At 40.6% G+C, this 72,089-nt stretch overlaps 2 protein-coding genes across 4 annotated transcripts in view; one reads left to right on the top strand and one right to left on the bottom strand.

The window, feature by feature from the left end:
* LMOD2 (leiomodin 2) overlaps window positions 1-1,687 on the top strand; it is a 6,769-nt gene extending 5,082 nt beyond the window's left edge. Inside the window, exons 2-3 of the mRNA XM_057415829.1 lie at window positions 1-902; window positions 1,245-1,687. The exon at window positions 1-902 is cut by the window's left edge and continues 436 nt beyond it. Of these exons, the coding sequence (XP_057271812.1) occupies window positions 1-902; window positions 1,245-1,271 (929 nt within the window). The 3' untranslated portion in view covers window positions 1,272-1,687. The remainder of the gene's footprint in view (window positions 903-1,244) is intronic.
* Window positions 1,688-18,276: 16,589 nt separating this feature from the next.
* WASL (WASP like actin nucleation promoting factor) lies at window positions 18,277-67,654 on the bottom strand. 3 transcript variants are annotated; one of them, XM_057415746.1, is made up of 12 exons: window positions 67,162-67,651; window positions 41,713-41,847; window positions 40,414-40,500; window positions 39,787-39,883; window positions 34,393-34,416; window positions 29,443-29,611; window positions 27,845-27,887; window positions 27,332-27,485; window positions 23,660-24,174; window positions 22,348-22,456; window positions 20,883-20,974; window positions 18,277-20,149 (listed from the first exon to the last, which is right to left on the bottom strand). In XM_057415746.1, exons 1-11 carry the CDS (start codon window positions 67,279-67,281, stop codon window positions 20,913-20,915), a joined length of 1,515 nt encoding a protein of 504 aa, XP_057271729.1. In that variant the 5' UTR covers window positions 67,282-67,651; the 3' UTR covers window positions 18,277-20,149; window positions 20,883-20,912. The 3 variants fall into 3 exon arrangements, with proteins under 3 accessions (XP_057271729.1, XP_057271728.1, XP_057271730.1); XM_057415745.1 differs by having other exon boundaries at window positions 18,277-20,974; window positions 67,162-67,650; XM_057415747.1 differs by lacking the exon at window positions 34,393-34,416 and having other exon boundaries at window positions 18,277-20,974; window positions 67,162-67,654.
* Between the last annotated feature and the right edge of the window lie 4,435 nt (window positions 67,655-72,089).

Genomic DNA, 72,089 nt, shown 5'->3' with positions numbered 1-72,089 from the left:
TTTCTCAAGCCCTGAGGGACAACACAGTGGTTAAGTCATTCAGCTTGGCTAACACACATGCTGATGACAGCGTTGCAATAGCTATTGCTGGTATGTTAAAGGTAAATCAGCACATAACTAGTCTGAATATTGAGTCAAATTTTATCACAGGCAAAGGAGTGCTGGCCATCATGAGAGCTTTGCAGAATAACAAGGTTCTAACAGAGCTGCGGTTCCACAATCAAAGGCACATCATGGGTAGCCAGGTGGAAATGGACATAGTTAAACTGTTGAAAGAGAACACAACTCTGGTCAAGCTTGGATACCACTTTGACCTTGCTGGCCCAAGAATGAGCATGACAAGTATCCTGACAAGAAATATGGATAAACAAAGGCAAAAGCGTATGCAGGAGCAACGGCAACAAGAGTCTGGCTGTAACGGAGCCATCAATCCAAAGACCAAAGCCTTGCAGAAGGGGACACCTCGGTCCTCACCTTATGTGTCACCTAAGAACTCACCTTGGTCCTCTCCAAATCTCCCTAAGAAAGCACCACCAGTGAAAAGTCAGCCTACAGTACCTGCAGCCCCACCTCCTCCTCCACCTCCACCTCCTCCACCTCCTCCTCCTCCCCCCATTATTCCAGAGAAGAAGGCACCAACCAGGAATATAGCTGAAGTAATCAAAGAGCAAGAAAGCTCAAAAAAAGCCTTACAGAATGGACAGAAAAAGAAAAAAGGCAAAAAAGGCAAAAAACATGAGAACAGCATATTGAAAGAAATTAAAGATTCTCTAAAATCAGTCTCAGACAGAAAATCAGAGGAAGGTTCACAACCCTCCACCCGTCCCTCTACCCCACAAAGGTCTCTCCATGACAACCTTATGGAAGCAATTCGGGCAAGCAGCATAAAGCAATTAAGGCGGGTAAGTCAGAGGTCCTGTTTCTGGGCATAGATTAAGAACAAGCTCCATTAATTTTAGTATAGGTATATTTAATTAAAAACCCCATTCTTAGAAATGTGAGCATAAGGAAGCACTTGGGAGGAGACTTTCTTCTGCTTGGACTTTTCTGAGCACACCAATTTCTGTTCGACTGCGATTTTGACAGGAAGTGGGGTACTTTCCCCGGTTCAGTCTTGTTGCAGGAGATGATGCGTACATAGCACAGGGCTCTTGGGGGTGTGTCTCTGGTAGGAATTTTGCCATCCAGACTGTACTGCAAATGTAATGAAAACCCTTCCCACCCCACCCCACCCCGTTTCGTAGGTGGAGGTACCAGAAGCCCTTCGGTGAAAGCCTGGACAACAGACGAAGCAGAGCACTGCGGTGGTCGAGGGGAGGCTGCTCAACCCTTCACTGATGGTAACATAGACTGTCTAGCAAGCTGCTTCCAAAGTACCCTCTTAGATACAAACCGTTTCTCTTTTATTTCGAAGAAATAAACCTGCTAAATACAAAACAATGCTTTAAGGATACATTTGCCTTGTAATCTGTAAATATGGAAATAATTTTCTTTTTTTTTTATTTAATGAGATTTCTATTGAGAAACTGCTGCTTATTTAGATAATACTTTCAATATTTGATTGCACATCACTGGACAAGTTCTTCACTCTGAGATGTAATAGTTTACCAACCTGTGGTCTCTCCCTGTTTTATTTTTTTTCCCATGAATTTACAATAAAAGTGGTTTGAAGCTTTCAAGAACACAAGTCCTGGGCTTCTGTGAGTAAAAGCCTACCAGATGTTTGCGTCAACTTCAGGGAAGTCTCCTGGGAAAGAACCTGAGATCTTTTTTAGCTGCAGCCATCAAGCCTGTTTGGAGCATAGTACCTGAGCCCATATGTTAGTGCGGATTCATACTGACTTGGGAAAAATGGTTCATAAGGCTGTATACAACTAAAATTAACTAAAATTAAGCTGCAGGCTGTGTCAGGTCACTGGTGTTGCATACCAGCTCCTAAACTGTGTTCTAACAAACAGAACAGGAAGTGGGTGATGAGTACAGCTGCAGTTCATGTTGACCTGAAGGTTAAAAATTAATGTAGATATTTTAAGGATGCAGCAGAACTATTCAGCTGAAAGCCGTTCAGTGCAAGTGCACACACTGTATCTAGGCAGAGCTAACACCACTGCAGACATTCAGCCAGACAGAGAAACTTGACAAGCAGTCTAGCATTCAGGTGGAAAAAGACTCTCATATGATACCAGCTGAACAACAAGTGGAGTGTGAACTGTCAATATGATATGGTGGAAGCAGAGCGAGTATCATTTGGAGATGCACGGCTGGAGGTATCACATCACAGGCAATGGCACAAATAGCCTTTCTTCGTGTATTACTAGACATCTCCCTCTGTCAGATTAGTTGTGGTTCTGGGTGCTTCAGCTAGTGTGAAGGTAGTGATAGCATGAAGAAAACTGAGCAGTGGCCAAAAATGTTGAAAGGCAAGAGGAGATGTATGTTTAGAAGCACTACTAAATATTAATCAGTTAGCTCATTACAACAATAAACAGCACCACACCAAAGAGAAGTAATTGCTTAAGATTAGCTAACATCGTGGTGGTACTGAAAAACTACGGGTGAGTTTGTACCTAGAAATATTAATGAGACAGAATTCCCCAGAAACAGGAACAGATTACTAAAGGGAAATGAAGCATAATGAAGGGGGAATTTATTAGTGAATTGTCAGGAATGTTAATGTTACGGCAAGAAAATGTTGAAGACACATTTTTGCTTTTGTATTTACTGATTAGAATATACCAAAAGCAATTTAAAGTGAACTGAAACACTGACAAAATGGAAGCTGGGGCTTGGATCTTCTCGGGATGGAAGCAATGCTGGAATGCAGACCGCAGCCAGGAGTAGACCTACGACCACAGTCCTTGCTCCCAATATCTTTGTGAAGGATGCAAAGCAGCAAAATGTTTAATCAAAGGTTTCAGGTTAAATATAAGGAAGAAGTTCTTTACTGTAAGGGTGGTGAGGCACTGGAATGGGTTGTCCAGAGAAGTGGTAAATGCTCCATCCCTGGCAGTGTTCAAGGCCAGGCTGGACAGAGCCTTGGGTGACATGGTATAGTGTGAGGTGTCCCTGCCCATAACAGGGGTTTGGAACTGGATGATCTTAAGGTCCTTTCCAACCCTAACTATTCCATGATTCTATGAAATACCAGAAACATTAGAAGCGGCTAAGCAGTTGCAAGGCAGAATGAGAGATAGGGAGGGAGCTCAGGGAAAGCACAGTGGAGAGGATTTGGAGGACAGCAATAAAATGTTTTAAAAACACCAAAACCAAACGTTTAAGGAAAGAATGAGAAGTGAGGAAATGATCTGTATGGGAGGTGAAAACTGATGGAGAGGAAGAGGATGATATAGAAGAAAATGAATACTGAAAAGTGGCAGATGGAAGAAAAATGCAGAAGAAAATAGTAACAGAAGAAGGAAGAAAGGAAGGTTAAGTTGAGCTGTTGAAGTTGCTCTTCTGCAGAAGTGGAGGGTGATGGGCACAACCCTTGGTGAGAACTGCTGACTGCGGTTGCTGACCAGGGGCTCATCAGTCCTCACTGGTACGAGGCCTGTTCTGACAATGGAGATCAGTATTTCAGCTAAAATGCAGAGTCTTGGAAGCGTGTCTACATGTAGGTATTTAAGCTTCTGTGGTACGCTCCCTCAGGAAGTGTCAGTCCTGTGCCTCAGCCAAAGCCTAACCTTCTGCCTGCACGCATTTCACAGCGGTTTCACTTGGAGGCATTTTCAGGCCTGTCTCCTACTTGCAGAGCTGTGATTTGGAGCCCCCCAAAACACCTTGTTAAGGTTTTGATGCCCTGCCGAAGGGAAGGGCAGCCGCTTGCCTCCTCAGGTTGGTGCCAGCCCTGCTGCTGGCAGGGCTGAGCTCCCTCACAGATACTTCCAAGAAGCAATCTGTTTTCCTTTCAAATAGGCAAGTGGGCATCATGTCACAAGTATGCAAAGCCCCTCTGGAAGGCACTGGGCTGCCTTCCTGCACTGGGAGGTGGTTTAGCAGGTGCCAAGCTGTGTTCGTGCCTAAGGAGCAAACACCCTGCAACTGTGCATTTCCCCTGGGGCCCAGGTCCTGCCTGTCACCTCAGTTCACTTTATGTACCCTTGTCTTGAATCATCTCCTCTGAAGGCCTGAGTACCTCTTGTCTGACCTATAAGGAAGGTGGCTCCTGCGTCAGCTCCTGCACATCCAGTGCTACGTCCCCGTCAGAACTGGATGCGTTGTCTGCACAAGGGAGCCCTGGAATGCATGTATGCTCCTTGTTTGGACCATAGGGCTTTGCAATGGGTGGCCACCAGTGGGTGACTAGAGAAACAAACACACCAAAATCTGTCAAAATTAAGTGGTCATCAATTAAAGAGCTGCAAAGGATACCCAAGGGCTTGCAGTCACTGAATAGGTGAAGGGACAGGGGAGGACAACCGGTTGTAATGTCTTCAGGAACAGATGATATATCCTTAGAACATTATTAATCTCCGCACAAGTTGCAGAAATACCCCGCCCATGAAGAGCAGAAATACTGTAGTTTCTTGAAGAAGAAAACAACCGAAGCCTGCCTCCCCTATTTACACTGAGATAAACCTCTCCTGTGTGTTCCCCCAGAGTCAGGCTGGAGGGCGGGATGGGAGGGCTCTGTACTGAGCTGCACACTGTGGCTGAGACTGATAGGGCCTCTCCCACTGCCCCACAGCCACCCTGCCCCATGTGCTGCTGTGGGGATGCTCCGGTGATGGTCTGGCTGCACCGGGTAAGGGCTGCAGCCTTGTGTGGTGGTTGGAGTCCCACGCTCTGGGTAGTCCAGCAAGGAGGCACTGCCTCCACTGCGGCTTTGTGCTTTAGCTCCTTCCCATAATGTGCATCCATGCGGTCACCCATGCTGCTTAATGTGATAGAAAATAACTGACCTACTGAAGCTCCAGAAGTATTAGAGCTTGACTGTTACATGTAATTGCAGCATTTGGCTCTTTAGTTTGTGCCTTATCACCTGGTGAAGTGTCTGAGCTTAGAGAAAGAAAAGGAGCTTGTACAAGTCCAAGAGATTTTTATTTCCACATCTCCTGGAAGTTCCCTGCTTCCTGCAGAGTCCCCTGTTGGGCGCTGTGGCCAGTGGCCCACATTGCTTTGCCACTTGGGGGTATTGGTGCTGGTCGGACAGGCCTGCAGAGCTGCTTCCTTCCCACCACCCAGGGCAAGTGGCTGATGAGGCTCCTGCCAGGCAAACCCACATCCCTTCTGGAGGCTGTTTGTGCTGCAGGAAGGCCGGGGGGCCTGGTGCAGCACAGCCCTAGCACGGCATGGTGACAGGATAGATGTGCTGGGTCACGGGAGGGGAGCAGGAGGTGGTGGCCCAGGTCTGTCCCTTGCCTGCTCAACACATGAACAACCCTCTCAGCACTGAAGAGAAGCTGTGGGCACTCAAGGCTTCAACGCCAACACTCGGTTTCCTCAGGAACTCATCAGGTCTATGGAAGCAATGATTAAGGCAGAGCACCTCCGCAGCCAAAGTAGAGGACTTTGTCTGTAGGCTGTTTAGGGAGTGACGCATAACTACCATGAGTTTGCTATGAAGGGGGTACCTGCAGTGCCTGGATGTAAGGGGAGAGGTAGCTCCAAGAACTGTTCCCAGCGAAGGACCAAGTGAAACAGCATCTGGAATCTGTGTACACAGTAACTAACAGCCAGGAAAAACTGTTTTGAATCAGAAGAAGGGCACAAAACGGCTAGGAAAATTGGGGAACTGGAGAGGGTGTCCCATGAGAGAGATGAGAACAGGTGGTGGGATCAGGCTAACCAAACAAAGGCTCAAAAGGATTTCAGTTCATGTCTATAAATACTGTGGAGGGGAAGGAGCTATAGGACACTGCTAGCAGTAGGGAAAAAAAAGGACATACACTATGCATGACTGCATTTGGATCAGCGATCAGAATGAATTTCCTAACTCTTAGAACAAGAAGGCTCTGGGAACAGTGTTCCCATTAAAAACAAATGGCCAAATTCACTAACTTACTGTGAAAAGGATGCAAGAAGCTTATGAGAAGGATAGTATGGTACAGTGCTTTTAGGAGCAGAAGCCTGAAACTGGTAGCACAGAAGCCATTATTATATTAATGCTCTTAGATGTGATAACTCCACAGGATCTGCAGGTTGGAGTAGTACTGAAATTTGTAGGAATCTCCTACAGTTTGTAGTAAGATGCTTTAATTTCAAATCCGTGCAGGTCAGGTGCAACTTTAGGAAAGGAGTGTCACATGGAAGCCAAAGTTGTCCCCTAGATGCTGGCTTAACACCATCCATGCTTGCTACCAACAGAAACCAAATGCTTAAAAGTGAGAACAGAATTTGACTTAGAAGCCCAGCGCTGTCCATCCACTGCCCCGGTCTGACAGATCTGTTTCTAAAACCCTGCACTTCAGACAGCTCAGTTTTAGATTCATTCCTCTAAAGCTACAGCACCAGTTTACTCTGGCTTGTGGTGCAGTGACTTCATTTTGATTTTCAAGTTCTTGAACAGCATGGTGATCATTGTGCCTCGCTCACGAGGAGAAAACCTGCAACCAGGAGATAAAGCCTTGTTCAGAAAATACCATGTACCTGCAGTGCTGAGAAGATCTTTAGAAGCACCTGGTGATTTGGAGTGGCTGGTTCTATGAGTAGCATGAGATACTTTCCTTTGCAGACTTACAAAACATCAGCCCACTGCCCGTGTTTAGGCACTTCCAAATGAAGTTTCTGAATAGGACTGTGATGTTTGCTGTATTTTGCTCATTTTACTTTATCTGATAGTGCTCTTGCTCTTGGAAGCACAGAGGATTCATGTTTAAGAGCTGCTACTCAGCACACTCAGGTGTGTTTATTGCTACATGTAACATCTGACTATCCTCAGCTTCAAATGAATACAAATTTTATGAAGCCTTTTTGTTGGCAAGAAAAGAGTTATTTTCTACAGAACTGTGACACAGGGAAAGGCGCTTCTCTTTCCTTGAGATAGTGGCACAGTAAATGCTCTCAGGGAATTCCTGGTAAGAACCAGAACACGTATCCTAGAGCTAAGTCTGATGGTTATATCCTGGGCTGTGCCTCTGCTATTTCTGTTCTCTGGGGTATATTGCTTCTTTTCTTTTGCTGCTTCTTTGCCCTAGAGACACCAGTAATGCTCTGCCTCACAGTACTGCAAGGCTGTGTTCACATAGGCTCAAGTGTGCTCCAAATTCCTCAGACATCAAGAGCTATTAGATGAATTATGGTTATTGTTTTAATTTATTTGATTTATTTATTGTGTTGTTTTTGCTAGCAAACAGGAGTGTTTTGCCTGGCTGAATAGAGGCGGCTGGGATGAGTGTCAGTGTGTTTCTAAGCAGTCAGAGAAGCAGCCCATGACCCAGTGCAGGGAATTTTGTAAGTGAGATGAAGCAAGCCATGAGAACAGGGACCTAAAGCCTGATCTGGCCATGCAAGAATGCTGTGAAAGGAAGACATGCCATTCCTGTCATTAGTCACCTAAGAAACAGGCATGTGGGGAACTGAAAGGACAGTCAGAAATGCTTCTGCACCCTGAGGAGGATAAATTGGGGCTGTGTCCCAGGAGTGGCCTGGGAGACAGTTTCTCCAGACTAACCAAGTATAACCTCTAGCCATCAGACTGTTTTTCTTGCATTGGAGATGCCTGAAGTTTCAGCTCCATAGGTAAGAAATTGGTCCCTTCTGCACCCCGTTATGCCTTTCTGCCAAGAGCATTCGGTCAATGCACCCATAAAGGGCTAAATATTTCCTGGGTTTCCTTCCAGGGCTTTTTCTGAGAAACATTTGGAGCCTGAGCTTTATATTTTTATAAACATGGAGGTTCTCAAGGGCTGTCAGTGAGCTACAGTTAAAGCAGTGAATTTCCAAGGCACCTGCAGGAAGCCCTGTGTGTACACAAAGCAGGGTCACCTCTTTCTCTCGGTCTCAGCTTACTGCTCTTTAAATCATCCATACATACACATGTTGCTGTGTTTCACAAACAAGGTGGAAGGCAACAGTACTCGTGTTTCATGTGCTCTTGAGCCCTTCCAACAAACTCGGCTCTTTGTTTTCCTCCCTACCAAGCCTTCCCTGACAGTGGCACGTTAGTCGTGATTGTGTGGGGCAGCAAGGGGCACAAAATCTCTGCCTGTATTGCATTCATCCAGGCGTGTGACTGCACAGGCAACACTCACACAGGACAAATATTCCTGCCTCTCATCCTGGTTTAGCATGCAGGGTAGAGTCTGTCACTAGCCCCGGTTACACAGCCTCTGACATCCCAAGTCAGGCTCATCTCTTCCTTCCAGCCAGTCATGAGCTAAACTTTTCAGTCTCTGCTATAGTTTAGAGTGACCAAAAATAGTCTCAGTGAGATCCAACCACTCCAAACGTCCTAAACCAGATGGATTTTAGCTGTAACACCAGTCAGAGCTGCTCCAGGAGAATTTTGCGGCTCCGGATGATCACTGCTGTGGTCCCCGTTGTCCCCTTCATGCCTGCTTGTCTGTGCATTGCTGCTCCCTCTCATACCAAACCTGCAATTGCTGAGTTCAGAGAGGTAAACCAGAACCAGAAAAAAAGAAGGAAATGAAAGCCAGCTAAACAAAAGGAAGGCTTCTGGTATGGTTCACTAGGTCTCTCACTAGGCATATAATTAAATGCAGGGTGACCAGACCAGTTCAGTGCTAAGAGTATGGGCCCTCTGACAGCCATCTGTCCAAAAGCTGATAGGGCCCACAACTCATTGCACATGTTAACGACCTGTGATCCCACCAACAGCATGGATAATCCTGAAGCACTCAGCAGTGTGCGCTCCTCAGCCTCTCAGCTTTGTTTCCAGCAGGGGAGGCATTGTGTTCAGTACCTGGGAATACGGGATCATCATCACCTTTAGGGGGCTGCGTGACCCAAGCATGCTCCCATCGCTTGCTTTGCCTGTCAGTGTTCTTGTAATTGTGCTGACTCCAGTTAGCGCCGCCTGGGATACAGTGGTGCAGAGGAGGTTCTTTCATCAGGGATGGTGTCAGTTCATCACTTCTAGGGTGGAATTTCTGATTGGAGTGAGAGAGGCAGCCTGAGCCTCTGGGTCTCAAGTGCTACTGTTGTGGTGGGACTTACATGCCTGAGACTGCTCGAAAGAAAGACCTGAACTTCACTCTATCATATTTCAATGAATGTTTAAGCACCTGCTTTCCAGATCAGCCTCTTTGCAAGCTGATGTTTCCCCCTTTCCAAATGGAACATTGCTCTCCAGAGAAGTTCAGTTTGCCTGTACCTTTGTTACAGAATATTTTTCATGTGAAGTTCAAGGTTAATGCATCTCTTGAGCAGGCTCAGGGTGTCTCTGTCTCTCATTTCCTTTCATGAAGAAATCTGGAAGTTTCACTTCTTTCTGGGGCAAACGGTGAAACCTTTCAGTTCTTCAACAAGCTTCTGCAGGGCCATTCAGTCCCCTTGCTGGGGCTGGGAGAGCTGCCATGATCTCTGTGCAAAGGAGAAAGAATGAATGTGTCTACCTAGTTCCAGTCTTTCTGCCAGCAGGAGATGCTGCCGTGAGGCCATGGGGAGTCTCAAGGGCCATTGCCATGTTTAAAAGCAAGCAATGGACTTGGGTATGTTATTTCTCATACAGAACATCGTACTTTAAAAGCAGCACATCTGGTTGAGCTGAAATCAGCTGGGAATGGCCTGACAGCAGATAAGGAGCTGCATAATTTATTGTAGTCAGCTTCTAAGTGAAATGGGGAATTCAGTCTGGAAACGCTGTGGAAGCTGTAGCTCTGCTCCGACCTCCTGCCTTTTAAACCAGATGTCTGTAATGATTCAAAATACAAACACTGAGCTAACCAGTGGCGGAATTCTGTGCACAATATCTACATGGCTGCTGGTGAGCAGAACTCGCACTGCAGCATGGGAGGGAGGCTGCATAAACGCGGATGAGGAAGTAAGGATACTATATCCCTGATTTGCTCTTTCACCAAGTGGTCTGTGGGATCACTGTGCTGTGAGAAGGAGGTGGGCACAGTGCTGCCAGTGATCAGACTGCACACAGAATTATGGGGGGAAGCATGGCCCCTATTTCATCCTGCTGTCCCTCCCCTTCACCTCAATGTTTTGCATGGAAGAGGCTTGCTTTTTCCCATGTTTGCTTTGGGACACTGCCTGCCTAATAACTCTCTCAGAGACGTACTCACTGTGACCCAAGCGTTATCAGCTTGGGCTCAGGGTGTTCTTATCACTGTCAATCCTTCCCTCACACGTCTGTTCTAGGCTCCACATTCGCATGTCAAAAGACACCCTGCAACCTTTTCTTTACCCTTTAATCCTCATCTGGCGTTGCTCAGGTCATGGGAGTTGTAAGTAAAAGAGGTAAGCCTAAACCATGAAGACAGTCTGAAAAAAGCTCCAACAAGCTGCTTTTTCCTTCACACTGGCTCTGAACCAGAACAAAGAATAAGGCATCTTTTCACCTTATGTCTCATTACTGATGAAAATGCATTTCCTAGCAGACACCACACAGGCTTTTAAATCCCTGAATGTGTTTCAGGTAGAGGGTCCCGTCCTGGTGGTTAGAGATGTGGTAATCATAAATGGGAGGTTTCTCTGATAGATAAAGATAAAACTGAAACTTCCACTATGAGTCTAAATTAATGCATTTAGAGCATTAATGGCTCTAAAAGCAAAAAATCCACAAAGCAATTTTAGTATTGATTTGCTGCTTTTCTGTATTCTAAAAACCCTTTTTATAGGTTTTATTGGAAACCAGCAACATAATCACCTGTACCACATATAAAATAAGTGATTGCAACCTAGCAGAGAAAGGAAGTTTGTTCTGGTATTAAAAATTCTCTATCAAAGGGAATCTGATAGATAACGCAGCACACAGAATCAGCCTGATTTGTATTTCAAATGTTCCTCCAGCACCATGGGGCTATGATGTCCTTTATGCAGCCGCTGTTACAAAGGTCAGATATTTTGCCAGCTTGCAAGAATTGCCAAAACTGTAATATGAACTTGTGTATTTCTTGATATATTCTCATAAAGATTGATGTGTTTCAGTGCAATAGGGCACTGCCTCAGATAGCATAACAAATCCCTTCCCAAGCCTGTAATTCCAGTCTTTGTTTCTGCCCTGTGAGCTCTGCCAAACTCTCACGTGCTCCAGAGGGAGAAATCTGGGGGTCTTGATCATACATGCTGTGCAGATTGCTTCAGATGCTCCCATCTGCAGTGTAAGCTTCTATTCTGTACGTCAGCTACATGCTTCTCTGAGATAGCATACATTTAAGGGGAAACAGTGAATAAATGCAGAGACAATCTCATACTGTGTGTCCCCAGCCATTAGCTATGGTACATGAGAGCTGCTCAATGAACCTTACAAAACTAACCCTATAGGGGCTCACTCTCTACAAACTAATAGCGCTGTTCCTTACCAAACCTGTGGTTGAAGTATCACACCAATTAAACACATACTCTTCTCTAAGCTTGAAACTGTTGCTAGTTAAGCATCATCACTGTGTTTGCTGTTGCTGATCTCCCTTACCATCTATTTCCAGACCATCACAACAGTTTGACTGATTAAGTCCATACCATAACTTCACTCCAGTTTAGTATTTCTAAATACAGCTTGGTGGAAAGATTTCACTACTGGATAAAGTGTAATGCTGCTCGAAATCAGGAGCAGTGGGTAGGGCATGTACCTTTATCACAAAGTTCTGAAAAAGCCTTGGTGAAATGAGCCTTCCCCATTTACAGCTTGAGGAGCAACATTTTACTTTCTGAACCCTTTACAAAACCTCTTGCAGTCCTATCTGGTTAGTGTTAGGAAAATGCTTAGAGGTCCTGGACAAAAGGCTGGCACACGTGTCCAGAGAATAACCAGTATTTAAACTGAATGAAAAACTTCAGGGTTAGTACACCTGTGAGCTTCTGTTCAGCAATACCTCAAGAAGTTGCATTGGGCAGAAATTAGCAGCCAAATTAGCAACACGAAAGACAAAGTTATTGCTTCTTTTTTCCTTCTTAATGCTGAAGAATAGATGCTGCTAAATTAGCACCCAGCTGTCTTTATAGTAATAAACCAGGAGGTCAGATTTAAAGAGCTACATTTGCCCTTGTGTTTCCTGGAAGACCACCTCTGTGTCTCTAAGTTGACAGTGCAGCTGGTCACTGAAAATTATGCAGAAAGATTAACAAAATCTTCGTTAGGACCTCAAAATACATGTCAAACCTACCAGCTTTAAGAAACCATGGATCACGTTGTTCAGCTGGAATAGGTGACACGTTTCACCCTGTGCCTGTTGTATTTATCACGTGCAAATAGTAAAAAAGAAATACAATGAGGAAAGTAAACCAATCCTATTGTAGCTGTGTCTAGTCACAGTTCCTCCTAATGTCCCGTGGTGATCTGAGAGGCTGAGGGATGTAAGAGTGTGACTAGCATCCTGCAGCAAAAATATTATCACACACTTCAAAGCTATTGGATGCCTTTCCTCAAAGAAAGTCAGAGCTTTAACGTGCACCCTGATGAAAACAGGATGGCCCCTTTCAAAAAGAGATGATAGAGATAGACGAGGCAGTAAGACGAAACCACAGGAGCTAGTACAGGCAGGGCTGCAGTAAATCTAGGCCATAAACAGAATGCCTCCTGCACTTGAAATCTTCCATGGCCCTGAGATTTCCAAAAGCATGGCAGCAGCACTGCAGTACCTTTTGGCCTTGCAGACCCACAGGGGTTCAGAAGGGGCACCAATTCTGGTGATTTTGTAATGACTTACACCCATGAAACTAATGTTCTTTACATCTTCAGGGAGAAAGGTGTGAAGTCTGATGCAGGCGGAGCTGAGCAGCCATACGATAGGGCTGTACATAGCTGCTGCTGCCCGTACAAACACTGCCTGCAGTAGTCACGCACCAGGGCTCAGGTGGCTTGCCCCAGAGAGGACTCCCTGTGCAGGATCAGTTAAGCTTCTGACACCATCAATCACAGTGAAAAGCTGCTATGGGAGGGTGTGCTGCAAATCTTGTGTTCAATCCTGTGTTCAGTTCTGGGCCCCTCACTACAGGAAAGACATTGAAGAGCTAGCGTGGATAACAGAAAAGGGCAACAAAGCTGGTGAAGGGTCTAGAGCACAACTGTGATGAGGAATGGCTGAGGGAACTGGGGTTGTTTAGTCTTGAGAAGAGAAGGCTCGGGACAGGACCTTATTGCTCTCTACAACTACCCAATAGGAGGTTGTAGTGAGGCAAGGGTTGGTCTCTTCTCCCAAGTAACAAACGATAGGTAATGGCATCGGAACAGGCTTCCAAATGAAGTGGTAGTCACCATCCTTGGAAGTGTTAAAAAAAGCATGTAGATGAGGCCCTCAGTGACAAGGTTTAGTGGTGGAATTGGCAGTCCTGGGGTAAAGGTTGGACTTGCTGAACCTAAAGGTCTTTTCCAACCTAGTTGACTCTACAATTCTATGAAATGTGCCTTGCAAATCAGGGGATTAGCAACTGCTCTAGAACTTTAAGTCTCAAAACTCATCTTTCACTTAGTTTATTAGAACTAAATCCAAGGGCAACTGCATGCTGTGACTGGGTTTCCAGTGTTTGGATCACGCAGGAAATATTCAAAAGCACAGTTTAAGGCCACACTAGAGTATGACCCAATACTTGCACACACAGATAGTCAAACTGCTTGGATTAACTCTGCTTTAGACATGAGTCAAGTTTTGTTTTACTTTTTGAGAGCTTAAAAGTGGCTGCTAATTCTGAAAACCAGGCCTAGCAGAAATAAAGCAGTGTTACCTGATGGTTTTGTTCTGAGAATTGAAGTAACTACATTTTAATAAGTAAAATGGCATTTAAAACTATTTTAAGTGGCACATGTCTGGACTGCAGTACCATGGTCTAAATGTATATGCATTACTTTTGAGATTGTTACACCACTACACAGGTGGGCAACAGTGGCACAGGGCAGGATGGTTTGACTTTTTACTGTGTGCTAGAAAGCACCAGTTCTATCCATGCAGAGAGGGAACATCTGAAGAATGGACCACAGGTTAGTGCTGAAAATGGCTTGGGGAAGGACATAAGGAAGCATGTACAATCTAGTTTTATGGGAAAGTCGGGAAGCACGAAGATCTGCAATGATCTTGCATTGTATCACACTTCTGAAGGAATTCAGGCTGGTCGCTGCCCAGGCCCACTGATGCCTCGACATCCATAGCCGCACAATGAACCAGGCCACATGCCCAGCAGCAAAGAAAGATTCCAGCTTTTTTTTTCTTTTCTGTGCCATCAGTTATCTCTGTTGGGATGACTCCTGGGAGAATGCATCACTACAGCTATCCTTTGCCCAGCCACCCACCTCTCATATTGCTCATTATTAGGACAATCAGCCCAAAGCTTTCTCTATTGGTCATTTAATACCTCCAAGTATTCCTCAGCTAAGTATGTAGGTAAGGCCATTTTATCCCCAGATAGGAATCCATGTTAGGACAGCCTCTGTTCATTTTGAAATGGCTCATGTGTTTCATACAGCTGCATTCTGCAGGCCGCTGATAGTATTTGTTAGGCAATTGTGCTAACTGTATTTTTATCAAGAGGTTTGGAGAGCTGTCCCAGAATAAGACATTGTCCCAGAGTAAGACCAGAATGGCCTAGAGTAGTAAGGGCCATGAGATTGCCCTTGAGATGATTACCACATGAGATGTGGGAATGTGTCTGTGAGAAAGAGGCACTTCGGTTAGCTGGGTAGGACATTAGTTTTGCAGGAGTCAGATATCTCAGCTCCTTTAAGGGAAGCGTGAAGGCTGTTATAGCACAAAAGGGATCCTTTAAACATTACAGAATGATTTCATACAGTTTTTCTCTTCTTTGTCTTGCTTTACTGAACTCTATTGGTCCTTTTGTAGACATAATCAGACTAGGTTTTTTTAAGCTCTCTGAACACTTTTGGTTATGTATTTATCTCCATTTTGGCACCAAAATTGGTAGGGCTGTGCCTTCTGCACAGACATCTTGCTGGCTGAGGTCTTAAATTTTGTCTGTAGTTTTCCTTTTTTTCCTAGTCAGATAAGAATCTGCTTTACCTGATAGCTTGCATTAGAATTAGGATAATTCATATGGAACATATGGTAGGTTTTTAAGCTCTCTTCTCCATGAGGGGTAGTCCCCTTGTGATGGGTTGCCTGGCTGAGGAGCAGGTTAGCAATGTAATGTGCCTTATTCAAATACTTTTCTAAGAACACAGAGTCTGTGGGGATACCTCCTGCCAAGAAAATCAGGATTTCCCTCTCCAAAGCACAGTATGCCATTCAGACTGAAGTCTGGGGAAAGAGATCTATAAATGCTTCTAAATACGTATTATTTCTGTTTGGCAAAGCGTAGACATGGTGAAGAAGCAAAAAGGGTGCAGGTAAAATCCTGATATGAATTTCATCCAGGAATTACATCAACCTGCATATGAAAAGGGCAGCACAGAACATAGGTAGGACACAGATAGGATGCTGAGAACTAATCAGCAGCATCTCCATTTCAAAAACAAAGGCAAAAGCAATACCATGAACTGTATGTTCCCTGTCATGTGCTGTTGGCACCTATTTTGATACAAAGAACTTGTTTGGTTTGTACCAGATAACCACTGTTAGCGTGGTCAAAAATATCAAATGCAGGCCCGAGCACTGCTCAACACAGCAGAGGAGCTCGCTTGCTTTCCAGAACTCCTCCTCTTACCTGTCTCAGCACAGCAGGTGGGTTTCGGTAACATTCTGTAAGGAATAGGTATTACAGGCTTCTACAGGTGAAAACTTCAAATCCTTGATGTAGGCCCTCCAAAAAGAACACTAGCTTGTGGATTTCTGCTTTAGCCACTTGCTCTTCATGTTTACACACATCACCCTCAGACCAACCACAGAAACTTTCATGTTAACTGGGTCTAGATGGCTTTTTCCATTTCATTTTGAACTTAAAAATGAAAACAAATTCTCTGCTGACAGCTGAACAGGCATAACCCTGACCAAGGACTAAGTGTTGAAGATAATTTCTTCGCTCGGTGATGAAATAAGCACTGTTTTGCTCCAAAAGACTATCCTAACCAGAAAAAAAAAAAAACCAGAAAAATCTATACTAGCACCTATAGAAAATAAACCCTAAAAAACCCAAGCAAAACCCAACCACCCAACCAAAAAAAACCCACCCCCAAAAACCCAAATAAAAAAAGTATTCAAGTTTCTCAACAGTTTGTCAGTCCGTATTCCTTGTACCCTGATGATCTGGGAAAACCCATCTACCAAAGGGCTCCAAATCCAGCTCAACTGTTCCAGCAGTTGCCTGGTTTTTGGCATCAACATCCAGAAGAGCCAATTCCCAATTTTGCGTGCTTGCCAATGTCATTTAAGCAAATACTTTGTGCCTGACATATGATACAAACACTATCATATTTCTCCAGCTTTAAACTCCAGATCGCATTGTGTCCCCCAGGTGACACAGACAAAAATATAACCCTGGTGATGGTTGTTTCCAAACTTGCTCTGCTTTCAAAGCTTCTTTGACTTTTTTTTCTCCTCAGAAAACATTACCTCCCTTAATCTAATCCTCAAGTATGAGTCTAAAATTCATACTGCTTGAGTGGCAAAACTCAGAAAAGACGATTAAGCTTGAGGGAGGGACAAAACACACACATGAAGTAATGGGTCAAGAATTTCACTCCAAAGAGGTTCCAAAACCTCTTTAGAGCACTAGAAAAGGCCTTTACATATGTTTGTTAGGACTAACAGATAAAACCCACGACAAATGTAAATATCAAGCTTCACAATTTTAGGAGCGTATTAAGCTGCCTAGAGATGGGTAAGTCCTGCAGGTATCACCCAAAACTATGTTAGAGAAAAAATTTAATAGCTGACACATTATTATTCTAGCTCATTTTACCAGATCACTCTGCAAATACTGCAAAATTCAGCACAAAATAAAATTTGGCAGAAAATAACTCATTGCATATTTTTGAACATTCATAAAATGATTCTACTTTTCAATGTATATCTGAATTACTTTCAGATCCATGATTTCTAACAACTAATGGTTTATTTTTTTCAAGCACAAAATAGCAGACATGCCATAGCAGTTTGGTGATTAAAAATACAAGTCTCCTCCACAACTACATAAACATCCATCCTCGAATGTTCAAAGACTGAAGTGTCCAGCTGGCGTCACTGACAAGCGCGTTTAAACGTGGATATTAAACCCCCACGGCTCACGTTCTAGTTCATGCTACCCCATCCTTTCCAAATTCTCACTCACAAGAAAACTCCAGGCAGTAAACAAATACATAGCAACTGGAATCCTCACTGCGGTGCTAGAGGGTAACACGGGCCCTTTGAGAGACAGAGGCTTAGTATCTTCTAAGCTTTCCTAAACCAGTTTCACTTCTCTATAAATAAAGCTGCTTATCACTGTACTTAAGCTTCAGGAACTTTAATTAGACCAGGAATTTCTCTAACGATTAGATAAAGGCTGTTGCAGTGGATTGGTAACAGTCTTAAAAGGCTCTCTCCTCCTTTCTCCTCTTTATGTACACCTTACTTGGGAAAATAACCACAGTCGAAGAAAAGAAATAGGAAGAAAAGCCTTTTAAAAGCATATTTTAAGTTTCTGTTTAGTAAGTGGAGAGGAAATAATTATATACCTCAGCACATCCTGCAAGTGACAATTCCAACTTTGCCTTGCACTGAAGGCCTAAAAAAAAAAAATAGAGAAGTACTCAACTTCAAACGAAAGCCTACACCAGATAAAAACTTGAAGTGCTGGAGTCTTGAGGTGCTTTGCTTTGGAGGAGGAAGGCAGACTGCTGAAGTGCCTTGAGCTCAAACACTACTCCATGCAAGACGGAGTAAAAACCTCGCAATTTAGCACATTCATTGACAACAGTTAACTATTGAATACTCCTTCTGGAGCGTTTACTGATGAAGCCATGTTTGTCTGACCTTGAAACGCTGCTGAATTACTGCACTTGCCTGCAGCAGTAGCTCTTTCCAGAGAAGCTGCTGAGCAGCCATGAGATCTGCCAGGAGACCGGACGGGGTGTCACATTCTTATTCATTGTGTTTACTCACCAGCAGCACAATCCAACTTTCCAGAGACACCAAAACTACTGTGACTAGAGAGCATCTATTTACTGCTTTGTGAACTTGGCGAGGGGACCAAAGTTACTTTTAAAGTGTACAACTGATACGCAGATCTACTTTAAAAGCTGTGCCACAATTAGCACTTAAAAACCACACAGTTCTACGCTAGTTGGGTCAAATTAATTTTATTATGCTCCATGATGAATTGCCACCAGTGCAACATCCTATTCACTGTACATTTCAAAAATTCACATACTAAAAATTTCAGTTCGATAAATGGAAAACTGAATGATTGAAAAGTTCTTACGGATTTCAAACGTACAAGTGGCTAGCTGACATTGTCTATGCACATAGAGTGTTGATACAAAAGCCTCATGCTAGTTTGTTAATTGCTAAGGCTATCTGGACAGTCATTTAACCAGAATATATAAGAGGCCTTCATTACAATGTTTAGCAACAATGCATCAGTATCATGAAATGCTATCTTCTGCTCATAGTGCAAGTGGCGGAGTGCTGAAGCATGCAGTTATGAGTAACTTAACTGCCACTGCAGTCTTTATGCCCGAAATTTATCATGTACAAACACTACTTTAAAGTAAATATTAACCTGGACACCACAGAATGTGAATGTACTTTTTGTATGAAGAAACAGAAAAATCAAAAGCTTTCTTTGGCCAGTATCTACAAATCAAAGTTTTATTCAGTAATGTAACTTCAGAGCTCCCAAAACCTGGAACAGAAATTTGATTAATGAATTGTGATGCTTAATTATTAACTGTATTACAGAAACTCCAATTCTGGGAACATAAGAGCTAAACATAACTAGTAAGTAACATGTTAGGAAAACCTCTAGGCCTCATCTGCTTAATTTTAAAACGCCCTATATGCAATAAAAATAAGGGAGCAGTGCCAGAAGTTATATGAAAGACATACAAATATTTCCTTTACACGAGTTCTTAACTCCACTGCCATTAGCCACCCCACGCTGCACTTGCACTTGATCCAATGCTCGCATCATTACAGCAGCAAAGCTAGTAGGAAGTGTTTCCAGCAGCAGAAGGCAATGCAAAAGTTACTGCAAGAAAGTGAGACCACTTGGAATTTTTTTTTTCCTGAAGTTATGTGCTTAAATTACTCTTGGAAGAAAGTCAGCATCCTCTGAATAACTTAACTACAACCTTACCTCTCCCACTACTTTTCAGCAACTTTCCTTTCTTCTCATATGACTACATTAATTCACTAAAGACTAGGTTATAACTGGGTTAGAAATCCAAGCCGTATCATGCAGGTCCAGCCTGTCAAGATCAGGTCAACACTGGGTTTCAGTCAATACAATTCTGATAATTTAAATTTAGTTTGATACCTTGACTACAGTCAAAGACCCAGGACACTATGCATTAACTATGCTCCAAGTATGACTGACTTAACTAAATATTCTGTGTCAGATAATGTGTTTTTTAGAAAGATTTTCTACCTGAAAATTACAGTAAGTACAGTATTAATGCTGCAGATATTAAATACCCACATAGCATAGATTAATATTTTGTAATAGGCAGATATGCCAAAGTTTACTGCACTACGAAGTACAATTTATATAAATGTGCAAGCTGTGAAATGAGAATCCCACTTTCCGTCCACTTATTCAAATATTATTCTTGCAATTCGGGTTCTTGATCTTCATCACAATCCCTGGTCTTAAAGCCAACATATGAAGACAGAATATTGCCATAAGGTTCAGTACTTATTCAAAGTGTATATTCTGAGTTAATGGCTTTCCAACCTTACGGATGTAGGATTGGTGTTTCAGCATTTGTTGTGTACCATAACGCAAAGACTGCAAAGTAATACCACTTATGTTTATTAGTACACCAATGTCCTACAAATTTTTAAAGTAATTAAACATTATTGAAGCAAGCATTAAACGAAGCCCTTCAGCCTGAAAACCACGTAAAATTGGTTTTAAAAATAAATTGAACTGTAGCAACTGCCAGCCTCCAGTATAGCCCCCGGTAATTTACACTTCTTCATTCTGGAAGTAAGAGCTGGGAAGGAGAGAAAAAAAAAGACTGAACTTGCTTGCATCAAAGATGCCTTTACAACTATTACAATGTAAAAAGCCACCCTGTAACCTCAGATAGAGAGTTCCCTAATTGAAGGATTTAATTACTTCTGCTGTTCAGTAGCAGTCAGTATTGCTACAGTTAGGGCAAACTAATCTTCTCAACTAGCTGTGCATTTCTGTGGTGATCTTGTTTTATGTAAAGATTACTGCTAAGGTTTGAAATAAATGTTGTGATGTATTTGAAACCATGCAATAGTATAAAACCAGCCTCAACATTCATGTAGCACTGCATCTGAAATGAAGGGGCTAAATAAACTAAGAGCTGCATCACTTAAAGAACATAGTGCTATACTAGGTTTTAATAAGAAAATTTAGATACAGAAAAAGTAGGGTATGAAAATAGTGTTTTCCTTCTTGCATTATAACTAAATTACATTAAGGTTTTTGTCAGTCTCACATATTACATTTAAACTCCCTTATTGATGGAATGGAAAGTATTCACATGTACATGATCATCCAGGTGTAAACTTGCACACATTAACAGGGAGTAGCTTTGTAGAGGATTATGACAAACCTTTACAGATTAAATGAGGTATTGCACAGATTAATAAAAAAGCAAAAGGCAACAAAAATATACAGCAAATTGGTAGAACATTTACATGATAATTTTACAGAATCCATAGACAGAAAGTAGTGTTTAGTATATCATTCACCTTAAAAAAAATATATATAATAATATATGATCAATCATCCCATTCATCATCATCCTCAAAGTCTTCTTCTTCATCTTCATCCTCATCTTCATCTGTAAGACAAGAAAAAGCAAGTCACTTGCACGCACAGAATTAACATGACAAAAGTGCTATCGATTTCTCCCACAACTTTCTGAAAACAGAACAATCAGTTCAAGGTCACCACGAGAATACATTTGGTAATAGTCTATTTTAAGATTGCTAGATGTGACATTTGGTTTAGACAGATGCTGGCTGAAAGTTAAATGTAATTTATTTCCTTTCTCACTCCTCTCCCCATGTAGGAAAAATGTATCTTGTTTTCTGCTATGAGAAAAAGAATGAGAAGTTCTCATTTAACACTTTCTACTTATTACTCGTTCTTAGAAAATGTGAGAGCCAGCTTGTTCATGACTGGGTTTTAAACTTCAAGGACAGAGTAACTGCTTCCCCAGAGTAACTGCTTCCCCAGGTTTACTACGTAATGGGATTTCTGTTTACTGTACAAGCAGATAAGTAAAAAATCGTGAACTAAAGACCGTGCGGCTACTGGAATATTCTAAGACACGTAATGTGCATCAACATCAATGTTTGTGGTTAATTTCATTCAGCCTTCCCCTCTTTTTATATGCAGCATAATTTTTAAATTCTAGCCTGTTAAAAATAAGCTACTTATTTGTTGGGCAAGAGCATTTCCTTCCCTAGGAAGGCTGTATTTAGCACACTTCTGGCATTTATTTTACATAAATTACCAAAACTGGAGATTACTAAGCAGGGCAGCAAATCAACAATCTATACTGTATTTGTTCAAATAGTCTGCAGACTGCAAGTTTGGATTTGGTATCAAGGTAAGACCTGGAAGAAAAATGTATCAAAGGCCAAACAGAAGAGATGTAACCAAACAGCTGCACTGCAGTTACTGAACTGCATTTACTACAAGCTGGTATTTGAGAAATGCAAATCCTCTTGCAGTCTTATTTTTTTCAAGCACCGAAGTGTGAAAAGTTGATTCAGTGGGACTAGTCGAGTAACTCCGGTTATCTGATTATTATCCAGCAGGTGGCATCCAAAGCCCACTGGAAGGTACAGTTTTGAGAAATGAAATCTTCAAGAGCTTTGTTTCTAGAAACAGAACGAAAACCCTTCCTTCCAAAAATATTTTGACAACTTATTTTATCAGACATGTAGTGGATAAAAATATGTCAGTTAAAATAAAAATCTTCACAAGAATATTAGCCCTAATTAATCATTTTAAATTCAGAATTACTGCAAACTACTATACATCAGTAATTCAAAGCAGCAAGAAGTAACCACTGAACTCAACATTAGGGGTCTGCCTACAATATGCTGACATCCATGCTTTTTTCCCCAACACCTTTTTACATTGAACGGAAGTGTTAACTCTTGAAAACCTGACACTCTGAGGCCAAAAAAATCGCAGATTCACCTGAAGAATGAATGGCTTTGCTCCTTTTCTGCATAACTTCCATTAATGCACCCACAATTCCTGAGGTGGGTGCAGGTGTAGGTGGCGCGCTCTCCTGACCATCAGATACCTTGGAATAAAGATACATTAGAAAGATGCAATTAGCAAAACAAAACCTGTGTATTTCAAGACAAACTTCCTTGTAAGATTAATGAATTTTTTCCTTCAGCCAGAAGGAAGAGTGAAACTGCACTTTGTTTCTTCAGCTCAAGCTAAGTTTTATCAACCTTTTCTCTTTCATCATGTAACACAACTGTAGTTGGTCCATATTCAAGACTACATATTTCAGCTCTGACTTCTCATGAAGCGAGGGCTCATCTAGAGTAAAGCTGTACAGGCATGACTTCCGTGGCTGAAAAATCATTATTTATTTTATCCTTGGTATATTCCACACAATATTCTTCCTTGTTGGGGTTTGTTATCCAGGTCTGCTTTGGGTTGCTAATTCCTTCTGAAAGTAATAGGCTTTGATACCGCATACCTGCAATGGCACATAAATATCAACACAGTATCACAGAATGGTTTGGGTTGGAAGGGACCTTACAGATCATCCAGTTCCAACCCCCCTCACACGGGCAGGGACACCTGCCACTAGACCAGGTTGTTTAAAGCCCTGTTCAACCTGGCCTTGAACATGCCCTCACACTGTTGCTGTATCAGAAGCCTCAGGTGCAGTAGCATGGCACAAAAAAAAACCTCAACAACAAAAAAATGACCTACAGGTAAAATTATTTTGAAGATATTCAGTGATATGAAGAACAAACAGTAAGAGCCTGAAACAGCCTGAGCTGCAGAGGAACAGCAGAGGCATCCCTCATGACAGGCAGTTTTCCAGACACGTTCTGACAAGCCTCAATGTTTGCAGCGACAGCTCCCTTTTAAGATGAGGGGATCTAGTGTTTGCCTTCTAGTACCATTACTGCTCAACTCATGCCGTGCAGTTGTATAGACAATTTTACTGAAGCATTCACGAGACCAGCAATCTTTCATAGTTCTTGCAAAAGTTCTTTACAGCTATGATACCATGGTATCATCACTGTAGGGTTTAGTGAAAAATGAGTTTGAAACAAGGATAGTTTCATGCACCAATACTCCTCTATAGTAAATATGTGTTCTAAACATTTTCTCAACACTACTGTTTAACGCATCACTTCAAAAACTCTTGAAGTTATGATCCAGCCCAAACCAGAGAAACAATTTAGTGTTGATATTGTAATGGTGCATCCATTTGCAAGTCCCAAGAGGACCTAGACGAGAAACAGCTTTTACTCACAGATTTCAGCTGTATACCCTGCCGTATCTGGTCTAACAGTGCGTCTCTTCCTGAGCAGGACACTGGTCGACTGTTCTGTTCTACTTTCTTTAACTGAGCTCCTTCTCTGATTTGATCCAAGAGTGCTGCTTTGTTTCCTGCAGGAACTGGAAGCTGGTGATCAACCTCTGAAGTAAGGCCTGGTGGTGGAGGAGGACCAGGAGGCGGTGGAGGAGGAGGAGGTGGTGGAGGAACAGCTGACCCACTTGCTGGCGGTGGTGGTGGTGGAGGTGGGCCGGACGGTGCCGATGATGAATGCACAGGTGGTGGTGGAGGATACATCCTGTTTGGAGGAGGTGGGGGCACTGCTGCACCAGGTCTAGATGGAGGTGGGGGTGGAGGTGCTGCTGTGGGAGCTCTTGATGGAGGTGGAGGTGGTGCCCCTCGGCCCCTAGCAGGGGGAGGAGGAGGGCCTGAGCTATGGGGCGGTGGTGGTGGAGGGGGTCCTCCTCTGCATGGTGGTGGTGGAGGTGGAGCTGAAATGAAACAAGACAATTTGCAATTACATGTTACTCAATACCCGTAAGTATTTCAGAGACTAGCAGGAAAAAGAGAAAAGGCTCTGCCTTGCCTTTTGCAAGGATCTCTGTGCTTGTGCAAATGTTACCAATTCTGGATTAAGCTTAATAAACTATGCTTAAGAGCAATGCAAACCAACCTGAATATAGCTGCTATGTCTGTTGTGTGTTTTGGAAAAGAATCAACACGCAGGAAGCAGGTGCAATACATAAAAAGACAAAACAAGCTTGGCCATTAATTTCTGTTTGGTTCTATGGCAGTGACTGTTAGTTAGTGTTTCAAATTCTCATGACAAAATGCAGAAAAAAATTTCAAAAGAATCCTCTAAAATTTTATTGACCCAGGACAGAAGACAAGAGAAAGTGGTTCTAGAAAATACACTTAAAATGAAATACAGAATTTCCACTTTATAATCTATCCATTTTTTTATTAGCGAATTACAAAGACAAGTATTTTTTGAAGTAACATCTTCCAGTAACAAGAAAAACCACTAATGCATTATGATGCAGCCTAAACTGGCTCTTAGTTCCTTTTACTGAAAATTAGTCCCAACAATAACTTTATGCAGGGACCGTAGAAAGGAAACCTCGATGCACAGAATCACTTCTATAGGAAGTAGCCTTGAAAGGTACTTCCTCTGCTAATGGCATTTTAAATGGCACCATGTCCTCTTCCATTAACCATCTAATGGTTTATGGTACTTTTGGCACAGAACTACTTAATAACCCAGGTGCCAATATACAACTAAAACTTCACAATTACACATGCATTGATAATGAACAGGGTATTGCACTTAAGAAGATACTTCTTTACTACTTCTATTACCTCTTTCATGTTACATGCTGAGAAATCAGGATGTCTGCACCAGAGTAGAGAGGGAATATGCTTATAAAAGGGATTCTGACGAAGTGCCTCAACACCTCCTTCCTTGCTCATCTAGAGAAACACACCCCTCCTAAAATTATGTGTTACATTCTTAAGTTCCACAAACTGCTCTGGGTTTTTTCCATCCCTTCAGAAGAACAACACTGGGAGAATCTCCTCTCAAACTTCATAGATTTTCCAAGAGACATACTGCCAACGTTCCTGATTTTGAAAAATCCCACCACTGTCTGACACGACTGCAGTTTCCTTTTGGACCACTGGAGGCCAGTATTTTAACACATAACTGACTCGGCAAGCACTAGAGACAGTTTTTCTCTATTACTGAAAAGATAGCGTGGTCACGAGTCTGCAGCGTCTGTAGATTTTGGACACAAGGTTTAAGTTTTCCTGTGAGTTTATCTGCATTGCATCTAGAGAGATTTGCCCAATTCCACCTGTGGAAACAGAGTTCAGGAGTTTTTATAAGGCTTGTCTGCCTTCAGCTGAGTGAAATGAGGAAGAGGAAGGAGGGAGCACCATTACCTCATCCTCTCTCCCCCCTCCCCCTCCCCCAAGACAGATGGTACAAGCAAAACAGGAAAATAATTTAGTTTTTTATAAATGCACACTAATCTGAATATTGCCATTAAGAAAAAAAGTTTGTAAAAATCTGCTGTTGTTGGTATTGTCACTAAAAATCCCCCAATCAACAGTACCAAAACTAGGGAAAGGGCAGAAAAAAAACAGGAAAGTAACTTCTATCTGAGCAGAAAAACGTGTCTGCATTCTCAAGTCAGCATCCTGGCAGTCAATATGTAAGCACAGAAATTCTTGCAATAAACACAGAAAAATGTGTTTCAGCTAAGAAAGAACACTTCAAACAGCAGTCAAGCCTACACATCAAACAACGTAACTGTGGATAAATCCACTGAAATACTGGAATATTTTATCTGCCTCTATCAGAAAGCACAAAGTATCATCATGCATGTAAAAGGTGAGGCAGCTTTTCTTTCAATTTTATACATGCAAGTGTCCATAATGTGAAATTAACACATACTTCATAAAAAAAAAATAAGTATTTTAAAAGTATTTTAAATTAATCATAAGAATCCAAGGCAAGTCTTCCCAATCCAATTTTATGGTCAGCAGTCTAGGATCAACAACTCTGTACACATTTAAACAGAGTTAAGATTAAACAAAGAAACTGGAAGATTTCTTACTGAGAAAAAACCCAAACATAACTGAAATTCTGCTTGCAATTTAAAGAAGTTTGACTGTAATTTTTAGCATTGCAGTCAAACAGCTGTGAACTAAGGTTTCTCATCTAGGAAAGAAATCACACAGCAGCATGAATACTTTGAAGCATTTGCTTAGATGCCAGCTCAAATACATACCGCTCCACCGTGGGGGACCTAAGAAATAAATGTACACAAGTCATTGTCCCCTGAATCTGTATCACTTCAGTCACTTGAACAATTTACTCACTTGTTTCAAACTGCTATAATTTCAATGGCATTTATATCCTATTTCTCTTCAGAAGTGTTCTGGGCAAACTTCCTAAAGTTTCACGTAGGCAGTGTAATTTTCAGACTGACTTGCTATGTTCCACTAGCTATGTTCCACTTGCTATGCTCCACTCAGCATCAGCTGAGATCACATTCAAAGGCTAGGAAGGGAATAGCTTGTTTGGGAGTTCTTCTGCAGCAGAAGCCTGCTCAAAACTCGCACTTTTTGCTTTAAAATAGAAAAAAAGCCTTAAAAATTTTCATGTAAAGTTTGCAGATCTCTAGCTGTTGCAAGGGTCATCACACAGTGCTGCCAAGGTAAACAGGCAACATGCATACACCAGTCAGCCATGTACTACTCCTGTAACTGACAACAGCAGTATCGCTTCTAAGATTTTAACTTATTTATAAGATTGAGATTATAAATAAATATGCAACATACACATTCTGAAAAATATGGATTGAGCATACTGCATAGTTTTGCAGTCAGACTAAATGCTACTGGAAATTATTTCACTGACATAGGTAAGACCCTTACTCTTTATGGAACAAGTACTCTCATGGGTCATGCATGGACATTTTTACATAGTGTAAGGTGCACAGAAACCTTATGAAAACTAGTGCAACTGCGACATGAAGTCCAGAGAAAAGAAATAAAAATTGCTCATCATTAAGGGTTTCTACTCTAATCCTTAAGGCAAAAAATGCCCTGCTAGTTTTTATGTGGAAATAAAAGGAATCCCACCTTGTCTGCGCAGTTCATTTTTAACAGCTTCCACTCCTCCTGTTTTTTCAATGAAATCATATATGACCTTTGAAGTTTCTTTGTCTTTTAGTTGAGCCTCCGAAATTCCACACAGATCAAACAGGTTTTTCAATTCTGGGTCTAAGTTGTTCACCTGCAAGTAAGATTCATCAGTTTTAAGTAGCTTGAAATAGAATATTCTTTAAAAGTATCAATTGCACTGGAAAAAGAAACAACCCATGTAGTTAAAAGAATAGCAAGGCCAAATACATGTCAGGAAAGACTGGTTTAGGAGAAAGAAGTACCTTGCACAAAAATTTCAATTATGCATCTTTTTCCCCTCAGTCCCGGATCCCTCCTATTCTCTTGTATGTCAGCTTCTCTCTATGTCTGCATCATACTATAAAAATCACCATTTATGTTTATTTAAAGGCAATCTTCACAACTTTGCATTAAAAAGCATCCACAACTTTTAATCATTCAGCATCTTGAATAACTTATTAAATTACTTACATCAAAACCTGTGTTTGGATCCCAACCAACATGTCCAATGTGTCTAAAAAAATAGAAAAGTCCAATTAATCAGCATAAAAATGACCCTGTTAACTGAAACAGGACACCAAGGTAAGCTGACATTATTACCAGCTTCTAACTCCAGGCTCATTAAGACGCTAAGCAACTCTTAATCCTCAGTGCTCCACTTGAGAATGGAATAGTAGAACTTCCTTTACTCCCACTTTTCATCAGGTCAAAAAGACCAAGTGGGGTCTCCCCCTTTAGGTTATAGTCTGTGGCAAAACATGAAGGTTCTATGCCCCCCTGGTGTGCATATGGATGGGGATGGAAGGACTGCACAGAGATCAAGGAAGGAGTTTAGTCTTTATATAGTAAATGGACTCAAGCTACTGCCAAGGTCTTCAGTGTCATGCAGGTGGAAAACCACCCCTCCCTGTCATCAGAGTTGTTTGTTCTCTCATCACCCTTCTCCCATTTACATCTTTCAAAGTAAAGTCAGAATTGTTTTCAGCTGCCATCTTCCATTTCATGTGTCTATTAAATTATTATTTTTATGTGATGCTATAATCAGCTAAAAAGGGCAGAAAAGTTTCTGCCCCTCCAAGCTACTTCATGCAACTGCTTGTTGGCTACAGAATGTACAAATGATACTAGGGAAGCATTTTAGCCCATCTTTCCTTTTACTTCCTGTCCACTATCCCATTCTACAGAGCACTCTCTCAACACACTGTGCAGTAACATTACTGTAACTGGTAATGCCAGTTACTTTTATGGAGTACTATTCTGTGAAAGTATGCCAGTGGAAGTGATACAAAATAACAGTCCAAAAGAACAAGACATTCGCTTTTGGCATGTAAACCTCACACTGATTTTTTTAATGCTTCACAGAAACTGATCCTTGCTGTAACTAAAGCTCCTTATTGCTTTAGCAAATAAAGGCAACAGATTAAAATACCAAATTATAGTTCAGGGAAACAATAGTTAATTCAGTAAAGTGACCAAAACCAAGTTTCATGAAAGTGAAGCTTAAAATGAAACTGCAACTACTCAAAAAGATTAAAGATACATAAAAAATTAGTATTAGAGAAAATGCAACCCACTCCAAGAGGTGTATGCAAGCACACTGTACTTCCAATAAGGTATGGGTACTACACCATGTACCCAAATGAGTCAGTTTGTAAGCAGAAAGCCAGAGATAAAAATATGGCTATTTCATTTCCACTGTTATGACAAGTCAGGACCTGCATATGTTGACTAAGCAGACACTGCTGTAAGAATAAGTGTCAAGGAGCTGACCACTGAGGCTGAATAGGAGTCTGCACTGAGCTGACCACTTCAATAGGCATACCTCTATACCGCTAATTTTCTTCTTTTTTTAGGATAGCAAGTTACTTTTTGTTTACAGCTGCAGTAAACTCCTCACCTGTGTATAAGCTAACTTGCTTTTACACTCCACAACACTCCAGCTAGCACTCACTGTAGTTCACGGTACACACAACAGTCACACATTCAAGTCTTGAGCATTTGCAAGCGTAATTCACACACACACCCCCACACTCACCAAAAAGCAAACCCAAACTCAAAAAAGTCCTTACTGGAAATTTGATGGCGTTCCAATATCTGCTTTTGTCAATCTTCTCTTTTTAGTTTTTCCTTTCTTCTTTTCTTTGGTATACGAAATATTGTTGACTTGTGGAGTATAAAATCTGTTAGTTGTAATTTCCGGGTTTTTGATATCAACAGTTGCCATTGGTAGATTTGGGCCTGTGAATGTAAAGTACAGGAGTTTTACTGCTGTGTTTCAACAAGTCCATATTTAACCTACAAACTTTTTGGGTTTTTTTGAGTGTAAAATACCTGTTCTGTAACCACAGCTCTACATGCTAAGTGCATACAGCTGGGTTCTGGATGTCAGACACACAGGCTAAGTTATTTGCTGAAGGAAAAAAAAAGTACTGCAAGAGTAATGTCAGAAAAATTTTCTGAACTAGAATTTGGTTTGGGGTTGGTGTCTGCCCCCCCCCCCCCCCCCCCCCCCCCCTCAAATTTGGCAAAGAAAGTAATTTTAAACTAAAGCGCTGTCAGGTACAGAACACATGGAATGAGACACACTGAAGGTACAGCACAGCTACTATCCTAAACAAGATCAAAGAAGTGGACACACTGTTTTCTTCAAATACAGGAGAGTATCTATGAAACTACTCAGGGTTTCTTATGCCTTACTCTTTGACAGGTTTGAAAAATAACAGAAGTCCCAGATAAGAAACAGAGCTTGAAGAGCAGTGACATAAAAACAGCACCAGAAATACAAATTAACCACTCAGAACATAATTCATAATTTTAAACCTCATTCTTCATTATAAACAATTTTGAATTATTACTCTAGTTATTTAAAACACACCTGAATTATATTCCTGCCAATTTTAGTATTATGCTACTTGCACAATACTAGCAAATAAACGTACCTAGCATGTTTTGCACCCAGTTTTTTAGCTTAGTTTTAGAAGGTAATTCCTGACTTAAGCGACAGTAGTATTTAAATACTAAGAGGCAATTTATGCATTTTTCATATATACATACACACATGTAGGTATATATATATGCATATTTTTAAGGAAACCCACAAAAAGAACAAGTGATTTCAGGTGTGGAAGAATGAGATTAAGCAGTCCATTTTGGTCAGTTTGGCCAGAAATAGTTTGAAAACATCCTCTACTTATCTGTGAGTTCTAACCCGATGGTTAGCGAATCAAAGTAAGACCCATGCATCCAGTCTTACTGAGCAGATGATTAAAAAAGTCTAATTAGAATTTGAGAAATCCGAACCTTATTCTGACGCTATTTTTTCATAACTGCATTTTATATGGATAATTCAGTGTCCTCTAAGCATTCTAAAGGGACCAACAAGCATTAAGTTTCACAGTCCAAATTCCAAATCAGAAAAGAAAAGCAGACAATACAATGGATAACACAGCTGACATTTGTAGTTTAACACCTTAGTGGGAATCACCTAGTACTAGCTGGAACGAGAAACAAGAACAAAAATGCAACACCAGGCTAGACAAAACTAATCTAAAAACATACGACAATGCCTACATTCCTGCAGGAGTCTTAAATGACAAGACTTAAAACCACAGGGAGAAGAATTTCTTGTGTTTTCTGCTAAGCAGAAATGCTTTGATCTAGAAATGTTACGATCTAAACAACAGTCCTTTGAAAATACCAAAGCACAAACTGACCACCTACAACTATGCAAAACAATTTGCATTGTTAAGTTCACTCCAAGTTAGCATTAAATTCATTCAGCACCAAGTATTATCAACCCAAAACTTAACAAGTGGAGTTACGCAAAAAATCTTCAGGATGAATTAAAAATTACTGTCTTCATGTCATTGGATACAAAACCATTGTAGGAGTAATTTCCACTTTAATCACCTATTAATTTTCTCTGTTATATTCTCTACTTTCACCCATTATATTGATATTTGTACTTTCAGCAGGTGTATTGATGTTCAAAAAGAAACGTGCACCTCTGCAGTGTTTATTCAGCTGAGCTCAAATTATGAATTGATAGTCCGATTCCTTGGATTATAATAATATTTATACAAGAGATCACAGTAAATTCTTAAAGACAAAAATTTTTCTTACCATCAGGTTTAGACCTTAGATGTCCACGAGGGATAAAAGAGCCTTGGAAAGATTTGTACTGTTCTAGAACTGCCATATTTATATCCAGTAAAATTTTTCCCATCATAAAACATGCACCTTCCCCATCAGGTGTGGACAGGTCAATAAATGAAGGCGAAAGAGGCATATAGAGCTCATCATTAGGAAGTACCTGGCAGTACAGTGGCCTTAAGCATCCACTGTTACCAATATCAATGACATCTTCGGAAGAAGCTCCAGAAAATGTAGTACAAAACATTTTGAAACGTTAGTTCTAGGAAATTCTCTGTATTTTATTTAGAACCTCTCTTGACATCTGTCCCAGACTACAGATAGCCCTACTATAAATGCAAACTGTTCTAGTTAATAGTTGAAATCAAATGCTACCACATGGTTCTTAAAGATTCCCTCAAAACCTAATTCTCTGACAAATCCTTGATCCTTGTTTCGTCCAGAATTTCACTAAGAGGTCAGTTCAACGGCAATAACTCCTCTCTATTTGCATAAAGAGACCTAGCTGTTACAAATGCGTAGAACATAAATCCCAGGAAATTACAGAATAAAACATTTTACATAACTGTTAATGCCAATTTGATTTTAAACCCTGCAATTCCACAAAAAAAAAACAAACCTTAAATCCATACCACTGAAAATGTCATCTGAAAAGAGAGTGCTTTTTCCATGCAGCTTCAACGTATGCAGAAAATCCAGACAAACAACCCCACTAAACCAAAATTCCCCACAGTATTTCAAGCATGGAACATGTGAGTTCAGAAATGTGACTGCTCTTGTTTTTCAGTTTTAAAGGTAATTATGCACTGATACCCAGGACATAAAAGCAGGTGTTCCTTTTTTTTTTTTTTTTGTGGTGGTGTTTTCCAACAGAATTTCACTGCATACAGAGAGTAAATAAAAAAACCAGCTGATCCTCCAACAATTTAGTTGCTTTTTTGGTGGGTTCCCCACAGTTACATGCTGATAGTATGGATCTGCTGTAGCCTGAATTTCAAACACTAAAAGGCAAAGTCTGTATAGAATACAGCCACCTGAGGCTATAAACCCACACCCTGACCATGCCTCACCTGTGACAGAGGGCATGACCACACAACTTTTTGCCAGGAATTACAGAATTTGACAGAATCAGAAAAGAAAAATGGACAGGTTGTGAAAGAGTATGTGGATGTTCCAGGGAAAGACTGTACTAGAAAGCAGAGATGCTGAGAGCTCTGACTGGTGATTACACACGTGGAAAGTAAAAGCTATGGGCATAAATCTATGTCTTCAATATTCAGGATAACAGCACAGGACCAAAAACTGCAAATTCAGTATGTATTTTTCTCAAAAAAAAAAAACAACCAAAAAACCAATAAAAACCCCCCAAATCACAAAGTTTTTGCCTGAGGTCTTACAGCATGAATTATGGAGTCTATTTTATGGACAAAAGTTTTTGCAGGCTTAGTTTTTACAGGTGTAGTTTTCTTAAATCTTATTTCAACCACTGACAAACTAGATGAAAAAAATGCTTGTGTTACAGTTGGTAACATTTACAGTAGAGACAAATGCTAAATGTTTTGTGGGAGGTGGCACTACAGAGTCACCACTACTGTTTCAATTCCCATCTGTTCTGTGGACACTGCTATCAGGGATGTGCTCTTCAGATGAGCAGAAGCAAATGTCGCTCAAGAGGCAGAACAGTTAAAACCTGCTGAAAGCTCAGAAAAGCTGGTAAGATGATCATGGATGGTATTACTATGATTGTTTCTAAACTAAACAACCCAGTCTCAGCTGAAGAAATCAATATTAAAAAATGCCTGGCATAAACTGATGCTTGCCTGAATGTCCTCAAAATTTAATGTCTATGAAAGAGTAATATTTTTATAAGTATTCCATATGAGGGAGGTTTTGTTTAGATAAAAAAAGATGTAAGTAGTTCCCATAATTCAGGATTTGTTAAGGATTACCTGTTTGGTGACCTACACCAAGATGCTTGGGTATCTTGGTTAGTACAAATTTAAGACTACCACTTCAAGCCATAAGGGGACCTAAGATGATCAGTTGACTATACTGTTGCTCAAGCAGCAAACTAACAGATACAGGGATATGACCTATGATCTGGATCACTAACAGAAATATCACAGGAGAAATAATTTTTTAATTTCAGTGTGAGTTCAGTACTACAAAGACTTCAAACTTAATACTCATTGATGTGCTTTTTTCAGATGAATCTAGAATAGAAGATTAAAAATGATGGGATCAAATTGATACATAATTTCGACTCCTTCCATCAATTTCATATGATGATCACCTGAGGAACCTGATCTTCATGACAGTGAGACATATTCCTGATATACAGACAGACTGAAATAATCCTTCATGTAAAAAAAGTTTAATATTGACAACCATGACATGTGACCAAAGGGCTATATTAGTTAGCTAGATACACTGAAATTGAAATTTTATGGATGTTTTATGAAAACTGTCATCATTATGCCTGTCCTTAGACAAATAGGCCAACTTTAAACATCATCAGGGTTCTGTCTACTGATCCTACACAGGCATACTCTGAAGAACAAGCAGCAAATGCAAGGTACAAAGTTATCTTCTCAGTTCAAGCTGAAAGGCCTCTGTCCTATTTGCAACAAAACACGCTCCTCCAGAAACATTCTTTACAAAGCCAGCTAAGCCACAGATCTTTCAAGCGACAACTAAACAAATACCAAAGAACAGAAACAAAACAAAAATACTAACCTCCAGAATAAGAGGTTACTGCTTTTGCCACCACACGACTATCCTGAACAAGTCCAAACCAAAGCTATACATAAACACTAAATGACAGGAATAGGAAAAATAAAATACAGTGACTCATGCAAAAAGCTTACCATTTGGTGGGTCTCGTCTTTTCTCTGTTGAAAAAAAGAAAGAGCTATTTATTCATAGGTCTCACAGGAAGAATTCATTCTGTATTTTCATTTCACGTGAAGCTTTCAATGATGTTGAACTCCAGAATCTATTAATATCCTTAAAGCCTGCTTGTGCAGTTTAAAAAAAAAAAACCCAACCCTAAAAAAGTATTACAGAAAAATAACCCCCCAGTTTTAGATAATAAGCACTGATTTTGAATGCTCAAATAGAGTAGGAGTATAAGGTAATAACTACTGAGCTGGTTCCACACATTTTGACTCCAAAGTAAGGTGCAATATTAAGAAAAGCAGCTGTTTTGGTACAGTCTATCAAAGCAAGATTTTTGAAACATTATGCTTCTCTATTTCCACTAAATGAGACTGTTCCATCATTTGAAATATAAATGGCACCTTTATACAGTATTGTTCTCCCACAGAACCTAAAAGACATTATCATTATTTTTGATTTATGCAAAGAAAATAAGACACCTCATCTGCTATCCAACAGGCAGCTAAACAATATGGAACAGAACCAGAATCTCAGTATTAATCTGATATACCATTTACAATGCCATGCTGTTTCACAGATCATGAAGAATTTGGCTTGATGATTTAAAATGGAGTTGTAAACATTTCACATTTCAGTGTTCTCAGCCTATAATAATAAACTCTTTAAATGAGATTTCCCTTATTTACTATTAATATCTATCCACTACAAACAGCATCTACCTACCCTGCAGCCATCCTTCAAAACCCCAGTACACAGTTACACTATTCATGTACCTACACACACACACTTAAGAATTTTGGACTTAGCAGTACACATATGTATGGGCAAGCAGCTTGTCATCTCACTACACCAAAAAGCATGGCTCTCTAAGGAATTTCCTTTCAGAACTGGATTATCTGAAATCTAAGAGGGACTCCCAAGAGTTTTGTAGTAAGAATTTGTAACATACGTTTCACTTTACAGCAGGTCCCAGAAAAGCTAACATACTATATTTTTCCAGACACAAAACCATATGGGGAACGGAGAAGGTGCCTCCACAGATGGTGCTGACCTTGTCCTAACAATACTAAAAAAAAATAATCTACAATCCTAAGCATGTGAGGCAAGTCAGCCTTGAATCAGTCAGCTGATCTTAGATAGGAATAAAGAACCTGTCAAGGTCATCAAACCTTCAGAGGAAGATGAGTAAAACCTCTTGAGAATAAACTTTTAATGAGCAAGCCTCCTAAGGACAGACAGTTGCCTCTTAGCTCACAGCAGCTTAGTTTTATGTACAGAGGTGGAGAACCTCTGCCAAGGTGCCTCAGCAAAAGGCATCAGGTCTGAGGGAGAAGGAAGGAAAAAAAGGCTTTTGCCCAAACCCTGTGCTTTCTTTTCCTAGAATATTCAGCATAAGAAACCACTGATGCTGTGCTGCCAAAAATAAAGTAAAAAAAAAAACAAAACCAAAAAACAACCAAATGCAAACTCAACTTCTGGAACATAACTGGAGTTTTATTTAACAATTCAGACACAGCAAACAAGAATACAGGACTGACTGCAAGTCACTTGGCACAGGATGGGAAGCTGGCAAAAGAAGGAGTTATTCATAGGAAGTGTCAAGTGGCCTTGTGCTGAATCAAGGGAATCCATTACCATTTTCATTAGAAGAAAGAGTTCATGAGAAAAGATAGTGGAAAACAAAGCAAGACATTTAAACACTTCCTGTAATTTTTGCTGGGTATATAAAAGATGAATATGTGTCCAAAATATATTAGATCTGGTTTTCTGTGGTTCCGACTGCTGATTAGAAAATACGACCTCCTGTTCTGAAGCGCAGATGACCTGACTAGAGCGTGGAGGATTTCTCTTTTTCTGAACATGGAAATGCCTACTGACCTAAAACAGATCAACTTCAGCAGCTGCCTATGTCCAAAAAACACACCTCCCTTTAATAAGTATTCCTGGAAAAAAGAATGATATCTGCTAAGACTCGAGAGAACAAGCTGAGCACTTCACAGATGCCCTTGTCTCCCAGGCAGCAATAATAAAAGCTGTGACGAGAGACATTAAAGAAACATAATAATGCTCTCCATATTAAGAGATGTTAATACCTAGCTTGAAGCTTATAAATTGCATTAAGAAGGGCAGCAGGACCTAAAAGCTTGTGGAAGAAATAGGCAGCTTCAAAGAGGGCTAACAGAGCTCCCACCCATGAGCTACAAGCAGTCCATAAAAATTAAGAAGCCTGCTACTTCAGAAAGGCATTTAGAACAAGGCTCTGTTCCACAGTCTCTGCCGCCCTTTTATGGCTAGGCGCTCAGCATGTGGAGAGGACACTTGTGTACGTGTTTCTGAAGCAAAATAACAAAAGTAAAAACTAATGGTACGTATGTGCAAGACTACACGAAGTGAGAATGCACTACACTGACAAGCACAAAGAGAAACACTGTGTTCATCCTGCTTACCGGCAGAACTATTTGGGATCAGCTTAAGAAGCAAATGGAGAGGCCTACCAGAGACTTTAACTAATTACAGTGATTTCTTCCTAAACTAAGGTTGAGAATTTAATTTACCTTAATAGCTAGATGAAAACCAGCCTGATATTTAAAAAAGGTTAAGACAACACATCAATAATTCCTTTTATTCATTTGCAAGCTCTTGTATATTCTCTATTCGGAGCCAAACTTTCACCTCTCTGGAATTCCAGATGCACTTACTAAGGAGTTGTCTGTGTACTAGAGTGCATTTCATTCCAAGTGAGGAAAAGCAGAATACTGTTGCTTCTTCTTGCAGCTGTTAGACAATATTTTGTGTACTAGTCTCGGCACCAAGACATAGACTTGTGAGCCAGAACTGCTGTTCTTGCTACTTTCCAACAACATAAGCCTTCCATAAGACTCCAGGAAAAGTCTTGTAGCAAGCCCGGAATGGTGTAACAGGCTTCTAAGTGATCAAATGAAGCATTCATTTCAGTGAAAAGCCTGTCAGATGGCACTGCTATGAAAATCAATGTATTTTAGAAGCCATGGGAGTAAAATCCCATTAAAACTACCAGACTATAACCTCTGTGTTTGAGAATTTAAGATGCATTTAGAATGCACACAATTTATATATACACATTATAAATAATATACAACTTCTATATGTAATTTATATTATATATATAAATGTATTATAAATTAGTATGTTCTATATAAGCCATTATATATAAATAAATATATTAACACCAAAAGCAAATCAGCTTTGACTTAGGCAAGTGAAAAGCCTGTTATTTTAGCGGCACAATTAGATACAGTCAAATCAATGAGAAATACAGAACTTCATCTGGTGGCTTGACTAAGAAATATCATAATTTAAAATTCCTGTTGCAGCTCTTAACAAGATAAAACCATTGTCCTGGGTTCAGCAGTAGCAGTCATTTTTTCTCCTTCTTAGTAGCTGGTGCAGCACTGTGGTTTTGACTTTCAGCCTGGGAACAGCGCTGATAACACCGACGCTTTTAGTTACTGCTCAAATGTTTAGTCTGACCAAGGACTTTGTGAGCCTCATGCTCTGCCAGGGAGGAAGGGAAGCCAGGAGGAAGCAGAGACAGGACACCTGACCCAAACTGACCAAAGAGGTATTCCATACCACAGCACGTCATGCCCAGGATGTAACTTGGAAGGGCTGGTTCACTGCTGCATCAGGCTAGGTATCGGTCAGTGAGTGGTTGTATTCTCTTCCCTTGTTATTTCCCTTATAATTATTATTACTGGTGGTAGCAGTAGTGGTTTGTGTTATACCTTAGTTACTAAACTGTTCTTATCTCAGCCCATGGGAGTTACATTCTTTCGATTCTCCTTCCCATGCCTCCAGCAGCAGGGGGAAGAAAAGGCGGGGGGGGGGGGGGGGGGGTAGAGCGTGTGGTTCTGATTTATGGCCTGGGCTTAAACCATGAAAACCATCAAACAAACCCTCAGTTTTCTGTGTGTTTTTTTTAATTAAAGTTGTCTTCTTCAAGTTGTATGTGTTTGGGGAGGAAGAGTAGTTTGTTTATTAAAATACAGTGTATGGAGTAAGCTCACCCTACAACATAAGCTCGATCACACAAACCAAGATAATGGCTCAAAATAACTATATGGAAGGACAGAGATGAACCTCTGTCCTGTGAACAAGAGGTTTGACTGGACCACTGTTTTCCAGCAAAGTTTGCTATGGTAAATAATACAAACATATTTCTTCTCAACTCAAGTCTATGCACTATACCACTGTGTTTTAGACACAGAATACAGTGGAACTTCAGGAATAGGAGATGGAAGATTACTTTTACACAAGAGTGGGTACACAACATTATTAATGCCACTTCTTAATGACTCACTTCTTCTCATGGAACCCTGTCATCTTATACTAATTCTGAGCAGAAGGAATCTTAAAGAAGCTATATAAGCTTCTGGAACAAATGCTCTGCACCTGAGTCACCATATCTGAATGAAATCCAAATGATACATATAGACCATGTAGGTTCCCAAGAATACTTGCAAGGATGACACTCTAAGACAAGGGCTTCTTCCCTCTACAGTAGTCTACAGCATTGCTAGTGCAATTCAATTCCAGAACGGACTACAAAAAAACATCCTGTAGCTTGAACACAAGTCCATGTGTTCTCAATCTATGTTTTGTATCACCTTATCGTTCATGGATATATGGCTGTCAGACAGGCAAGTTGTTTATGGACTCCCTGGAAAAGGACCAAGATAAGACCTTGTAAGAAGCCTGAACTCCCTTTAAAACCCTGACCACATTTCCTGAGGCATCCTGCAGCTAGCAAAAAAGCTCCTGTGCTGGTAAGGACAGTACAGGCACATTATGTCTTCTGCTCTTGGCCTCCACCAAGATCGTTAGTTTTGAATAAAACATATTTCTCTACTGAACGCTGGACCAATGCCAAAAATTCATTCACATGAACTACTGAACATACCAGATGGTAAAATCTTTGTTACAACCCACTTGGGCTGAATTTAAACAGATCAGTTATAAACATCCCTAAAAGAGATGCTAAAAGAGGGTTTATTCAAATGTGAAAACAGCTTACAGAAAGATTTGTAGTTTCCCCACTGACAGCTTACCATTTTTGCTTCTTCCTGATACCTATTTTCAAACACCACAACCTTGGAGTCTCAGTTTACAAGGAAACTTAGAGTAAAGAGCACTAAAGTTATTTCAGAAAAATACTACTTTTGCACAATGCAGAAAAGAATCCTGCTTTAATAACACAATTACTTCTAAACATAAGTACGGCAGTAGTGCTTCCAGTAGCTTTCAGTCACTGAAGTAGCTTCCTGCCTCCCCCCCACCAAAACAACATAAACAAGCCTCAATTTAAGACTAATTTGAATATTTACCAGATTTTCTCTGCCGTCGTCCAAGCAGATCTGTTACTGTTTTGCGGAATAGTTTAGCTTCTTCTTCATTAGCAAAATTAAGACCAACTTGACATGTCTGAAAAACATTGATATTTCCCCACCCATGACTAAGAAAATGTTTCAAAGGCTTTCTTAAATGTCTTCTTACACATTCTGAAGGTATGATCAGAAAAAAACACCACCACTAATTTGGAACCAAGTCACAGTGATTCATTCTATCTTAGGAATTTCAGTCTACTAATCAAGTTTCCAGAGATCATGGCTAACAAATTTAAACAAAATCTTGTGGCTTGAAATCAAAATGGGGAGAGGAAAATTTGTTCTTTAAGAATATATGATGTTTCACAAACACCATCTGCAAATCAAAATGTAAAGGGAGTTGAAAACAGAACTACATTTTATGCTTCTGTTCTATGGATTAAGTTTTCTGGATGAGATTAGAAAATGCTTTTATAGATAAGCTTAAAAAGCTTCAAGAACATAGGTAATATTGTACTTTTATAAATAATTTACAGAATTAAATAAAAACCTCTGGCACATTAAAAAGAAGCTGCTGTTCAAATAAAATGCATTTTAAAGCAGATATTCAAAGATGTTGAGACTCACATCTCCAGCAAAGGTATGAAAATATCCTCTAGGACTATTATATACAAAGTTATTGTACAGCTCCTGCTCCCACAATAATTTCCCATCCTGAAAAGAAGAAAAAAAATAATTTGAAAAACTCAGATGAATTGCAGAGTTCAACTTCTTTCGCAACAGAACCTATTAAGAGTTGCAAGCTGCATGGTATTAAGCATCTACCTTGCTATTAGCCCAATAAATGAGCTCAATCAAAATCAAAATATACTGGAACTTGTGGAAGAACTGTGGAAGGCTACGCCATCAGGTCACTGTGCTCTGTTCAGATACCCGTTTTCAAAAAGCACCATTCTTCAAGTTCTACTGGGAGCAGTAAAAGTGATCACTGATAGGAATACAGTGATAATAGCAATAACATTAAAGGAGACTTGCAGTCTCCTGTTATTTTCTCAGGCTTGACTTGAAACAGTTAAGGGGAACAAAAATCTCACCTTTTTAAGAAATTTTATATGTCTAAATGAAATAGTTCTAAACCCAAGGAACAGGTTTCTTTCTAAGTCTAGTAATCAAGTGACCAAATCACAAAGTCAAATGCAAATGTCAATTGGCAATCCTTAATAAATCTGAGAAACTTCAAGCACTGAATGCTGACAGACAATGAGCTGTTCCTGGCTGCAGAGATAACAGGAAGCTTTCCCAAGTCTCAGCAAATCAGTAAGACTTACGCTTTTCAGTATCATTTTTGTTACGAAAAAATTATCTTCGACACTTCATTTCTTAGCTCCTACTGTATGAAGTGAAATACTGTAATAGGACAAAGATCCACAGTATGAATGTACATATACGTTGTGGAGGGAAAAAAAAACAACAAACCTGTTTGTCCTACAGTTCTCACATGCACCAACGCACTACCCAAAAACATTATTTCCACCCATACAGAAGACAGCATCTATTTTGTTAATACCAAAGTAGAGAGACCTGCTAAAATTTTGACAACTATCTGTAGCAGTGACACTATGCTAACTTTCACTAGTGTGACTAATCAGATCTGTAGAGGACAACTTCTGTGAACTGCAAGAAAATTATATCTGATATTTATTTCATCCATAAAAGCTGACATCTATGAGATACTTTAAACTTAGAATACTTGAGAAAGTTGCACTTGTCTATTAATAAGCACTGTAATTACATCGCTTACAGCACAACCATCTACTTGAGAATGTTGAGTTTGTAGCTACAACCTATGCTCATTCAGTTCAAAATAGAGAATGAATACAATCAAGCTTAAATAATGTGATAAAGAAAAAAAAGATACTTGCTTACCTTAATGTCAAATATTCTGATAAAATATGACCTCTGCGGATTGTCCTTTACAAGGCAAGCTACACCACAGCATTTCTTCGACCACACGGCATTGCGATCTGCTGCGTATATCTGAACAACTGCTGAGGACATCGTCTAAAAAGAAAAGGTAGCTATTAAGGTAAAAAAAAAAAAAAAAAAAAAAAAAAAATCACAAATTCCACATTTCATCTTTTATCAAAGTTTCTCTTATTACTTGTTCTAGGCAACAACTTTAATGATTTCCCAGGTGGTAATGCAGTAAAGTTCAAATGACCCCAAATCACTTCTATACTTAAGGTTTTCACTTCACTACAAGATTTAGACAGCTTAAGAACTCAACTGAACTTTTTGTTCTTGCTCGTAAAAAACTGCAAAAAGGCTTGGCCTGTAAGTGGCAAACCAGTAACTATGGTGGTCACACAGAGAAGTCCTACTGTGCAATTACTTTCTGTTCAGTACTTCAAACTGGATAGAAATACAATACTCAGGCTAGAACTGTAAATTACACAGTGCTTGGAAACACTCCAGGGACTGGAATGCAACTCTCTACGTTGCTTAATTGTTCAAATGGTCTCTGGCATAATTTTAGCTTATGCCAACTAGCAAACTCCTAAAATTCTTGGGCATGGTTTGAGAATTCACATGAGCTAGGCTCATTCCCAGCTGGCAACTTGAAATCTTCCTGTTTTCAAATTGAGATTATTTTAGTAAGAGATGAACATTATTCCACACTAGACTGCTTCAACAAGGCACTGGGAATGTTTCTCAGTATATTTTGTAGTATATATCCATTCTACCTTAGAAGTCCCATGAGGGAATAAAAATTGGAACCTTTGAAGAGTAGTTATTTAGGAGTCAAGTCACACAGAATCACAGAATGGTTGACACTGGAAGGGACCACTGGAGGTCATCTAGCTTAACCTCCCTCCCCAAGCTGCATCATTACCCAGCCTGTCTAGAGCCTTCTGAAAGACAGCACAGCACCTGTGGTATAAGCCAGTCCTCTAAGTTTCATATAATCAGCAAACTTGCTGAAAAAGCACTCTATCCCTTCATTCAAGTCATTGATGAGTAAGATGAACAATACTGGACCCAGTATTGACCCGTGGGGGACACCACTTGAGGTCTCCAGCTAGACTCTGTGCCACTGATAACAACACCCTGAAGCCTGCCTTTCAGCCAGCCCTCAATCCACCTCACCATCCACTCATGCAGCGCCCACTTCCTGAGCTTTCCTACAAGGATGTCATGGGAGACAGCATCAAAGGCCTTGCTGAAGTCCAAGTAGACAAAATTCTCTGCTCTCCCCTCATTTATCCAGCCAGTTGTCCAATTGTAGAAGGCAATCAGGTTGGTTAAGCATGATTTTCCTTCAGTGAACAAGGTCATAAGGTCTTAACAACATAAAACCTAAAGGCTCTGTAATGGGACAGATGAGAGGCTACCTAGCCCGGGACCTATTCTCCAGCAGCACCACATGGTTAGTTAAGAATAGAGGAGTACACTATTGCACTATGGGAATATACCCCCAGCAACTGGAGGGGTATTTTGAACTGGAGTTCAAAGCTCCACTGAGCCAGCATGTGCATCTTACAGCACCTGATGGATTTTTCCTTTGTAAATTTATCTAATTACTGTGCAAGCCCCTGTGGACTTCTGGGCATTACAGCCCTGGACAGGATTGCATTTCATAGTTCACTAATGCACTATGCAAATAGTTACCTTCTTTTAGATAAAAGTTTGCCACCTGCTAATTTCAGTTGACTGTCCCTCCTTGTTCTTACACTTGGAGATGGTGTTAATGGTTTCACAGTTGCCCCTCCATGCTGCACATGCATTTGACAGGTATCTGTCACACTTCTTTACGCTGTAATTTCTCTACTGTTTTAAAAAGCAATATCACCATTAAGTCACTCCCATACAAAGAAAAAAAAAAATCATTCTACGCTTTAATTAGCCTTGTTACTTTCACATGGATCTTGCCTAGTCTTACTTCATCCTTCTCTGATGGGGATAGGACTTACGTTGTATTAATCCAGTTTATTAGCCTGTTGAACACTGGCTCACAATAATACTGTTTTCTGTTTCAGTCTCTATTTCTTTCCCTGTAAATCAAAGAGTTTTATTTATTTTGTCCACTATGGAACATTAAGCAGATGTTTTCATAGATCTGGTGTAGTTCCAAGATCTTTCTGGAGGGTTCATACCTAGTCTGACTAATGGGCTCCGTATTTAGTTTTTCTCACCTGCTCTAAGAGCATTACTTTGCCTTCCTTCATCAACACTACTTGCCAAAACAGCTGACATTTAGAATGCAGGCATGTCTCATTGCATTATAAGATTATCTACTATCAGTATCACCCAAGTCACAATTAAATTGCTTTAAAACAACCAGAAGAATAACCTAACTTTCCTGAATTTTTTTTTCAATTAAAAAAATCTTTCCAGGTAGAAAGAGTAGTAGAGTTAAAGTAATACAGCCAGACTGACAGCTACGCCCCTGGGGAAGCTTTATACCCTTTGCACAGGAATTGTGATGTAACTTTCACAATCAAGGTATAATTCTGTTCCCTGTTGCAACCACCTCCTCAGAGGTTGTCAGACTACTGATTTTTCTGGTAACCTACAGAAAATGTTAAAGCATGACTGATTGATGAAAAGACAGCTTTGAAGTTGCCTCCTCAAACCCTCTACAACTAAGTGTAGAGTAAAACTCTCTCTGTAACCTAGAGTAATAAGTAATTTAATCATAACTGGACTTGTCAGATGAGTAAGAATAGACCCTTGGGTTAGCCATACTGCCACAACGAAACTGTTAACTGACATTAAGTTGCAGGTGTAAGAAAGGATGATTTTCCCCCTTATGTGCAACAGGGAAAGATGATCTGGGGCACAACTGGCCAGATTTTCTTCAGAACTTCTGCTAACAGCTTTTTCTATCATTTCTCCAATATCATCTGTTAAATCTTGTAGTCAGAAGACAACAAAAAAAAGCACAGATGGGCCATTCTATAGTTGTAACAAAGGCATCACATTCAACCACATCAACTATGCCACTGACCATGCAAAAAGCCTTTTCAACCCTCCAAAACAAGTTCAGCTCCCAGGTAACCTCCCTCAAACAGGAATATCCACAGAAATGGGTGGTCTTGGCAGGAACTATGCAACTTAAATTGAAGGCACAGAAGACAGTTATCTGTGTGTCAAGACAGCTCCCTATGTGTTGCCTCCTATCATACCTAGCTGCGAAAGTACTGACTGGATTATTTAGGTAAACCCGTAACTGTCATAACTTGGGGATGATTCCTTATAAAATCTGGAACTACCACCTTCCCCATGAGTAGACAGAAGAATATTACACAAAAAGAGCACATCATCATTCCACATAATCATAACAGATTTAATGTATACTTGGATACTCTACGAGTAGAGCTTAATTTACAAGTTAGAGAACAATTCCACTGAACCTAAACAAGGTGTTGTGAGGCCTACCAAGCCTAGAGTTCAATTACATTTTAACTTATTCACTAGCACTGCATGAATTCCTAGTGTTGGCTGACTGTGTTGAGGCTTTCACATGCTAGAACATATAATTACAAATTCCACTGTTACATCACTAGTTTGGGTTTTTTCAATTAAAAAGACAATGCAGGAAAAAAATACAAGATGTATTTTTGGGGAGTAAAATTCAACTCCTTTTACTTCAGCCACTGTTTATTTTCATCATGCAGAGCTGTGCTGCCACGCTTTATGCTCTTCAGCTTCTGGAAGACAGTACAAAAATATTTACTCATCTACCTCCTTTGCAAACTTAAAAACTTATCAAAATTTAAACTTGATAAAACATAAACCATAAACTTCATCTACTGCTATTCATTATGAATCCTAGCCACATAAATTCAGTTAAAAAAATCAACTTTAACTGCAGATTTGCAGCATCTGAGAACATCTATACAAGTATCACTTTGAGTATTCTACTGCGTTTTCTGAATGAGCATTCACTTTGTCTATTTTGAAGCCAGCTGCGATATCCAGCTCAGTTTCTCACAGCATTCTTGAAGAGAACATTGCATTTATAAGCATGGATTCCTTAAAACTATACGCAAATATTTCTTCACAAGAGGTCGTACGACGGATTTTACAGATGGAATTAAACAAGACTGCCCTTAAATACTCAATGTAATTAGTGCATTTTTTCTGAGATACAGTAAGTTCATTTGGCACTTAATGCCTAAAGTTATTGCTGTATTTCAGGAGGATTTTGAAGTTGGAACTAATGCTTTGCTTAACAGATTTAGCGAGGACCTTGTCCTTTTTCAGGATCTGTGTATTTGGACAAGGTGCACACGGGAAATAAATAAGACAGACCACTAAAAACTGATGGGCCATGGACATGAGAATCAACAGCCCTGGGTTTTCTTTAGCTTTTGGCACAGTCAGCTTCCAGCTGGAGGATATGCCATCACTGATTCCAGGAACTTGTCACACCCCTCAAACTGATGAGCTATGAAGCTGTAAGTCTGGTGTTGTCATCTGGTCACATCCTTGGGCACACATACTGCAGGATATGTGGTATCAACAAAAGGCTCATGAAAACACCTTCTGCTTGCAGAAGGCAGCTGCAACTAGTCACTGCACATTTGTAGAATGTGATCACAGCAGCCACTGCTAGTTTCCAACTGGGCAGCAGGTAGCTGTGTCCTTTGATCAGCTTCTGGTGTGAACATTTGCTGCAGTAGCCTGTCACGATAATGACTTGCTGTAATTCAGTGTTTCTCAAAAACAGAAAAGCAAGCCAACACAAAGTGGTATATCTCATTACAAGTAAGAGCCACCACACTAGACTGCTTATGGTTGACATCAACTGCAAAAAGCTAAGTAATTACAGGAAAGTACTGACATTAAAACATAGTGGGCCAAAAGTCACAACAAAGAACAGCAGCAAGATTAAGGCTGTAAGAGGATGTTCAGCCACCTCAGTACACACTATACAAGAAAGCAATTCAAGACCAATTGGGATGGTCTCATACTGCTCACGTGCAGCTGACAACTGCTTGTGGGACAAAGATAAAGAGATTCATGAAAGGACTTAGGCTGGATGTGACCTCTAAGTCCTCCAGCCCAACCTCCTGCTCACAGCAAGGGTAATTAAAAGTCTAGAGTTCAAGTTGCTCAAGGTCCTGTCCAGTTAAGCTTAAAGGCTTCATATCACAACTGGGAAACCTGTTCCAGTGTCTAATCACTCCTTTTTTAATGCTTGTAAAAATGCAACTCAGTTTAGTGTATTCTTCTAATGGTTCAGTATCATATGCGTATATAAGACCTACTATAGCGGAAGTCCTTACTATGGCTAAGCCATCATGCTGAAGCGTGACCAGGTGATGCTGGGTGCTCCTGGGTTACTCACTTCTTTGATACAAGGCCAGGAAGATAGCCCACAGTTTGCTTCTAGGGTGGCTGTTCCAAGAATAAAGGGCTATTGCTATTAATTGACATTAAAACATCGGTGAGTTATAGTCTTCCTTGGACAGCAGGGCTCAGGAACAGAGATATGCTAAAAACAAGTACCACTTCACTGTGGAAAACAGCAAGGTGTAACTCTCATCTTCACCATAAGAAGGACAGGAAGCTTCAGTACCAAAACAATCTTTAATCACCTAGCATTATCTGAGTCATGGAGGAAGATACAGAAACTCATTAAGACTCCTGAATGACAAGACAAGAAGCAGAAGTCAGAATGCAGGGTAGCTAACACTGCAAGACACAACAACGAATCCACAGAAAATTAGCCAATTAGACAGAAACCAGTGGGTGACATTTCTTTCTCTAGATTACAAGTATCCTGCAGAAAAAAAAAAAAACAACAACAGAACAAAAAAACCCCATCAAAACAGTAGCACTGATGATTCAAGCAGAAATATTGCTTGAAATCTTAGTGTATCTCAAATAAAAGCTTGTGTAAGCAATTACACATTTAAAAGTCAATATTTTAATAAATTCATGTTATTCAAAGCAAATTGGAGTTAGACAGTAATAATACCCTCCTGTTGTTCTGCAATTATCTTCCATTTCATAAATATACAGAGCTTCTCAAAACATTTCTGCTGTGCTCAACACAGATATGCATTTTCTCTCATCCCTCTTAATACAGAAACAAAACCTGTTGCAGAGACCAGGCCCTGAACCTCCTCCTCCCCTTCTGGAAGGAAGGCCTTCAGGGGCCTATACAACCAAGCTCTTTTCTGGCAGTTCTGTGTCCCTTCTGCACAGTTCTCCTGTTTCAAGAGAAAATTCAGTTGTTTTCTTGGCACTGAGGATGTCTCCTGCCATGTGGGAACAGTGTGTTTGTTCCCTTCCTGCTAGGAAGGGCTGATAACCCACTTCCAGGGTGAATGTTCTCATCACCATGCAATCCTACAGAAGGCATGCACTGCAATCTCCTCTAACAGGGCTCTTAAATGAACTGAATAAGCCTGACACTATTTAGATCATCCCTAACTAATTAGGCCACATAAACATCATGCAAGCATGCTTCCCTAACAATTTCCACATTCTAAGTAGCAGAGGCATTTGCTAGAGTCAACAAAGATATTTCCTAGCACTTTCACAGAAACTTAGAAACTTGAGGTCAATCAGGTTCATAATCCTACAATATTCTTTAGCCCTGGATAGTAAGTAAAACTTAACCCTCTTAAATTTGGGTGTCTAGTGATGGTTTCGGTGCAATCCAGACATAACAGCAAGAAATGCTAAACATAAATCAACACTTTCACCGCATTTTAAAGGTCTCAATCAGCATTCACAAGCATCAACCACGACAACCTGTAATTACTTACTTTTGCAGCTTTAGATGGGAAGGGATGGAGATAGTTAAAAATAGCACAGGGACAGAGAAAAAACTAGTGATACTAAAGGCAGACTGCTTCTGCTTCCTGCTGATGCCTTCATCTGAAGGACCTCAAGGATTATGGCCCAAACCTCATAAAATGGATGCATCCAACTGTCTGTTTAGCCTTTTCCCCCTTAAGAACAGCAGATAAGGCTATTTATGGTTTCTGCATCTTGCACCATAAAACAGTGTGATGACACTATTTTTATAGTACACACACAGTTTTCTGTGCATAAAAATATTTCAAGGCCTCCACAATATTTTGACTATGAAATTATATTTTAAATTAGATTTTACAACTCTCAGAATTTTACAACTCTCAGAAGATTTATGTCTTCCCACCAGGTTGCCTCCAGAATCTTCACAAATGAGTCTGACATGTGACAGTGTTCACCCACTGGGGATTTGGATACTTTATATGCAATTTGAGTAAACTGTGATTACTTCAAATTTTAAAGCTCTTAGCACTGTTAAAGATACATTTAACAGGTTACTAATAATCTTATATTTAAAGACAATTGTGTATTGTAACAAAAAGTTATATTCAGACGCTACAGACAGGATTTTAAACTAGTTTCCCATTGAAAGAAAGAATACAGAACTTCAGAAGTTTGCTGGCAGATTTCAACAAGTTAAGCAGCTGAAAACAATCTTCTACTTTTAATGCCATTTACAGGACGTTATTTTCAGAAGACAGACTGCTCCACAGACAGGAAAACCAAAGCAAGATTTCACTTTATTTGACAGAACTGACATAAGAGAGCCTTTTGTAAACACTCAATCACATGAGAAAAGCTTTATTTGGTGCAAGTTGAAAAATTATGCAGCTGACAACACTGAGGCCTCACCAGTTCTCCGGCTTATGACTATTTGCTACAATCACAGTGTGCAATTTTAAGCTTAAAACTTGCTTTTCATCTAATTTCCCATGATTGTCCACAGATTAAAAACATGCACTGTGTATACATCTAAGAAATTAATATGTGTTTCCACCTATATGCAAATTAAGCTGTTTTAAAAATAAAGGCACTGCATAAGAGATGCTGCCTTTTTCTTATTTGAAGGGGGAAGGAAAAGAGGAAGTTCTTTCTAAAACAGCAAAAGGCCACTTCAGGTGTTTTCTACCATTTCTGAAGCATAAGGATCTTAATCTAAGTTAAAAGACAGCTTCACTCAACACACAGACTGAAACATTTAAGGGATCAAGAGACCAAAAATTAAAAAAAAAAAAAAAACAAAACCTAAATATCAATACCTAAGAACAGATTCCCTGCCTTGTTCTGATCAGCACACAAGTCGGCTACAGCATCCTCACTGAGGATTCTGTAACGATACTGTGTGGAGAAGGTACCAGTGATCATTAATTGATTTTACAACAAAAGAAGGGATGAAACAAGGGACTGCTGTTTAAGAAAACTAAACTATAAAAGTGCTTGTTCAGACTTGAGTCTGCAGTTGTCTAGCTAAGTGATCCTTCACTCCTAATCCTGTCAGCCCATTACACAGCTCACATTCTCCTGAGTGCCTTCAGATCCCAGTTTATTTACATTTCCAGTACCTCCCAGAAATACCCAGTTCAGCTAGAGCTGGCCAACTCTTTTTCAAATACTTGCTGCTGAACTGTGGATCATGGGAGACCAACAATTAAGATGTGGGTAAACAGCATAGCATATAAAACCAAATCAAATGGCACATGATTAAGAGAGATGTTTTTATCAGACAAAGAATATTTTTAAATCCTCCAGCCTCAGTTCAGACAACACATGCAAGGCTTCAGCCTTGCAGAGATATGACATAACCATAACCACAAGCATGCTCCAGATGATAATATTCTAAGCCATCCCATTTTAGCAGATCATTTACCAAATGACATACACAACCTGGGGCTTCTACTGATGAACAAGCTGAACACTGTCACTTCCTGTTTACCTGCACAGCATCAGTAGGAGCTTACTCAGCTGCATCTCACTGCTGAAGGCTGCTGAAATCTTGGCTGGCGAGAAAGCAGCAGACACATGACAAAACACAGTTGGTTATTTGTGTTCCGTTGTTAAAGTTACACATTTGGCTGCTTTCAGAACAACAGAAAGTGTGCTGTGCACAGGCTGTCCACAAATTTGTCACTGTCCTACTGCCATGGAGCAAAATTCTCACTACAGAAGAAAGACATTTTGTCTTGCAGTTCCACCCCCATCCCTGCCTCCACAGGCACTATGAATCAAGGTGTCAAAGACTACTCATTTCCAAAGCTCAGGGAACTTTCAGATGAAATGTTAAAGTCTACCTTTTGATTTTCAGCCATTTTAAATTAATCAAGATTCCCAAGACTAGGATGACCTTGACACAAATAAAGCACTGTGCAGGTATGTAGATTAACCAGTTCTCAGAACTATGCTCCAGTCATACACAGAAATTGCAGATTGATGTTCCAAGCCATACAGATTCAAGGCAAGAATTGGGCATTTCACGCAACCCATGGGCTAAAGTTGGAGCTTGAATGTGTCTTGTCTTGTTCTACTGCCTATTGAGCTATAAGGGAAAGCAGCTCCTTTGACTCAACACAATCTTCCCTTCTACTAGCAAGCTATTGCTTTCATGCACTAAAGAGTTAAACTCACAGTAGTTCTTTATAGACACACTTAATGGTGTATGTATCACATTCACAAGTAAAAATCTTCAGAACAACAGTTAAATTGATTAAAGAAAGGACGTGAAGCATAAGCCTCAGGAATTCCTGAATTACCCCAGCTCTGGAACATTCATTAATGAGCCCCTGAAAATGCTATTTAGCATCTACTGGAATTCCCAGGTCCAGATTAAAAAAAAATAAAAATAAAAAAAAAAATTAGTATTAGCTTTGCAATGGTGAGGTTAAGGTGAATTTTTCTTATGATCTTTACACTTGAGAACAAAAAATAATATGGAGTTTTGACTTCAGATATTTAGAGAACACTGAAATAAAACACTTTAAATTGTTTTAAAAGAAAAAACTCTTTTAACAGAAAACATTAACTTCTTGCCAACATGAAACAAAGAACCCCTTCAAAATATCTACAAATTGGAGAAAAGGCTATTAGAAGTAAAACCTCTTTGAATAATAGCCAGCAACTGGTCTTGCAATTGTGTATACAGCTTGTGTCCTTGCCCTGTAGACTCAATCCACTTACATAAAGGTACTTAAGAGATGTAAACACCCCCCACCCCCCCACCTCACACTTTCACTGTGCCACAACTCAACATGCTTTAATTCCTCCTTCAGCAGTTCCTGTGTGACCAGAACAATTATGACAACTGAAGTCAGATACATGGAAACATAACTGTGTATAAAACATAATTTGTTTTTAATACCAACAGCTGAGTCTATGACTGAAGTTATTCCCAGTTGTAAGTCTTAAAAAATAGACATACTAAAGGAAAAAATAGCATGATGATCTAGTAGTTACATGATCCCTGGATATATCCAAAATTCATTCCAGGGATAAAACACTAAAAGCTCTTTCAGGGTAGATATACCCAACAGTGAAAGCATCAGCTGAATGTCTGGGAGACTACTATTCTTCATTTAGTTTTGGATGATGTTTGCATTTATTTCTCCCCCATGCCTTAGCTTGGAGACACAGAACTCTACCTCTGTAATTTGCTTTGAGAACTACTGATAAATCAAACATAAAGATAAAATTATGCTGCCACAAACAGAAATCTATTATTTTGGGAGGAGGGGGATAGGAGGTGTCCACATTATCTTCTCTGCTAACAGCCAAGGTTAAAACAGCCAAATTTCTATATCACTAGTGTTAGTTTTCTCCCCAGTGCATGAACATTAAATAATACTTGATAGCCTGTTAACTGTTTTAGATATGGAAGCTGAGATATATTCTTTACCATGAGGGATGTCCCTTGAGTAAACTGACATTTATTACAGCTAACAGCTACAACTGTCACTGTCAGAACAAGTTCCTTCGTAGGTCCAAAGCACTGCATTTATCAATGCACTGTGGAGGTCAAAAGCCACTTAAATCCACCCATGTGTAAACAAACTTTAAAAGCTTGGAAGCAGTGTCACAGAATGGTGATCTGACCTAGACAATTCTATGCAAATCTCAGACTTAAGTCACCTATTGCTAGACAAACCACAGCTGTAAATTCTTTTAGCAAATTTACCAAAGCTTTTTTAAGTCACCATTACATATGTTTAGCATTTGATTGTTAAGACGGAAGAATAAAGAGTACAAGGCACATAATTCAGAACTTAATGGCAAAAGGAAAATTATTTTTTACGGAAAAAAAAGTAATTTCCCACCTACCTGACACTTCTCAGTGGTCTCCTTCCAGGATAATCCTGACCCCTGAGCAACAAAACTCCATTAAGTCTTAGTCCATAAGGATCAAGAAAATCATCCTAGCACTCTATTCCTACTTCCGACCTAGCCCTTCAGTAAGGGCAATTGTCACCTCATACTTAAGGTTCCTTTACAAAGGATTAATGGGAAAGCTCCTTCCTTGAAGTCAAAATTCTTCTGCAGCTCCATAAAGAGACAGAATGTTACTTATCACAACACTGCCTGTTCTCCTGGGCACAACCAAAACAGCAGAAAATATTAAAAAAAAAAATCTCCTCATTTAAAGTGTTTGCTTATACAACAAAAAAATTGCTGAAAAAAGGTAGCACCATGTATTTTTCCTCTACATTCAACACTTGGCATCCATGTCCAGTCAGCAGTTTCCAGTATAAATCCCACAACTGTTATTTTTTTCCCTGCAGTGCAGAGCTGGTAGTACACCTTTACACAGCAGTTCTAATGAGGAACCACACACAGAAGTGAGGAACAGGGGCAGTTGGCACTCAATCTTTTATTCTTAAATATTAATATGTTTGGATGGGGCGGAACAAAAGCATCCCCACCAAAGATTATTATCTCTCCAGTACTGCTGTGGTCCTGTTCATAATTCGTGAACATCGTGTAACAGCAGTAACAAATATGCTACATGAAAAGTTAAGAGTGCATACCAGCCTGTACTTACTGATAATACAAAAATTACTTCACCCTACTTACAATAGTACTAAAGTAGCACTAGATCTTGGGTTAGAAACAAAACTTACAATTAAGAAAAATCAGTATTTATTAGATCAGTACAGGATTTTAGAACCCACAAAGTCACACCAATATTATTTTAACATGAACACAGTAGTTTAGATATTTTAAAACCTTTTAGGACAAAAAATATTTGTTTCAAAAAACATTTACACAAAATACTAGGTCTGAAACTGACCTTCACTCTTTCTGGTGAGTATGGTCTGAATTAAATACAGCAAGTTGAACCAAAATAATAAGTTTAATGAGAAAGATCTTAAGAGAGCTTTGCTTTTGATCCCAGTGAAAATTAAATACTAATCCAAATCAATTTCAATTGCACTGGCAGTCCAATCAGTCAGTATCATTACCCTAATCAATAGTTAGATTTGAAGCATTATATGCTTTGGTTCCTGAACTACTTTTCTGCAAGTCTCAATCTGTTCTGGAGCTGACAGTGAAGTTAACACACCTCTTGCTACTTAGGAGAACTGGCAACAGCCTTACTGTCAGGTCAAGCATTTGTCACTTAGCTGAAAACTTCCACTTATGCAATGTTAAGTTACAGTGCTTTTATGACAGCATAAAGACAGCAGGTACATTGTTAGACTACACTAACAGAATGAAAATGTTCATTAATACCGGCTGTAACCTTTAAACAGAAGGGAAAAACAAAAGGTTATTAATGACCTATTAATTTTTTCAGAAGTGTAACACCTTTGGTAATGAGATATTCCTCCATAAGGGCACTGATGTAACTTAAACCCCAATGACTAGAAGAAGGTACCCCTTGTAAACACTGGGGGTTCCATGCTTTGTATGGATACTTTCTTCGTGATCAGCTAACTACACCAATTGCTCTGAACACCTGCACAGCCTCAGTCTGTTAGTACAGCAAGTTCCTGATGTTGTGAGTATATGAAAGATAATGTGAGTCCCAGGAGTGTACATTTTAGAGAAAACAGGCTGATTACCTGATTAAGACTGCAAGAAAACACCCTACTCAAAAGACTTTGTATGAGTATAAAAACATGTATCTCTTCCAGTCTCCTGGAAAAACTAATCACAGGAATGGGACCTACTTAACTGCAATGCATTAATAGGTTCCTAGAGGTTAGCAAAGTATATTTTACGAACATCAGATTAAAGTCTGTAAAACTGGGTCCTCCAAAGATCTAGGGATTGTTTGTCAGAAACTTCAATACCGGGATGATCTTCCTATAGGAAGATGGAAGGGGGTGGGAGTAAGTGTGCCAGTAACACAGTGAGACCTCAAGCAAGCCTGGGCAGGGAAGGAGGAGGAAGTAATCTTGATTTCTTGGTAGTCAGGATCCACTCCTGGGCACATGGAATATTTACAGAAGGTGAAACAGATCTACAGAATGGATTGAAAGGCTAGCCAGCTTCACTGATGAAAGTGTCCTGTAGAACATTTGTATTCAAAAGTACATCCTTCAGAAGAAGGCCTCTGCCATCCACCATGTGATGTGCAATATGATACTGAACTCAAGAGTTTCGTATTAGCTGATGTGGAACTAAGATCTCTAAGTCTGCTAATCCCCACATAAAAGCTTCAGTTCTACAACAAACACTATAGTCCTGTGAAGAATCTCAGATGGTGACTGCCATCAGTCACCTCACTTCAGGACCAGGTTATTCTGACAAACGAAGGCTCCTTGCTACACTTCAACAAAGTGCCCAAAGCATCTGAAGTCAAAGACCAGCCTTGATGAGTCATGGCAGATATCCTTATTTATGGCTGGTTTTTTTTTTATTCGGAATAAGCCAACTATGTAACACCCTTTGCTAATTAAGACTTGCATCACAGTGACATTGTCTGTATGGGGTGACCTCAGAGAAGAAGTTATTTCCAGTGATATGGATCCTGGCACTGTTTCATTTCATTGCTAGAGCAATTACTGAAGCCAGAACTGGCATTCAAGTCACCATCCTGAAATTAAGGCTAAAAGCACTCAACTTCTAAATCCACGATGGATTGCTATCTCCCCTCTGAAGCAAAGACTACCTGCTGTGGGAGAAGTGCTTGTACAGCACCAAGCATCACCAGGGGTCCAGTTCCTGCCAGTGCTGATTTATGAAAGCTGGTATTGGAAAAAAATATGGCTTGAGGAAGAAAGAGAGATCACAAGACACTACAGGGGGGAAATAAAAAAGATAAAACAAAAACTTCAGGGAAGTGTCTACAGAACCAAGACATCCCAGACAGAACCAATGATTAAGGCGAGACACCAGAACAGAAAGAGTATTTGATGGTCAAACTATCGTAAATTATCCTACTTCACACCCTAGAATTGTCACTGGAGCTGAAGTGGTAAACAAATTGTTGCATCTGAACTGACAAAAAAATGCTAAAACACTCCAAAATGCAGCTGCAGGCAAGATACCAAGAGACCTCAACACATCCCTTGAGTCTCTGAAGACACACAAAACTTTCCTTATATTACCAACAAATTACTCATCACAAAAGAGACAGGAATTCCTTTTCTTGGTAGACCAGTGCTCTGTAATCAAGAAGTACAGTAAGAGAAATGCAGCAGCCCTTAAGGTACCTGTACCTGCTGTACCTAATGCAGTCTGTTAGAAGCAGGTTACAAGTTTCCTTACCAGAAAGCAAATCTTTTTTTTTTTTTTTTTTCCCCTCTTGAAATCAGAGAAGAGGATCAGGTACCTTCTGAGCTCATGTTCACAATATCAGTATCAGATACACTTGATAATTTGTCCACTGCACTAGGTTGCTACGCACACAAGCACGCTTTTGTCAGCTGGAAACTTCTAGCCACCTGCATTTTCTCAGGCTTCCAAAAGCAATTTCTAAGAGCAGAGAGACAAGACTGAATTTTGTTGCTGACAGGAAACCCAGGTTTGACTCCAGCTTGATGTCAACTGACCCTTATCTACTGAGGTACCACTGACAATGCTAGAACAGGTAGTTCACTTCTGCCTCCCCATCCTTTTGTCTTCTGGCAACTTTCACTGGTTGTGCTAATATTAGTAACTAGAACCAGGGGCACTCTGTGGATGCGATGGCAAGTGGTATAGCAAGTGGTGCAGCAAGTGGTGCAGCAGAATGCACATCTGCACAGAGGAACTCTCTCTCTCTCCGCTCAAGACAACACAAATTGGGTGAGGATGGCCCTACCCATTTTGCCTATTAGGAACTGTGTTTACACCATTCTATTCCCAAACCCATGCTCAATAAGTTGGGCGAGTACAAGCTAGCCAGGAAGTGCGTCAACAAATTTATACCATGGACAGACGCAGAACAGGGCATGAGTTCACGCTACTGCCCTACTTAAGCTTGTTAGCACCAATATGTTAACACAGACCAGAGAGGAGAGAAAGAACAAGATGTATCCTTCTGCCACTAAACTTCAATATACCCTGGGTGTGTACCTCAGGTTTTGAGCCTGTCAGTTCTCGTTATCAGAGACAGAAAGATACAGTCCAGACAGGTATGGCCAGCGAGAGGGATGGTCCCATTGGTTACACAGGGTAAAGCCTAGAGCAGCACCAGAAACATTGCTCAATAAGCAACCCTCAACTAAACAATACAAACAGAGGGCAGAGGAATAGACAGGATTTGTTGTTTACAGGCAGCAAAAGCCAGAGATGCTCAAAAAGACTGTTAAGAAAAAGTCTCAATGAAGAACTGAAGCACTGAAAGAGAGAACTCCTAAATGACATAAAAAGATGAACTGAAAAACATGACATGGAGTAAGATCTACATCTCTTAGAGAAACATTTAGTCCTAAAACCATCTCCTTCCATCCTATCAAACAAAACCATAATGCATTATAATTGTAGACATGCAGACTAAGGAAGGGAAGGGCATGCTCTGAGCAGAGATACAGATGAAATAGCACCTCTCAGGTATCTAAATAATGGCACCTGAATATGATATGGCCAAATCTCTCAAAGACAAAACCAAATTTTTATTTTTTTTAATTAAGTGGTTTGTTGAATCACCACTGAGTTCTAGAGATCAAGTGCAACCAACATGCTCTGTTGCAATGACACTCTAAAACCTTGTATAGAGTTCCAGCTACACAAACTGAGAATACTGCTAACAGTGCAGTGTAACATTTAAAGAGGCCAACATTGCTCAAGAAAGGTCAAAACGATAACACCTACTGTATGTCTAAAACATACTGGTTGATATAAAACTGAAAACAAAATTAAGGCCCAAACCCAGTAGTTTTTAAAAATTGTTAATTGCCAGGTTACTAAAAACAAATGCATAATGCATAAATGCATAATTCTGTGTGCCCAGTTATAAAATGTATTTCATACCTGAGATACTCAAACTAAAGGTAAATAAAGAAAAAACAGCTCTGCATTTTATTCATCAGAAACTACTGCTTCCTTCTTTGCAAAACACAAGGGGAAGCTTTTGCCTGTGGTATTGCACAGAACACATACCACTACAGGATGTTCATAGTTTTCTTCCTCTTTACAGTTAACCACAAAAATTGAGCACAGTTTTACAGAGAGGAGCTTATTTGGATGCTTTTGTGTGTGTTTAGTGTTATAAGCCAAGTGATGTTTGTATTTGCTTTGGCTGACTTAGGTGGAGTAAAGGAAAAAAATGTCTACTTACAAAGAATGACCACATCTTAGCTGCGCTCATAGACAGCTGTCACATGGTTAGAGGAGCAGGAAATAACTTACAGTTCACTCAAAGCAGGACTAAGCAATTCTGCGATTTTGAGCCTGATCTGAGCCTGTAGAGTTGCTGAAGCTGTATCTTCCAGTATGTAGTTTCTTAATATAGCAGCTTACAAACTGGAGAGTCTGGTGCTCCCATGAGAAGCAGTGGAGGGAGGAGAAGAGGGTGGCAAGAAGCCCAGGAAATATCATACTCTGGTTTTTGCTTCCCTCTTGCTTATCCACCAAGAGTTCTTTTTTATAGCAACATCAACAGTAACTTTAGGCCAGAGAGGATGAAATAGGAGAGAAATGTCTAAAGGCCATATCTCAGGCTCAAGTGCACTCTATGTATCCAGCAGCAAACAGCTGGCTAGCATAGACACTCTCTCCTCTCTTTGTGCAATGCTCTGTTGCATTAAAACAATACAAATCATGTCTAGCCCAGCACTATATGCAGATAGGACTACATGTCCCACAAGACACAAAGTTCATCAGCAAGAACAAAGCACTTGAAGAACTAGGAAGTAGGGGAGTAAGGGAACAGAAGGGATAATGGTGAGGAGGAGAGACACTTCTACCTGGAGATCTTTGTGCTGATTATGGATGAGGGGCTGAAGAGAGAAAGGAAGAAACTATGAGCCTTTGAAGTACAACAGGAAAAGAGGAAATAAGGGCAGGAAACTTGTTAGTTTTTTTTTTTAAAGTGTGATAAGGAAAGTGCAAGGAGACCCTGATGAAAGCTGAAACGCAAGATTCTGAGGACAGTGGCTAAATCGATTCCTAGAATATCATTACCAACTTTACAGTAATCTGCTGTATAAAAATCTGAAAGCTTTATTTTCTACATAGAAACCAAAATTAAGTCAGTAAATTACAACATAGTATGTTTTATAACAGAAGAATGTTGTAAATAATCTCTTACTTTTATCCCAAACATAAAAGATATTACAACAAATTAATACTAATTTCTCTCCTTAGCCACAAATCACATACAGATAAATCTCTTGGCTGTTATCTTGAGAGGTGAGAAAGCATTTCTAATTTAGTGCCAAATTCCCAGATTCAAATATTCTTCTTGTTCTTCAGCTAAGACAGCAAGACAAGTGCTTTCAGCTAATTTTCAGGAAACACATCACAGATAACACTTGAAGTAAACACATTTTTTAAAAGCGCTTACAATCTTAAAGGCAAGAGTTACCTTTAAGAGTTCAAATAATGAAATACAGTTTTCTCAGCTTTCCAAAGAGGAGAAAGGCACGTTTTCTTTCATTAGGTCAGTGCTTCTCCAATTGCAGGCACAGTACCCCTACATACAAAATACTTTTGGTGAGCACAGATATATTCCCGTACAAGACTGATGATGCATAGTGGCTAATTAACAAGGGTAGAGAAAGGCAAAATAACACATTCACTTTGAACGGAAATTAGATGAATGCAGAGGAATTCTGAATGACACAAAGTTCTAAATTGAAAAATGGTGTGTGAAACCAATTCACAAAAATGGAAACAGGACCCTGATCAGCAAGCCTTAACGTGATCTTTCAGTTTGAAGCTAGACACACCGGAGGACTGGAAAATGCATTAACACCGTTTCCCAGAAAATGCAAAAGAAAAAAACAAAACTGTCTTACAGTGAGGATTTTAAGGATAGCCAAATAAACAGTACAGGGAAACAGTCTAACCAAGGTGAAGATACATATATGAAAGCAAGCTTCTTAAGGTGAGCTGTAATCTGCAGATCTGCCAGTAAGTTGTGGAGCTCTGCAGCAAGTTTCCTTGCCAGCAATGATCTTCTCCTCAGAACATTAAGTCTACAGGAACAGAGTAGTTTATGTAATGAACTTCTCCCAGAATCATATATTCTTAACACACACATATTTTAATTTGAGATGCCTAATGTGTCATGTCATTCACTACACAAACATGAAGAGGTGTCGGGAAAATTGTCTAACTCACAGGTAGCTTAAAATACACTACGAAATCTGAATTAAGCAAGAAAGTGTCCCTATGATTGCTTGCATTACATCTCTTCTTTTTCAATTTGGCCCTTCTAGTACACCGCTCCCATCATGTGAAGATTACAGCACACTTCAGGATCTTCGAATTTAACTGCAACTTGTCCCTAGAGGTAAGTGCACACCTACCGCGACCATTTTATTGGTTATCCAGGTATAAACAACATGTCTGGAAGTCACAGAAGTTAGTGTGGTAGTGTACCCAAGCAAATACCTTGAAAAACAAAACTATTTTGTACTGCATCTGCATCATGTCCCAGTAGAACTGTCTGTTTAAAACCACCATGAAGATACACTTCTGGTTCCACTAAATTCGCTTTGTGTGATTTACTGTTGCAAGGAAAACAAACTGGACGATAAAAAAATCCCTCTGTGCCCAAGTAACGCATAACACCAACCCTTCTTGAGGAAATTGTACCCTAACCTACCAATAAGCAACTCTTGTCTAGTACCCATGACACATTTTTGTTACTTGCTATATTTTATTATTGAGGTATTAGGTCATGAAACCGTAAGTCTCCTGCACCGTACCAAGTTTTATTTCTGTACTGCAAATACTCCTCAGGAGATTAGTCTATGAAATATGCTCACTGAAAGAGAGGACACCATAAATCTTACCACATGGCTAAGTGAAGAGCAAACTTTCTCAGAGAAACTGAGCACTTAAAAGCTAACTAAACCCCATCTTCACTGCAGATACCTCTGCCTGCAAAAGGTCAGTGAAAGAATCAAGACTTTTGGTTAATGAACTACTGCAAAGTTCCTAGATGACACTCACTCATATACAGATCACTTCAGTGCTTCACTCTACCCACTGAAGCACTGAGGTATAGAGGCTGCCAGTGGCAATTGCTTTCCTTGCTGGCACCCACAGTCCCTACTCACCAAAGCCATAAACAGTTCTGCTACTACTATAGACACTAACAGCAGACCAATAAGGGTCATAAGCTTTACAGAAAAGTCAGATAAGTTTTTTTTCAGGCAGAAATACCAGTACTCTTCCTAAAGAAGAGATCTGAGATCTAAAGTTCCAGTATTCTCCAGTATCATCTTTTTACCCTGAAATTGCATGATATAAAATGAATCTTAAACACCCTACTTGGTTCAAATTAGGCTTATACTAAACCCTTGAGAACCCCAGCATAAATATTCACAGAGGAAACATTCTAGTGTTAACAGATTCAAATCAATATTTATGCTCAGATAATGCAGAGAAATCACAGCAGTTCTTCATTAAAAGAAGAACAAATTTATGTCTTTGCATTTACATATTTGCATGAAATAGTAAACTCAGACTTTATCTTCTAACAAGAAGCTACCTCTTCCTTCAGTGTTTTCCTAGACAAGTGGTATCTGGACATCTTGGAGGAAATCTTGTAGTCAAAAGATGACTGTTCATCTGAATCCTGCATTAAAACCACACTCTTCTAAATTCCTCCACCTGATTCTTAGCTGTGAAGAGCCGGTAAGTTACAACACAACAGCTTGTGACTACAAATTGTTTTCATCCTGTTACTTCTGTACACTATAGGATTCCAGAGCACTTTATCAGGAACATGAGTGGTATACTTGACCAGCTGATGAACCACAGAGATGCTAAGACGATTTTGGCACTTGTCTACCTCCAAAACACAGGAAAATAAATAAATAAAAAAATCTACAAAGAAGCTCAGAAAAGAATGTAAGAGTGTTGAAGCCTTAACAGACTGAGATTCTTGTTCCAGGCCTGTATTACTAGATCACATTCTCCTTAGCAACACATAACACTTCATAAGAGAGATGTACAGCGACTGAAATTTGTAGTAGGACTCACCTTGCATGTCAAGACATTAACACATGTGTCTAGCACATGAGCTACAAGCACAGTCAGGAGAGATGTAACCACTACAGTCACTGAAGCAAAGACAGAAATTCAACTAATAATTGTTTTAATCTTCAAGTAAATTGAATAGATTTAGATAACAGCCAGTGACGTCTACTGACAGTGATGGGATTTTAACACCTAAACTTCAGCCTCTTACTCTCGAACTGAACCCACACTTTATGAATTGATGCTTTGTCTCTAACAGCTAGGAGATGTAATGCTTTGTAGAGCATTCACATGAGGTCTAAAAACATTTCTCATCCATGGGTGAATAACCTGTTTACAGTGTATCTTAGCTTGTGCTGTAATTACCTTAATAGGAGGTTGTAAGGAAAACAAGCAAGAGAAATGTTTTGTAAGTAACCCTGCTTTAGATACATGGAGACAATTTGAGGATGATGGCGAAGCTACTTGCTCTGAAGAGTCTGACCTGACCCATTCCTGTTGAAAATCAGTTTTGTAGGCACAGGTCTGGTTCAAAGGAACTGTCAAAACTCAATGTAATTCCCTCTAAAAGGGAAGATTATTGCTGATACTGTTTAGCAAAGTGACTCCGGTGGATACTAGTCAGGCATCTGAAGATGCTACATGTCTTTTGATAGAACAGGATGGCCCTCAGTAGAAATCTAGGCCTAACTCTCAATATTCTTCTGTTCCACAAGACCCTACCCTTTACACTTCATTTGATTCTCATTTAAAAATACACGCAGAGATGAGATAACTACCACTGAACTGATGAGTCAGTTATCCCTGTCTGTTCAAGGGATGATTCCTTTCCAATTCACAATCTCAAGGTTTTTGGGAAATACAGCCTGCAGCACAACTGGCTCTTTTCAGCCTCATGAAGCTGCCTGTTACTCTGACCTGTAGTTCGCCTTCAAATCTTAGTTCCTGCTGTTTTCATACACACAAGTAATCTTCCAAGTCCTTTTTTGATAAAACCTTTAAATCTTATCAATTAAGAGCTGTAACTGCCATTCTGGTTTTTATTTTGTTTTATCTCAACTATTACTCTAATTTGTCCTTTGTCTTTGACATAGCTTATTCTGGTCACATGCACTCTAAAAGCAGTCAAAACAGTTTTCTTAGTTTACTGCTGCCTTACTTCTGTTTTTGCATTCTACGTGCTTTTGCATTTTACCAGTTCCTGTTTACCATATAAACCATGGCAAGATCTTACAAATAACAACCTATTCCTAGCCTTATTCATTACACCTTATCCAAGTGTTGCGTCCCACTTCCCAGCAGTATAAAATAGCCATACTCCATTACCTATTTCTAATGCTATCAAGTACACACTTCTCATGTTTTCTTTCCTCAGGCCTCACACACATATAAAATTATTTCTACAGAATAAACTAGTTTTTCATCAATGACATCACTGACCTATATTAATCATGCAAATCATAAAAGTACCTTCTTTAGTAAAAAAAATATTAAAGAGGAACCTAGTATTAGCTTTTCCTTACAAAATTCTTTCAGACAAAATTAAAGTGACTGATTTATAACCCAGCAGACTTAAGCAAAACCTTCCAAATTTGGCATGACCACAAAAATATTAATATGCACAAAAGTAACCTCATAGTTTACCTTAGCATAAGGTTACACAGACTTTTATTTCCACATTATGATAAAAAATAGTTATGGAAACATTTCTACAGGTCGTGAACTTTACACCTGACCTAGATAACAAATGTTATAGATCTGAATGAAAATTAAGTTTCATGCCTAAGTAACAATGAAAGTCCTAATGGACTACCTTACACTGGACACCTACTGCAAGCAGTTCCATATCTGGATTCACATTTCAACCAAATTAACTGTAGCTGCAGCTTGGACTATTAGCCAATGGCTTGGTTTTGAAAACCTGATCCGTCATGGACAAAGGTATTTTAATGGCTTATAGATTCAGATACACATCTCACGGCTCAGCAAGTAGGGGGGAAAAAAAAAGGGGGTAGTGAAAAAAAGACCTAGTAACCTTCTGTATGTTCTGTATCTACACTTGTCTACTAGTCATTGAGATTCTCAAAGTATCAGTAGTAGTCCAGAAAATGGTACCAGTCTCAGCAACACACACAGAGTGATGGCTCTTCACCATTTCCCCCCCTCCCAGGTAATTTTTGTGTTTACCAGTCATCATTACTTAAGATGCCATTGAAATTATGTCAGTATTGGAGTTCATAGGTTGTGAGTACTCAATCAAAATTAAGCTACTTGATAAATTCCTTTGCTTTTGCATAGAACAAAAACTGAGTAGTTGAATTCTTAAAGTTATTTTAAAGTAGCTGCCTTGTTATCAGTCAAAAACAGTCTCACAGATTGCTGAAATAAATCAGTCCAGAATGCCACGTTCTTTCTCAACCAAACCTGTTAGGACTGATACCAGCACTACGCCTTCCGTAAGAGCTATAAATTATTACTACAAAAGGAGTATGTAGGACCATAGTTTAACGTCTCAACTGTTCTTCTGGCATTCATTTCACCAGTGATCTAAACAACAAGCCAAATCAAACATAACCTAAAATTATGTTGACATGGCAGATGCACATCACATCCAGCAGCATATCCATGCCTTATCTGGGCAGAAAAACCACCCATAACAGTCAGGTAGCACAGACAATTCAACTGATGGGAAACCAAGCTCGCGCATCCTATGAAACTCGCAAGATTCTCTTTTCTTAAAAAGTAGCATTTACAGTCTGAATTTTCACTAATGAATAATTCAAACATAGGTATTAAGGGATCAAATATCATACACATTACTGCAAAAACGAATTTATCAGCATAGCATGCCAACGCTGAGTCAGGGTAGGTGGTAAAATACTACTAGGCTCTGACAGGCAGATACTGTAAACTCACATTCAACAGCCAAAGCTGTTCCCATCTCCAGATGCTCATTCCACTTCTCAAACAGAGGTTGCCCTCTAAGGGACAGCGATATTCACTCTGTTCAGGATTAGTTTCTGAACTGTCACCATTTCTGGCTCATGTCACAATAAGGCAAAAAAGACTGGTTAAATACCTCTAGAGCTTCAAACTGAAGTCCTCAAGATTTAGTAGAGACCCTCAATACAGTAAGATGAGCCTACGCTTAACCTAGAGAGCATATAGAGCTGGGAGGAAAGGAGAAGAGAATGTGCCATGATTAGAAGAACCTCAATTGGTGTATCACACAAGTTTCAGTGTAACCCACCGGAATGTGTAGTTTCACGTAAAATACAAAGCAAGTCATGTCTATGAAGCTGTCACAGATTGCATGACACCCAGATACTGTGAAGATATTTACCTCCAAAGTCTGCTTTCAACATGCTATTTATGCAGAAAAGTTGAGAACTTGAGTAGGTGAGTGTTACAGACGAGCCTAACAAACCCGACAAGCGTGGTCACTTGACAAGAAAATCTAAGTTGGAGAAAAACAAACTGGAAATGAACTTATACAAATTCATGGAATATTCTTTAAATTTAGAGAAAAGCTTGGGGGGGGGGGGGTGGTGGAAAATGAGCTAAACATATGAAATGTGTGCTTGAAAGCAGATCAATTACTTGAAGGTGGTTTGTTTTTTTTTTTACAAATTATTACTTTTCAAAACACAGGTTTTTCAGTCACACCTTCTGACCCATTTAAGTTACTGTAACAGCATCTTAGTTAACCCATCCCAGTGTAAATATTGCCTACTTCCTGTTCAGTTACTACATCTTATGTTTTCCTTGTGACAGTTTGACCAACAACACCATTTCAAAGTCCAAAGAGTTGTGTGGAACCACTATGCATGGATATCCTGCTTTAAATCACAATTTAAGTTCATGCAATACTGTTCATAGCATTACAGTAAGATGCACAGTGCCTAACACAGTATGCTAGGTGCCGGCCACAAAGTAGCAGAAGACATCCAGGTAACATTATTTTCAATGGCTTCCAAACAGTTAATTTTTCTTAAGAAGCATTTTCTTTATCGTTTTTTCAAAACTGCAATTTTTCTAAAAGCTGCTTTTCTAAAGAAAGTGATTCACTTCTGAAGCCTTCTAGCAGTTCTTTAATACAGAGAAGTTCAGTTTTAATGAAGTTCTATAGCAGCATGCAAGAAGGTATTCTGCAAACGAAGAACGTGCCGAGTAACACATTTGCTACAAGGCTTTTTCTTTTAATCGCCTGCTACATACACACATATAAACAGGCAAAGGTGCAGTATCTGAGTTGCATTTGAATATGGGAACTTCTCGTTTAGGCCAGAAAAAGTACAAGCTAAATTCAAGGCAGGCCTCGCACTGAGAGGAGCCTCCCTCCAACTTCGTCAGCACTGCTTTGTTGTACCGCAGGTGCACCTGGGGCTCGTCAAACAACCGAACTTTTACCACAGAGCCCCGCGGCTGCTTCTCGCTGGCCTGTTACCCCTGCAGAGTCCGTATCAGCCGCAGGGCAGAAGCGAGCCCCACAGGAGCCCCCGGAAGCTCACTGCCTACTGACGGGGCAGCGTGGAAAGACAGAGCCCACACCGGCGGTCCTGGGACCGCCCCGGTGCACACGGCTTCAACCGGGACCAGCACAGGGAAGGGGGCGAAGCCGGGCCCGCCGCCGGCAGCAGGGCCCCGCCACCCGCGCTGCTGGCGGCGGCCCCCGCCATTCATTGCCCCCAGCATCCCGCTCCACTCCTATCGCCCAGTGAGCTGTGGACGAGGCGGGTGGATAGCGAGGCCTGCGGTGGCCGCCCCGCTCCCGGGCGGCGGGACGGAGACAGCGGAGCGGCCGGGTAGGCTCAAACTTCCGCAGCCTTCAACTTCCCGTCCTCACACGCCCCCCTCCTGCGCCGGGCCCCCGCGCTCGGGGTCTTCGGGCCGGGAGCACCACGGGCTGCCCCTGCCGCTGTGCTCCCCCCCGGGCCGCCCCCTCCGCTGTGCTCCTCCCGGGCCGGGACTCACCACGCATTTCTTGCCGAGGAAGCCGAACAGGCTCTCGTTCTCCTGCGGGGTGAGCAGCAGGGAGCCCACATTAGTGACCCGCCGCGGCTGCGGGGGCTGCTGCTGCGGGTTGCCGCTCATGGCCGGGGCCGGCCCGGCGCTGCCCTCGCCGCCCTGAGACCGTTGGCGCCCGCGGCCCCCTCCTCCTCCTCCTCCTCTGCCGCCGCGGCCTCACAGCAGCCGCATCGTGGAGCCTCCCTCTCGGGGCCGGGGAAGAAGGGAGATGGAGAGGGACGGCGGGGCCTCGGCCGGACTGCCGGCGGGGGGGGTTCTGCGGAGGGGGTCAGCCGCGCCGGTGCCGCTCCGCGCCGGCGACCGATCGCACCCGCCCCTCCGAGCGGCGCTAAACTTCCAACTCCGGCCCGGCTCCGGCCGCCGCACGATCCAACATGGCAGCGGGGGCGGGCGAGACCACAGCTCGCGGCTGCCAGAGGGGAGGCCGACGAGCGCGCGGCTGCCGCGACCATGCGCCGTGCGGCGGGGGTGCCGCCTTCCGCTCCAGCCCCGCCCGCGCGCGCCTTCCCCTCAGTACCGGCCAGGCCAGGCTGGCGGCTGTAGGCGGAGGCGAGCAGCAGTGTGGAGGAGGGAGAACGAGGAAGAAAGGAGAGGAAGAAGAATGAGGGGTCGTTGCTGTCCCCGCTGCTGCCTGACGTGTCCTGCCCTGGCCGGGGCCCGGAAGGCTGCGGTCTGGAGGCCGTGAGAGCCACCGGGGCAAGGCGTGAGGGGGAACGGGGCCGGGAGGAGGCCATGTCCATGAGGGGACTCACCGGGAGCGGGAAGAGACCCCGAAATCCTGTAAACGGCACCATTGCCCGGGCTGAACCCCAGTGCTAGCGAGTGTTCGGGATGGCCAGGCCTCGTGCAGGGTACCGGCAATGGAGTGAGGATGTGTTGGAAGCCCTTATATTTGTAGTGAAACCCGATTTAATTTTTAACTCGGGAATCCTCTCACTTTCTGTGACGAGGAGGGTAATGTTCCTTCACGGTTTGACGGACAGATGACCGATTGCATCTGGAAGGCAGCTGGTACAGTCCTGGCAGTGAGGGTCAGGGGGCAGCCTGTCTGGCCACACACACAAGGAAGGCGGGGCCGGAGTATCAGTCCTCCCGCTGCCCGCCACGCCTGCCGGTTTTCTAGGTGAAATGCTTACAAACAGCAGTACTTCAGGCCCTCTGGGCATCAGTTGCTGAGGAGAAACATACACAATCGGCGGCCTTTATTAGCTCAGTTTCCCCTTGCTTCTCTCCGTGTAATAGCAGCCAGCTGGGGTGGAGGTTGAAGACTTTTCGAAGCCTGAAGATCTAGCTCACCAGCTGCCTTACGCTTAGCCTGGCTCTCAGCAGCACAAAAGGTGCTCATGCTTTCACATGCAGAGGTGAAAAAACAGATGTCAAAGTGAGCACCTTGCTAGTTTTCTCAATGCTTCTAGGTGAAGAATTTGTTGGCTTCACATCTGCCAACAAATTCATTGTCCATCTGAAAGGTGCTATAGCAGTCCCCCTATGGTGATTTACTTTGCATTGTAGGGTAGAGCTGAAGAAGCGCAGGAAGAAAGGAACTAGAGAAGCACAAGAAGAAAGCCTGTGAACACAAGTTGTACAAAGCTGTACTGACTTCGTATCTCCCAGATCAGGCAGGAACAGATGGCAACCCCTTCTGCTCTGTTTATAGGCCCTTTTCCCTATACTTAACAGACTGTAACTGTGTCCAGAAGTGTAAAGAAGGGAGAATATGATGGAAAATCCTGAGCTTCTAACATAAGAATTTAAAATACATGCAGATACAGGACTTGTCAACCTGCAGATCTCATAGAAGTGACTTGGGCTTTTGCTGTAAAGGAAGAACAGTAGGAACCAATACATCCAAAATACATTTCATCGATCCTGGATTTTCCAGTTTTCATTCCTTTCTTGTGCAAGTATGTGCATATTTTAGTGGAAGAGGAAATATTTTAGCTAAAAAATATTGGCAGCATTTTTCTCTTTGAAAATGTATGTAAAAAGATAAAACATGTAAGCACTATGCAAGGGACTTGCATTTTGTGGGGCTTTCGGGTTTTTGTTGTTTTTTTTTTAATTTCATAAACAATTGTTTCATAGCCAAAGCTGTTTCAAGGATATTTACATACCTCTGTTGGTGATCATAGTGTAAATAGCTAGAAGTATAGTACACCTTCAATGAGTACATGCTGGTACTGTCCTCACCTCTCTGACCACTTGTGTTCCTTGATTTACTTTTTTCTCATTTCTGTTAGCTTTTACTGTTTATTCCTTCTTGTGCAGATCTTGCCATTCAAAGAGAGTTCTCTTTGGGTATAATGGGTGATATATTTTACTTCCTACTGTTTTTCTCAGACCAGCTGGCTGTTAGTTCTTTGTAAGGGCCCTTTAACCTTCAGGCTCTCCTGTTAGGGTTTTATTTGCATTTTTTTGAATAGGATAGGCAGGAAAGGGAATTAAAAAGGACTGTTTTCAGACTCTGTGTGCAAAAGCTCTTTCTGTTTTTGTACCATGGCAAAGCAGCACATGCTGAAGGTAAATGGAAATATCAGTATCACTGGAAATATCAGCATCTGGTGATAAGTCCAAGGGATCCACTGAAAAATAGATTTTTGCCTTTGATATTTATATTTACAATAATATCAGCAAAGAGCTGCTATTCCTGCATAAAACATCCAATTTCAAGCAAAGCTCTCTCAAGGAAGGCCACCAGCTAGAATTACCTGTGTATATCTTGAAGAAATGGCAGTTCTTTCTTATCTCTCTTAGGGAAATTGCTGTCATTGTTTATCTGAGGCTTTTCTCAGAATTTCTCACTGTAGTCCTAGGGTTCAAGCTGTGTTACCCGCCACTGATGTCTGGAAGCTTTATGGGAAGCTGCTCTTCTGTATTTTTCCATTTCAGGATACCAGCTCGTAGCACCAAGGTACTGAAATACATTGGAAGTGACGTAACAAGTGTATCTATATAAGCAAGTGTAACGATACTAAAGATTTGTATTACAAATGCTTATTTAATAAACAGGTTTTATTATCCTCGTCAGACTTAATCTTTGATAGAAAATATGTATCTCTGAATTTGATCTTTAAATGTGGACCTTTACAGTAATTTTCAAATTTTCATGCTGTGTCAGAGTTTAAATGTTCGTTTACATGTTCAATTAAATGTACAATTTCAGGCATAACATTCTGCAATTGAACATCAAGTAAGAAGGTGAGGAAAACTTTCTGTTGAAAGTAATTTTTCTAGCATTGTGAACCATATTTTAAAGGTTTTATCAAAGTCTGAAGTATCTAAATGTAAGAAGTTCTCCAAGGATTTTTTTTTTTTTTTTTAGTAGTGTCACTGTATTTCCAAGATTTGATTTTGTCCCAGGGCTGAATTCAGGTCACAGTTTAGTTTTCTTATTTTCTGTAAGATGAAGAAATGGTTGATTACACCAAAGAACAAGTAGCCTTAAAGGACAACGCTGCTCTCCATAGAGCAAAATTTTCTACCATCTCTCTTCCATCTCATGCTATTGTTGGTGACAAGTGGAGCAGCCTGGGACAAGTGCAGACCTTGCTGCAGGAGCCACGTAAGCATTGTTGGGGGAGGTAAGGAGTGAGAGTGTCTGACTGCTGTCACCACATGGGAGGGCAATGTCAGCCGGGCAGCCCAAGGAGGGGTGAAAGGGAGGAAGGCTTGTTTCCCTCAACACCCTTTTTGGTTGTGCCTGTAGAAAACAACAGTCCCCTTACTGCAAAACCTCCTGTGGTAACCAAAAAAAAAGGAACTGTCTTGGTGGCTGGAAGCAGGTTTTGAGCTGTGGAGACACAAGTTCTCTTTTTTTAAGTAAATCCCATTGTTCTTCTCAACTGAGAGATCTTTCTCTTCAGAGAGACCTCATTGAAGAGGATTGGGTTTGCATTGTTACTGAATTGATGGCAAATAACATGTTAGCTATTTGACTGGTAGGAGGTTCATTCACTTCTGCTGTCTGCACTGAACCTTTAAGCATTCAGGATTCCCAACCTGCTCTGGAAGTAAATGAGTCATCTGTTAAGTTACAGCTCATTTCAGATTCAGTCACTGCCTTTCCTTTCTCACAGAGATTTTTACATTGTCTGTTTCAGGCGGGTAATACTCTGGAAGAAAGAGGATCTGGAGCCTCTGGTGGTTTTTGTTTTTTTTTCTTATTGAAATTCTATATTGAATTTACATCCTGCAGATTTTGATTACAGAAGGACTTGAATTAGCAACAGAAGTTGGCAATTAAGTTTTATTTTAATTAGTTAGGAACACCTCTGCTGATTCCATATGAATGGGAAGAGTGGTGTCAGTAGGAAGAATCATGTCCTTTTATGAGCCAGGCACGGAGCAGAGTATCCTCACTTGCAACAGTAAGCATGCTGAAGGCCGGGAACCAATGCCATGGGACAATAAGGTCTTTCATTTCTTGCACGAATGCCGTCTTGGGTGCCAGCTAGAACTTTTTCTCTCCCTGTAGTGGCTGTTACGCCTGTCTTTCTGTTTGCATATCTTTCTAGCCCTCATTTTCAACCTCAGACTATTTGCTGTAAGGAGTTTGTGCCCTTCTATTCTGTTCAGCCAAGGATAACATTGGTTTTGGTTTGGATGTAGAATTGTACTTTCAGTATGCTAGGGTAAGATATGAGCAATTCCGTTTTAACTTTGCAATCAGTTGCAGAGAGATGTAGCTCTTATCAAGAGCTCTTCTACAATTCCTTTGTGGCCTCAAGCACTGGACTGTATCACTCTCCTTTTCAGGACTGTGGAGAAGATGGACCAAGCAACATACTGGAATTTGAGGCATCTTCTCTCTTCTCTTGATACCTATTGATTATTGCCTGCAGTAACTGTGGAACAGTTGCATAGCTGCTCTGTAA

Source organism: Pezoporus wallicus, unplaced genomic scaffold (genome assembly GCF_028554395.1).
Source record: "Pezoporus wallicus isolate ANWC-B61680 ecotype Strahan unplaced genomic scaffold, APGP_CSIRO_Pwel_v1 contig_6966, whole genome shotgun sequence".
Lineage (NCBI taxonomy): Eukaryota > Metazoa > Chordata > Aves > Psittaciformes > Psittacidae > Pezoporus > Pezoporus wallicus.
This window is presented reverse-complemented; position numbering and strand designations above follow the sequence as displayed.

Bases quoted from the DNA above. Each gene is read 5' to 3' on its own strand.
- WASL (XM_057415746.1), bottom strand. From the start codon at position 67,281: ATGAGCGGCAACCCGCAGCAGCAGCCCCCGCAGCCGCGGCGGGTCACT. The intron at 39,884-40,413 runs GTGAGTCTCAAC...AATGTTTTTCAG, and splicing joins TTCATACCTTTGCTGGAGAT to ACATGTCAAGTTGGTCTTAA. The intron at 22,457-23,659 runs GTGAGTAAAAGC...CTTTATTCCAAG, and splicing joins AGGGTATACAGCTGAAATCT to GTATCTGATGGTCAGGAGAG.